Raw genomic sequence first — 69,249 nt, forward strand, 5'->3', positions numbered from 1 at the left:
TGTTTAGGGTTAGGGTTAGGTCTAGGGTTAGTGTTAGGGTAAGGGTTTGGATTTGTGTTAATATTAGAATTAGGGTAAGGGTTAGGGTTATCATTACGTTTAGGATTTTGGTAAAGGTTATGGATAGAGTTAGGTTTAGATTAGGGTTAAGATTAGATTTTGCGTTAGGATTAGTGTTAGTGTTATTGTTAGGGTTAGGGTTTGGTTTAAGGTTAGTTTTAGAGTTTGTATTAGAGTTAGTGTAAGGGTTAGCATTAGGTTAGTGTTAGGGTTAGGGTTAGATTAGCATTACAGTTATGGTTAGGGTTAGAGTTTGTGTTAGGTTAAGGGAAGTGTTATGGTTAGGATTATGTTTAGAGTTGGTGTTAGGGTTTGGTTTATGATTAAAGTTAGAGATAGGGTTAGAGTTAGTGTTGGGGTTTGGGTTTGTGTTAGGGTTAGGTTAGGGTTAGTGTTAAGTTTTGGGTTAGGGTTTGTGTTAGGGTTAGGTTAATGTTAGTGTTAAGTTTTGGGTTAAGGTTTGTGTTAGGGTTAGTGTTAAGATTAGTGTTATGTTTAGAGTTAGGATTTGTTTTAGTGTTAGCGTTAGGTTTCGGTTTAGGGTTAGGGATAGTTTTAGGGCTAGTTTAGGAGTAGGGTTAGGGTTAGTGTTAAGGTTAGGGTTAGTTTTATGGTAAGGGTTAGAGTTAGGGTTAAGGATAGGGAAAGTTTTAGGGTTAGGTTTAATGTTACGGTTAGATTTAGTGTTAGTGTTAGGGTTAGGGTTAGTGTAAGGTTTAGGGTTAGGGTTATGTTTAGAGTTAGTGTTAGTGTTAAGGATAGGATTGCTTTAGGGTTACAGTTAGGATTAGGGTAAGAATTATTTTTAGGGTTAGGGTTAGTGTAAGGTTTCGGGTTGTGGTTAGATTTAGGGTTAGCGTTAAGGTTAGGGTCAGGGTTTGTGTTACATTTAGCTTTAGATTTATGTTATGGTTATGGTTAGGATTAAAATTAGGGTTAGGGTTAGGTTTAGGTTAGGGACAGAATTATGGTTAGGGTTTGTGTTACGGTTAGATTTAGAATTAGTGTTAGAGTTAGAGTTAGGGTTATTGTGAGGTTGAGGGTTAAGGTTCATGTTATGGTTAGGGTTAGGGTGAGTGTTAGGGTTAGGGTGAGTGTTAGGTTTAGGGTAAGGATTAGTGTTAGATTTAGGGTTAGGGTTAGGGTTAGGGATAGTGTTAGGTTTCAAGATAGGTTTAGAGTTAGTGTTAGGGTTACAAATAGGATAAGTGTTGTATTTGGGTTATGGTTAGGGTTACTTTTAGTGTTAGGTTTAGTGTCAAGTTTAGTGTTAGATTTAGGATTAGGTTTGGGGTTAGGTTTAGTGTTATGGTTAAAGTAAAGTTTAGTGTCAGTGTAAGGTATAGTGTTAGAATTAGGGTTAGTATGAGTGTTAGGGTTAGGTTTAGGATTAGGGTTAGGGTTACGGTTACGGTTAGGATTATCCTTGGAGATAGGATTGGGGTTTGGGTTAGTGTTAGGTTTAGGCTTAAAGTTAGGGTTAGTGTTTGTATTAGGGTTAGCTTACGGTTAGTGTTAGGGTTAATGTTTGTGTTAGGGTTTTGGTTAGGTTTAGTGTTAGTGTTAGGGTTAGGGTTCATGTTAGGGTTAGGGTTTGAGTTAAGCTTAGGTTTAGGGTTAGTGTTAGGGCTAGGTTTAGTATTACTGTTAGGGTTAGGGTTATGGTTAGGGTTAGAGTAAGAGTTAATATTAGGGATAGGGTTAGGGTTGGAGTTAGTGTTAGGTTTAGGGTTAGGGTTAGGTTTTGTGGTAGGGTTAGGTTTAAGGTTTGGGTTTGTGTAAGCTTTAGGTTTAGGGTTTGTTTTAGGTTTGGGTTTAGTGTTAGGTTTAGGTTTATGGTATGAGTTATGGTTAGAATCAGGGTTAGCGTTAGGGTTATGTTTAGTTTTAGAGTTATTTTTAGGGTTAGGTTTACAGTTAGTGTTAGGGTTAGGGTTAGGTATAGGGTGTTAGACTTAGGGTTGGGGTTAGGGTAAGTGTTAGAGTTAGGGTTAAGGTTACTGATAGAGTCAGTGTTAGGGTTAGGGTTAGGATTAAGGTTAGTGTAATTGTTAGGTTTTGGGTTAGGTTTAGGGCTAGGTTTAGGGTTAGGTTTATTGTTAGTGTTAGTGTTAGGGTTAGGTTTAGGGTTAGTGTTAGGGTTAGGGTTTGTGTTTGTGTTTGGGTTTGGGTTTGGGTTAGTGTTAGGATTACACTTATGTTTAGGATTTGTTTAAGGGTTAGAGTTAGGGTTATATTAGGGTCAGGTTACTGTTAGGGCTTGTGTTAGAGTTACATTTAGGATTATTGTTTTTGATAATGTTATTGTTAGGGTTAGTGTTAGGGTTATGGTTTGTGTTAGGGAGAGGGTTAGGGTCTGTCTTATGCTTAGGTTTATTGTTAGTGTTAGGGTTAGGATTAGGGTTAGGGATAAGTATAAGGTATTAGACTTAGGGTTAGGTTTAGGGTAAGTGTTAGGGTTAGGGTTAAGGTTACTGATAGAGTCAGTGTTAGGGTTAGGGTTAGGGTTAAGGTTAGTGTAATGGTTAGGTTTAGGGTTAGGTTTAGGTCTAGGTTTATGGTTAGGTTTATTGTTAGTGTTAGTGTTAGGGTTAGGGTTAATGTTAGGATTAATGTAAGGGTTAGTGTTAGGGTTAGGTTTCGGGTTAGTGTTAGGGTTAGGGTTTGGGTTTGTGTTTGTGTTTGGGTTAGTGTTAGGATTACACTTATTTTTAGGATTCATTTAAGGGTTAGTGTTATGGTTAGATTAGGGTCAGGTTACTGTTAGGGCTTGTGTTAGGGTTACATTTAGGATTATTGTTGTTGATAATGTTATTGTTAGGGTTAGTGTTAGGGTTAGGGTTTATGTTAGGGTGAGGGTTAGGGTCCCGCTTATGCTTAGGTTTATTTTTAGTGTTAGGGTTAGGATTAGGGTTAGGGTTAATTTTAGTGTTAGGGTTAAATATAGGTTTAGGGTTAGTGTTAGTGTTATGAATATAATAAGGTTTAGAGTTAGGGTTATGTTTAGGTTTAGGGTAAGTGTTATTGTTTGGGTTAGGGTTAGGGTTAGGGATAGGTTCAGGGTTAGGGTTAGGTTAGGGTTAGGATTAGTATTATGGTAAGGGTTAGGGTTAGGATTAATGTTAGGTTTGGGGTTAGGGTTAGGATTAGTGATAGAGTGAGTTTTGGGGATATGTTCTGATTTAGGGTTAGGTTAGGTTTAGTGTTAGGGTTAGTGTTAGTGTTAGGGTTAAGTTTAGTGTTATGGTTAGGTAAGGGTTAGTGTTAGGAATAGGTTAGGTTAAGTGTTAAGGTTTGGGTTAGGGCTTGTGTTAGGATTATGTTTATTGTTAAGGTTAGGGATACAGTTTGGGTTAACATTAGGATTATAGTTAGGGTTAGTGTAAGGTTTAGTGTCAGGGTACGTGTTAGGGTTAGGGTTATGGTTAGGGTTTTTGTTAGAGTAAGGGTAGGTTTTGTGTTAGGGATAGGGTTTAGGTTAGGCTTAGGGTTAGAGTTAGGGTTAGGGTTAGGGTTAAGCTTATTGTTATGGTAAGTATTACTGTTAGGGTTATGGTTAAGGTTAGATTTAGTCTTAGGTTTAGGTTTAGGGTTTGTGAAAGGTGTAGGGTTAGGGTTATGTTCAGGGTTAGGGTTAGGGTTAGGGTTAGGGTTAGAGTTAGTGTTTGTGTTAGAGTTAGGGTTAGTTTTAGGGTTAGGTTTTGGGTTAGGTTTTAGAAAACCTTATGATTGGGGATTTGGTTTTTGTTAGGATTAGGGTTAGGATTCGTTTGGTTTAGGTTTGGAATTTGTATTATTTTTAAAATTAGGGTTAGGTTTCGGGTTAGGGTTAGCTTTAGAGTAAGTGTTATGGTTAGGGTTAAGGTTATGGTTAGAGTTAGTGTTAGAATTAGGTTTAGGGTTAGTGTAAGGGTTAGGATTAGGGTTCAGTTTAGGTTTAGTGCTAGGGTTAGGGTTAGGATTTGTTTTAGAGTTAGATTTAGGGTTAGGGTTAGGATTAGTGTCAGACTTCGTGTTAGTATAAGGATTAGGTTTATGGTTAGGTTTGGGGTTAGTGTTAGGGATAGGGTTTGGGTTTGTGTTAGGGTTAGGGTTCAGGTTAGAGTTACAGTTATGCTTAGGTTTAGGGTTATGTTAAGGGTAAGCATTAGTTTGCATTCAGGGTTGTGGTTAGGGTTTGTGTTAGGGTTAAATTTAGGGTAAGATTTAGAGTTAAGGTTAGTGTATGGGTTACGGTTAGGGTTAGTGTTAAGGTTAGGGTTAGGCTATGTGTTAGTGTTCTGGTTAAGGTTATGGTTAGGGTCAGTGTAAAGATCACATTTACAATTAGGTTTAGAATTAGTGTAATTTATAGGGTTAGCATTTGGTTAGTGTTAGGGTTAGTGTTAGGGTTAGGGTTAGGGTTAGGGTTTGTGTTAAGTTAATGTTAGAATATGGGTTAGGGTTTGTGTTAGGGTTAGGGTTATGGTTATGTTTAGGATTACAATTACAAATAGGATTAGTGTTAGAGTTATGGTTAGGGTTAGGTATAGGTTTAATTTTAGGGTTAGAGTTAGGGTTAGGTTTAGGTTAAAAGATAGCATTAAGTTAGGGTTAGGATTAGGGCTAGAGGTAGCGTTGTTATTAGGTTAAAGGTTAGGTTTAGTGTTATGGTTATGGTTAGGGTTAGGGTTTGTGATAGGTTTAGGTTTAGAATTAGGATTAAGGTTAGGGTTATGGTTAGGATTAGCATTAGGGTTATATTGTTGGTGTGCGGGTTAGTATTAGGGTTAGTGTTAGGTTTAGGGTTATTGTTTGTTGAGGGTTAGCATTTGTTTCAGGTTTAGAGTTAGGGTTAGATTTAGAGTTAGAGTGTTAGGGTTAGGCTTAGGGTTAGATAGGGTTAGATTTAGAGTTAGAGTTAGTGTTAGCGTTAGGCTTAGGGTTAGTGTTAATGTTAGTTTTGGGGTTAAGGTTAGGGTTAGGGTTAAGGATACAGTTAGAGTTAGTATTAGGGTTAGGTTTAGGTTTACAGTTAATATAAGGAATAGGGTTAGGGTTAGGTTTATATTTGTTTTAAGGTTGGTTTAGGGTTTGTTGTAGGATTAGGTTTAGATTAGGGTTTGAAATAGTGTTACAGTTAGGGTCAGTGTAAGGGTTAGGTTTAGGTTTAAGGTTAGGGTTATGGTTAGTGTTAGGTTTACGGTTAGGGTTAGGGTTAGGTATAGTTGTAGTGTTAGGGTTAAAGTTAGGTTTAGGTTTAGTGTTAGTGTTAGGGTTAGGGTTAGGTTTAGTGTTAGGTTTAGGGTTAGGGTTAGGGTGAGTGAAAGGTAAGGGTTAGGGCTAGTGTTAGGGTTATGTTTAAAATCAGTTTGAGATTTAGTGTTAGGGTTATGGTTAGTATGAATGTTAGGTTTATTGTTAGGATTAGTGTGTGTGTTAGGGTGTGGATTGGGGTTAGGTTTTGTATTAGTGTTAGGTTTAGTGTTAGGGTTAAGGAAAGGATTAGGGTTAGAGTTACAGTTAATGTTGTTTAGGATTAGTATTAGGGTTATGGTTAAGTTTAAGATTAGGGTTAGTTTTAGGGTTAGGGTTAGGGTTAGTGTTACGATTAGGGTTTGGTTTACTGCTCGGCTTCATGTTAGGGTTATGGATATGGTTATGATTAGGTTTAGGGTAAGTGTTAGGGTTTGGGTTCGGGTTAGTGTTAGGATTAGTGTTAAGATTAGTATTAGGTTAGTATTGGGGTTAGAGTTAGGGTTTGTGTTAGGGTTACGCTTATTTTTAAGGTTACAGTTTATACTAAGTTTAGGTTTAGGGTTAGGGTTTGAGTTAGGGTTTGTGTTAGGCTTACAGTTACAGTTACGGTTACGGTTAGGGTTAGGATTAGATTTAGTGTTAGGGTTAAGGTTAGGGTTGGGGTTACCATTAGGATTAGATTAAAGGTTAGGGTTGGGGTTTGGGTTAGTTTTTGTGTTAGGGTTAGGGTTACGGATAATGTGAGGGTTAGGGTTAAGGTTTGTGTAAGGGTTCGGTTTAGGGTTAGGGTTTCTGTTACAGTTAGGTTTAGGATTAGGATTAGGTTTAGGCTTAGGGTTAGTGTTAGGGCTAGGTATAGGGTTAGGTTTAGGGTTAGGGTTAGGGTTAATGTTCGTGTTAGGGTTGCGGATAGAGTTCATGTTAGGTTTAGCTTTAGTGTTAGTTTTAGAAGTAAAATTATGGTTAGGTTAGGTTTAGTGTTACGGTTTGTGTTAGGGTTAGATTTAGGAATAGGTATAGGATTAGGGTTAGGATTAGAGTTATATTTTCTGTTAGGATTAGGGTTAGAATTAGGTTTTGGTCTGTTTTAGTGTTAGGGTTAGGTTTAGGTTTAGGGTTAGGGTTAGGATTAGTGTTAGGGGTTGAGTTGGGGTTTGGTTTAATGTTAGAGGTAGGTTTATGGTTATGGTTAATGTTAGGGTTACCTTTAAGGTTTGTGTAAGTGTTAGGGTTACTTAGGCATAATATTAGGGTTAATGTCAGAGTTACAGTTAGGTTTAGGGTTAGGGTTATGGTTAGGGTTAGTGTTAGTTCTAAGTTTTATTTTAGGTTTATGGTTACTGTTAGAGTAAGGGTTAGCGTTAAGGTTAGCGTTAGGTTTAGGGTTAGTGATTTTGTTAGGGTTAGGTTTAGGGTTAGAGTTAGAATGAGGGTTAGAGTAAGGGTTAGGTTAGGTTTAGGGTTATGGTTCGGGTTACATTTTTTGTTAGGGTTAGGGATAGGGTTAGGGTTAAGGTTAGGGTTAGGGTTAGTTATAGGGTTAGTGTTTGGATTATTCTTAGGGTTAGGGTTAGGTTTAAGGTTAGTGTTAGGTTTAGGGTTAATGTTAGGTTTAGTGTTATTGTTAGGGTTAGGCTTACGATTTGTATAAGGGTTAGAGTTAGGGTTAAGGTTAGGTTAGGGTTAGAGTTAGGGTTAGGATTAGGTTTAGAGTTGTTTAGTTTTAGGTTTATGGTTAGTTATAGGTTTATGGTAAGATTTAGTGTTAAATTTAGAGTTAGGGTTAGCGTTATACTATGTGTTTGGGGTCTGGTTACAGTTAGTGTTAGTGTTAGGTTTAGGGTAAGGGTTAGATTGAGGGTTATAGTTACTTATGGTTAGGTTTAGGTTTAGTGTTATGTTTAGGGTTAGGGTTTGTTTTAGGATTAGGGTTAGTGTTAGGTTTAGAGTTAGGGTTAGGTTAAGTGTTAGGGAAAATGTTAGGGGTAATGTGAGGGCTACTTTTAGGGTTAGGTTTAGGGTTAAGCTTAGGTTCAAGGTTAGTATTAGGGTTAGGGATAGGGTTCATGTTAGGATTAGGGTTATGGTTAGTGTTAGATTTAGGGTTATCTTTAGGGTTCAGTTAGGTTTAGGGTTATGGTTTATGTTAGGATTTGTGTTAGGGTTAGGGTTACGGTTAGGGTTCAGGATACAGTTAGTGTTAGGTAAATGTTAAAGTTAGTGTTATGGTTACTGTTAGGGTAAAGGTTATGTTTAGTGTTATGTTTAGTATTAGTGTTACAATTAGGGTTAGGGTTAGGGTTAGTATTTTGGTTATGTTATGGTTAGGGTTAAGATTAGGGTTAGGGTTAGGTATAGGTTTATAATTCATCTTAGGTTTCGGGTTAAGGCTTGCATTAGAGTTAGGGTTAATGTTAGTTTTAGCGTTAGGGTTAGGCTATGTGTTAGGGTTCTGCTTAGTGTTAGGTTTAGGGTTAGGGTTAGGGTTAGTGTTAGGGTTAGGCTATGTGTTAAGGTTCTGTTTAGGGTTACGTTTAGAGTTCGTGTTAGGGTTAGTATTAGGGTTACAGTTAGTTTAAGATTTATTGTTAGGGTTAGGATTAGGATTAGTGTTAGGTTTAGCGTTAGAATTTGTGTGAAGGTTAAAGTTAGGTTTAGGATTAAGTTTAAGGTTATGGTTAGGATTACATTTAGGGTTAGAGTTGTGGATTGTGTTGGTGTTAGGGTTAGGGATAGGATTACAATTCGTGTTAGGTTAAGTTTAGGGTTTGTGTTAGGGTTAGAGTTAGATTTAGCGTTCAGGCTAGGTTTAGTTTTAGGGTTAGTTTTAGGGTTAGGGTTAGTTTTAGGTTTAGGGTTAGGTTTAGGGTGTTACATTTAGGGTTATTGTTAGGGTAAGTGTTAGGGTGAGGTTTAAGGTTATGGTTAGATTTAGTGTTAGGGTTATGGTTACAGTTATTGTTAGTGTAAGTTTTAGGGTTAGTGTTAGGTTGAGGGATAGTGTTAGGGTTAGGGTTAGGGTTTGAATTAGGGTCACGGTTAAGGTTAGTGTTAGAATTAATGTTAGGTTTAGGGTTAGTGTAAGGTTTAGGGTTAGGGTTAGGTTTAAGGTTAGTGTTAGGTTTAGGATTATGTTTGGTGTTAAGGTTAAGTTTAGGGTTAACTTTACGGTTTGGATTCATATTAGAATAAGATTTAGGGTTAAGTAAGGGTCAGAGTAATGGTTAGGGTTTGTGTTAAGGTTAGATTTATGGATAGGGTTAGATTTAAGGTTAGTATTAAGGTTAGGGTTAGAGTTAAGATTAGTCTTAGTTTGATGGTTAGGGTTCCTGTTATGGTTAGGGTTAGGGTTAGTGTTAAGTTCAGGGTTAGGGTTAGGTTTAGTTTTAGGTTTAGGTTTAGGTTTCGGTTTAGGGTGAGGGTCAGGGATAGTGTTAGGGTTAAAGATAGGTTTAGGGTTAGTATTAGGGTTATTAATAGGATAAGGGTTAGAGTTAGGTTTAGGGTTACAGTTAGGGTTAATGTTAATGTTAGGGTTAGGGTTAGGTTTAGGTTTAGGTTTCGGCTTAGTGTTATGTTTAGTGTTAGTGATAGGTTTAGGTTTAGGGTTAATTTTAGGTTTAGGGTTAAGATTAGGGTTAGGGTTAGTGATAAGTTTGGTGTTGGGTTTAGGGTTAGTGTTAGAGTTAAGTTCCGGTTAGTGTTAGGGTTTGTTTTAGTGTTAAGTTTAGGGTTAGTGTTAGGGTTAGGTAAGGGTTAGGGTTAGGGTTAGGTTAGGTTTAGGGTTAAGTTTTCGGTTAGGTTTTGTGTTAGGGTTATTTTTCCTGTCAGGGTTATGGTTAGCATTTGAATTAGGATTAGGGAGGGAGTTAAGGTTAGTGTTAGGTTTAGGGTCAGATTTAGTGTTAGAATTAGGGTTAGGGTTATGGTTAGGTTTAGTGTTAGGCTTAAATTTAGATTTAGGGTTAGTGTAAGGGTTAAGTTATAAATTAGCATTAGTATGAGGGTTATCGTTAGGATTAGGGTACGTGTTGGGTTTAGGGTTAGTGTTTGGTTTCATGTTAGGTTTATGGTTAGGTTTAGGTTTAATGTTAGTGTTAGAGTTAGGGTTAGTATTAGGGTAAGGGTAAATGTTAGGTTTAGGGTTAAGGCTAAGGTTAATTTTAGGGTAAGACTTAGGGTAAGGGTTAGGGTCAATGTTAGAGTTAGTGTTAGGATTAGGGTAGGATTAGTGTACGGTTAAAGGTTAGAGTTGGTTTTAGAGTTAGTGTTATAATTAGGGTTAGTGTTTATGTTACTGTTAGGGTCAGGGTTAGGATTAGGATTGTGGTTTACGCTTAGTATTCAGGTTAGTTTTAGGTTTAGGGTTAGGGTTAGGTTAGGATATGGTTATGGTTGGGGTTTTTGTTAGGGTTAGATTTTGTGTTAGGATTAGATATAGTTTTAGGGTTAGGTATCACAGTCTGGCTGTGCACAATTCAGGAGCCACATATTAAGCAGAAATGAATTTAATTTTAGAACACACACTCCACACCACATGAGCTTTCAGGAATTCCCTCAGAGCCCAACTGCCACCACGGGCTTCCCACAAGTCTCTCAACCTCCCCCACCCCTCCTGCTCTTGAGGCTGATTGCCTGAGTCACGTGGGCGGAGCCAAAAAAAGTCCCCCATGAGCAGCTCTGTGGTCTGAAAGGGCGGGGAAACAGCCCAATGAGCATCACCTCAGAGGAGCCAATCAGCTGGCAGCTAGAAATTTTCTGGGGCTGCTGTGAGCCAATCATCAGCTGGCAGCTGAAAGTTTGCTGGGGCTGCTGTGAGCCAATCATCAGCTGGAAGCTGGAAGTTTCCTGGGGCCCCTTCAGCCGTGGCTATCAACACCTCCCCCTCTCTGTTTAAACAACAAGCATGGACCATGCCTGCCTTAGGTTGTCCAATATTGCATATGGTTCTTGCCCATCATCAGATGAGCTGACCTCAATGTGTCAGCCTCCTGTCTTAGGTTGGTACCATTGCAATTGGATCTTACCCATCATTGAATACTGGTCCAGCATACAGCCACACCTGTGGATAGGTCTTTGTACCAGCGGGGGGGTGAGGTTCTTTGCCTCACCTCTGTTGGCCCCCAAATTTTACCTGAATGACCATCACAAGCAGAAGGGAGGAGGATACACCAAGCCAATTGACAGCTCCTTTTGAAAAAATTGTACCACCGATGACACCATCAGCAAAAATACACCAACACTACCACAAGTCGCTGCACCAACAGATAGTTCACAATGCATACAAGTGAGTTCACAATGCATACAAGTGATACATAGTCCAGGCAAGTTCTTTAAGCAGTTCAGTGACAGCTATTGTAGAAGCTGTAGATTGGTTTTATCTTTGTCTTCACTGGCACTGAGATTAAGATAGGAATTCTGGCAATAATGGCTAAAGAAAAAATTATGTAATTTTCCAGAAGGCACTAAAACAAAACAATTTTCTGAACAATTTATATTATCTTGAACAGAATTATTAAATATAATGAAACAGAAAGGTGAAAGTAAACAAACAGACCTGTTAACCTCCTTTTTTGTTCACCTATTAAAACAATCCTCAAAAGCTGTTTACCCAATTTAAATTAAACCATTTAAATCACGTGAATAAAAAAAATTAGATCCATTTTTTCATGAGCGATCATCATATATGATATATGGACATACGTACATACAAACCTATAACAGAAACACAAGTGTGCATACATAATATAATACATATAACACATAACATAATAGTAAAGGCCTTATAACTTTTTACAGGTGAAATCTCCATTGCAATGTTTAAAAACTCTATAGTCAAAAAATAGAACTGATCAGCAAAACATTAACCTAGGTCTGTATGAGCTCAAAAATCAAAATAATACTTCATGATGTGAGAAAGGGCAATAATAAAATAGATATTGAAAAAAGCATCCTGGTTTTGTCGCAGATGTAAGGATAGCCAATCTGGAGTTCTGGATATCAGCTGTTATGGATTTGAGCCAAATCATCTTATTTTTGATCTGTAGAAATCGCTTTAGTTAATCACTCAGGAATCCAAATCAGCTGCTGTTCTCCCTGTGAAAACACACAAACAGACCCCTGACTCCAGACAATCACTGGGTCAGGACCTTAGTTAATCTCTCTGGAATCCAAATCGGCTGCTGTTCTCCCTGTGGAAACACACAAACAGACCCCCGACTCCAGACAATCACTGGGTCAGGACCTTTCCATTGTCCTGTTAGTATATCCTTCCAAAGTACTTTGGGCTTAATGCAGTATTACAAGCTTTTTTGAACACATATGACTTTCCACAGCACTAAGTCCTGATGAATCCAAATTTTAAAAGTTTAGAGTAAAAAAGGGTTATTTTAAGTTTATCTTTGGGGAATATATATCCTTTCCCAATTCCCTTTTTTTTTGCTTTAATAAGTATATTTTAATAGTTTGATGAGCTCTTTCAACTATGCCTTGTCCCTGTGGATTGTATGGGATTCCTTTTATATAAGTAATGCCAAATGATGAGCAAAATTGTTTAAAAGAGGTAGAAGTATAACCAGGGGCATTATCTGTTTTTAACTGTTTTGGAACGCCCACAGTGGCAAAATTTTGTAAGCAATGAGTTATAATATCTTCAGTTTTTTCTCCGGCATGAAGGGAGCCCATCAAAAATCCAGAAGAAGTATCAACTGTAACATGCAAATATTTTAATTTTCCAAATTCTGGCAAGTGTATGACGTCCATCTGCCAAATATGGTTAGGTATCAGTCCTCTAGGATTGATTCCAAGATTAACTTGTGGTAAAAAGGTCACACAATTTTGACATTGTTTTATTATTTGTCTAGCTTGTTCCTTAGGTATTTTAAAATGCTTTTGTAAAGTATTAGCATTGACATGGAAATTTTTATGAAAATTTGTAGCTTCTTCTAGTGTAGATAAAATATGTATGTCATGTGTAGTTTTATCTGCTAAATCATTGCCCAAACTAAGGGCTCCAGGCAATCCTGTGTGTGCCCTGATATGTCCTATAAAGAATGGATCTTTTCTGTCCCAGATTAGACTTTGTATAGTGGAAAGCAAAGAGAAAACAGTAGAGGAAGGGGAAATCCTACCAGCATCTTCAAGGGATATTATAGCATTAACTATATACTGACTATTGGAAAATAAATTAAATACAAAATCTTTAAACATCACAAAAGCTTGTAATACTGCATTAAGCTCTACCTTTTGAGCTGATGGTTTTGGTACTAACAATGAAAAAGTTTGATAAGGTGTAATTATTGCTGCTGTACCATTATTGGACCCATCAGTGAATGTATTTGGAGCATTCATGATAGGTGTTTTTCTTGTCATTTTTGGAAAAAATACAGGATGTGATGACCAAAAAGACAATAATGGATTAGATGGTAAGTGGTTATCAAATGAAACATTAGATTTGCACATGATTATTGCCCAAGTATTTAACTCATTATCTTACTCATCAATTTGATCCATAGTATATGGAGTAATAATTTTATTGGGAGAAATTGCAAACACTCCCTTTGCTGCTTTTATTCCTTTGAGTATTAATTGTCCTACAGCCTCAGGATACCTAGTAAGAATAGTGTTAGGAGAAAAAGATAAATGTATCCAAAATAATGGACCTTCTTGCCAAAATACTCCTGTTGGAATATTTTTTGTTTGTAGTACAATAAATAATAAAGGCAAATTATCAATTCTATACAAATGCATATTTTCCATATATGTTTCAATGATTTTTAATGCCTTTCTTGCTTCAGGCATTAACATTCGGGATGAATTTTGGAACTAATGGACCTTTTATGATATCAAATAACGGTCCCTACTCTCCTGTTGGTATACCTAGATAAGGCCTTATCCAATTTATGTCTCCTAATAACTTTTGAAAGTCATTAAGTGATTTGAGTTGATCTACTCGTATTTGAATTTTTGGTGGACGGACCATGGTTGAGGATAATAGAACCCCTAAGTAATTAATTGGAAAATTTAATTGTACTTTATCTATTGCTATCTCTAGATTATAATTTTTTAATAAGTTTGTAAGTGTGGCATAACATTCTAGCAATGTGTTTTTATCTTTGTGTGCTAATAATACATCATCCATATAGTGAAATATTTGTAGTTCAGGATTTTGATTTCTAAGTGGCTGGATTACTTTGTTAACATAAATTTGACACAGTTGGGCTGGTAGATATCCCTTGAGGGAGTACTTTCCATTCATATCTTTGATCAGGACCTTCATGATTCAGTGCAGGGATAGTAAATGCAAAATGTTGACTATCCTCAGGATGAATTGGAATTGAAAAAAAAAAAAAACAATCTTTAAAATCTATAACTAAAACATACCAGGTTTTTGGCAAAGAAGACAACTGAGGAATCCCTGATTGAGCAGGTCCCATAATAACCATCACATTATTAATGGATCTTAAATCTTGCAATAATCTCCATTTACCAGATTTCTTTTTGATGACAAAAATGGGAGTATTATGGGGAGATACAGAAAGTTGTATATGTCCTTCTGTTAATTGTTGTTTGACCAGGTCATGGTCTGCTTGTATCTTTTCTTTAGTCAGGGGCCACTGAGAAACCCATACTGGTGTTTCTGATTTCCAAGTAAATTTTATTGTCTCAGTGACCCCTCCTGAAAATCCAATCCATGTCTGTCTATTCCTTCATTCATTTGTGTTGGTGCTGCTATACCTTGTTCTTGTTCTTCTAATCTTTTTCCTTTCCTAAAACCTTGTCTATCCATAATAGTGGGGGCATTTTGATTGATGTTATTTGTTAATGTTAGTCCTAATTGATCTAGGACATCTCATCCTCATAAATTTACAGGAAGATGATCCAATACATATGGCTGTATAGTTCCTTCACATCCTTCAGGATCCTTCCAATATAATACCATTGCACTTCTATGGGGTTTAGTTGCCACTCCTAGGCCTTGAAGCGTTTGAGTGGCTTGTTGTAATGGCCAATGGTTTGGCCATTCTTGACAAGAGATGATGCCAAGGTCTGCACCTCTATCCAGTAGCCCATTAAATTCATGTCCTTGAATAGTTTTAGCATGGGGTGAGAATCTAAATTTAAAGACAGCATAGCCCAATCTACACCTGTGGAGCCTAATCCCTTGGAACCTCTTTTACAGTACAACTGGACAATTTATCATGTAGGCCGGGTATTATTATTAACTGTGCTATTCTATCTCCTGGTGATATACCCTTTGGAGAACTGGCTATAATTTTTATTTCACCTTCATAATCAAGATCAATTACCCCAGGACTTATCATAAGTCCTTTTAGAGTAGAAGAACTGTGTCCCAATAATAAGCCTACTGTTTTTTGGGGGGAAAAGGTCCTTTTACCCCTGTGGGAATGATTTGAGCTCCCATCTCTGGAATTAGTATTGATCTGGCAGAGGCGCAGATGTCCAACCCTGCGCTCCCTCTGGTTTGTCTGATGAGAGATCTAATCGACAATGTGTCCTGGGCACTACCTTGATGTGGTTGCTGGGTTCCTCCAGTGCCCTGTATATTTGTGGTCTTGGGCCCCGGAGCATTGGGCCCCCCCATCCATTTTTTTGGCAATGAAGCACGATGCCTTTCTCCATGATATCATGGATAGACACCTGGTCCTTGTTCATTTTTTGATAATGGAGTACCCTCTATGGTTGTTTGAGAATGGCATTCATTAGCCCAATGTCTCCCTCTATGGCATCGTGGGCAAATACCCGGTATTCTACTCCTTTGATACCTAGTTTTGATAAACCTTCCTCCTATGGGGCAATTCCTTTTAAAATGTCCTGTTTGTTCACAATTATAGCATGTTTTTGACCTGGCATCTAAAACCTGTTGTACTGCAGCTGCCAAGACTTGCCCCTGTTCATTAATGTCTCTACATAATTTAATATATGTCTTTAAATCTTCATGTTTCCATGGTCTAATGACTTGTCTGCACCAACGATTCACTTGCTCATAAGCCACTTGTTTTATTAATGGCATTGCTTGTTCTGTATTCCCCAAAACTCTGGTAGCTGTTTGAATAAGCCTATCTACAAATTCAGCATAAGGTTCATTAGATCCTTTTATTACCATAGATAATTGACCTTCTAAACCTCCATGTCCTTTTAAAGTCTTCCATGCCCTAACTGCATCAATAGCAAATTGTAAGTATATGGCAGGATCATATGCAATTTGTTGCTGCTGATCCTCATAAGGTCCTTTTCCTGACAACATATCTAGATTTCTCTGAGGATAACCAGCTGCTGCATTTCGCCTAGGCATCTCTTTGCAAAATTCCTCATTGGCAACCTTCCATAACAGGTATTGTCCTCCATTTAGCACAGCTTTACACATACTAGCCCAATCTGCTGGTGTCATGTTCAAGTTGGTAATGGATTCGACCATGCTTACAGTGAAGGGTGCTTGAGGACCATAGGTTGTTACAGCCTCTTTTAGCTGCTTCAGTGTTTTGTAATCTAAAGCATGGTGAATTCACTGCCCTCCTGCCTGCTCAAATACAGGGCATGTTAATCTTTGAGGTCCTGTCTCAGGATCCCATCTATCAACTACGGGTGTTGGAGGCCTCCCAGCATATAAATGTGGCACTGTTGGTTGGACACTTATGCCTTCTGGTGATAGAAAGGTGTTAGTAGCAGTCTCCTGTTGTAACTTTTCCCCTGATGGCTTTTTCTGCTCTAAACTTTCTTCCTCTGTCTGACTAGCTCAAGAAACCTTCTCTTTTACTTGATTTTTTTCCTCTGTCTGACTAGCTCGATTGACCTTCTCTTTTATTTGATTTTTTTTCCCTCTGTCTGACTAACTTGAGAGACCTTCTCTTTTACTTGAATCTTTTCCTCTGTCTAGCTTGAGAGACCTTCTCTTTTACTTGAATCAATATGTCTTCTCCTTCCTCTGCCATTGTCTGAACTAAAGGCTTTGGACTAAGCAAACAAGATACCAACATCCACAATGGCAATGTGCCAACTGGCAGAGTCCCTGGGCTTTTCTTTTCTATTCTTCTTAAATCTTAACCATGATGGTTCCATTGTGATATATTTAACAACTCCTCCTTAAATAGCCATGGGCTACATTTTTGTATTGTATCAACGTATGCCCTGTCTGCTCTTGATTTTACTGGAATGCCTCCTTCTTCTAACAATTTACTTAACACTCTTTTGGTTTGTTTTTTACTAATTTCTGATCCCATATTTCTACTATAACTATAATACAACCCAACAAGATAATGCCAAACAAAACCGAAACAGAATGGAACAACAAAAAATCATTATAATAGCCTTTCTATCCTCCTGAAATGTACATCCATCCTTTCTCCCTATCTGTTCCTCAAATGCAAATAGTTTTTCCTAGATGTGAGTGGTTTTTCTTCCATCTTAAACATTTCCAGGGACAGGCAACTTAAAGCAGAAGAGAAACAAAACAAAAGAAGAATCTTAAAATGGCTACCCATCCCCTTGCCCTGCCCTCAGGGGTGAGCAGTTTATCTTATCACTTACCCTCAGTCATTCCCCATGTGGGCCACCAAATGCTGCAGTCTGGCTGGGCAAAATTCGGGAGCCACTTATCAAGCAGAAACGAACTTTATTTTAGAACACACACACCACACCACACGAGCTCTTCAGAAATTCCCTCAGAGCCCAACTGCCACCACCGGCTTCCAACAAGCCTCTCAACCTCCTGTTAGGCTTAGGTTTTGTTTTAAAGTTAGTTTAAGAATTAGGGTTTTGGTTAGTGTAAGGGTTAGTGTTAGGTTAGGGTTTGGGTTGGGGTTAGGTTAGGATTACAGTTATGGTTAGGGTTAGGGTTTGAGTTAGCTTTAAGGTTAGGGTTAGGATTAGGTTTACGGTTAGAGATAGTGTTAGAATTAGAGTTAGGGTTAGGATTAGAGTTATATTTTTTGTTAGGATTAGGGTAAGGCTTAGGTTAAGTGTTTGATTTAGGTTTAGGATTAGAATTAGTGTTAGGGTTAGGGTTGGGGTTTTGGTTAGTGTTAAGGTAAGGGTTAGGGTTATGGTTAATGTTAGGGTTAGGGTTAAGATTTGTGTAAGTGTTAGGTTTAGGGTTAGTATTATGGTTACGGTTACATTAGGATTAGTGTAGGTATAGGGTTGGTTTAGGGTCAGAGATACGGTTAGGGATAGGGTTAGGGTTATAAACAGGGTTAGGGCTAGGTTTTGGTTTGGGTTTAGGGTTAGTGTTAGAGTTAGGGTTAGTGTTAATGTTAGTATTAGGGTTAGGGTTAGTGTTCGTGTTAGGGTTAGGTTTAGGGTTAGTGTTAGAATTACAGTTAGGGTAAGTTAGTGTAAGAATTTGGTTAGGTTTAGGGTTATGGTTTGTGTTAACGTTTGTGTTAGGGTTACGGATAGGGTTAGTGTTAGGGTTAGTGTTAGTGTTGGCTTAGGTTTAGGGTTAGGGTTAATGTTAGGTTTAGGTTTAGTGTTAGAATTAGGGTTAGGTTTAGGTTTAGGGCTATGATTCTGGTTAGGTTTAGGGTTATGAATAGCTTTATGTTTAGGGTAAGATTTAGGGTTAGGGTTAGTTTTTGTGTTAGTGTTAGGGTGAGCGTTATCTTTAGGGTACGTGTTAGAGATCTGGTTAGAATTTGTGTTAGGGTTAGGGTTAGAGTGAGGGTTAGGGTTAGGTTTAGGTTTAAGGTTTGTATTAGTGTTTTGGTTATTGGTTAGTTTTAGGGTTAGGTTTAGTGTCAGGGAAAATGTTAGGATTAAAGTTAGGGCTACGTTTATGTTTAGGTTTAGGGTTACTGTTAGGGTTAGGAAAATGGTTAAGGTTAGTGTTAGGGTTAGGTATAGGGTTAATGGTAGGGTTAGGGTTAGGATTAGTGTTAGAATTAGGGTTAGTGTTAGGGTTAGGTTAGGTAGGTTTAGGGTTACTTTTTGGGTTATTATGTGTGTTACGGTTACAGTTAATGTTATGGTTCAGGATACGGTTATTGTTAGGTTTAGTTTTAAAGTTAGGGTTAGTGTTAGGGTTACTGTTGGGATTAGGGTTAGATTTAGGGCTAGGGTTAGGGTTAGGGTTAGGGTTAGAGTTAGGGTTCAGGTTATGGTTAGGATTAGTGTTAGGGTTGGTGTTATGGTTAGGGTCATGATTCGTGTTAGGGTTACCTTTAATATTAGTGTTAGGGTTAGAGTTAGTGTTAGTGTTTGGCATAGGGTTAGTGTTAGTGTTAGTGTTAGGCTATGTGTTAGGTTTTGGTTAGGGTTAGGTTTAGAGTTAGGGTTAGATTTATGGTTAGGGTTAGTATAAGGGTTAAGGTTAGGGTTAGGTTTAGGTTTAGTGTTAGGTTTAGAGTTAGCAAAAAAATTAGGGGTTAGGGTTATGGTAAAGTTAAAGTTAGGGTACAGTTAGGCTTTGGTTTAGGGTTAGAGTAGGGGTTTGGGTTAGTGTTAGGGTTAGGGATTAAAGTTAGGGTTAGAGTTAGGTTTAGAGTTAGGTTTTGTGATAGGGTTACAGATAGGGTATGAATGGGGCTATGTTTATATTTAGGGTTAGTTTTAGGGTTAGTGTTAATGTTAGGTTTTGGGTTAGGTTTAGAGTAAGTGTTAGGATTAGGGTTAAGCTTACGGTTAGATTTAGTGTCAGGGTTAGGGGTAGGGTCAAAGTTAGTATAAGTTTTAGTTTTAGGGTTAGGTTTAGGTTTAATTTTAGGGTGAGATTTATGGTTTGTTTGGGGGTCACGTTTAAGTTTAGGGTTAGAATTAGTGTTAGGTTTAAGATTAGTGTTAGGGTTAAAATGAGGTTTAGGGTTAGTGTTAGGGTTAGTATTAGATTTTGTGTTAGGGTTAGTGTTAGGGTTAGTGTTAGGGTTGGGGTTAGGGTTAGGCTTAGTGTTAGGGTGATGTTTAGGGTTCATGTTATGGTTAGGTTTAGGGTTAGTGTTAAAGTTAGTTTTAGGGTTACTGTTACTTTTAGTGTTAAGGTTAAAATTAGGTTTAGTGATAGTGTTAGTGCTACTGTTAGGTTTAGGGTTAGTGTTAAGGTTAGGATAAGGGTTAAGATTAGTGTTAGATTGATGGTTAGTGTTCGTGTTATGGTTAGGGTTAGGGTTAGTGTTAAGTTCATGGTTAGGTTTAGGGTTAGTGTTTGGTTTAGGTTCAGGTTTAGGGTTAGGGTCAGGGATAGTGTTTTGGTTAAAGATAGGTTTAGGGTTAGTATTAGGGTTATGAACAGGATAAGGGTTAGAGTTAGGTTTAGAGTTACAGTTAGGGTTAATGTTACTATTAGGGTTTGGATTAGGGTTAGGTTTAGGCTTAGTGTTAGATTTAATGTTAGGAATAGAGTTAGGGTTAGGGTTAATGTTAGGATTAGGGTTAAGATTAGGGTTAGGGTTAGTGATAAGTTTAGTGTTGGGTTTAGGGTTAGTGTTAGGGTTAGGTTCCGGTTAGTGTTAGGGTTTGTTTAAGTGTTAGGGTTAGTGTTAGGGTAAGATAAGGGTTAGGGTTAGGGTTAGGATAGGCTAGGGTTAACTTTTGGGTTAGGTTTTTTGTTAGGGTTAGGTTTAGTGTCAGGGTTAGCATTTGAATTAGGATTAGGGACGGAGTTAAGGTTAGTGTTAGGTTTAGGGTCAGGGTTAGTGTTAGGATTAGGGTTAGGGTTAGGGTAAGGGTTAAGTTTAGTGTTAGGTTGATGGTTAGTGTTCATGTTATGGTTAGGGTTAGGGTTAGTTTTAAGTTCAGGGTTAGGGTTAGGGTTAGTGTTTGGTTTAGGTTCAGGTTTAGGGTTAGGGTCAGGGATAGTGTTATGGTTAAATATAGGTTTAGGGTTAGTATTAGGGTTATGAACAGGATAAGGGTTAGAGTTATGTCTACGGTTACAGTTAGGGTTAATATTTCAGTTAGGGTTAGGGTTAGGATTAGGTTTAGGTTTAGGCTTAGGGTTATATTTAGTGTTAGGGATAGGGTTAGGGTTAGGGTTAATGTTAGTTTTAGGGTTAAGATTAGGGTTAGGGTTAGTGATAAGTTTAGTGTTGGGTTTAGGGTTAGTGTTAGTGTTAGGTTCCGGTTAGTGTTAGGGTTTGTTTTAGTGTTACGGTTAGGGTTAGTGTTAGGGTTAGGTAAGGGTTAGGGTTAGGGTTAGGTTAGGTTATGGTTAAGTTTTGGGTTAGGTATTTTGTTACGGTTAGGTTTAGTGTCAGGGTTAAGGTTAGCATTTGAATTAGGATTAGGGACGGAGTTAAGGTTAGTGTTAGATTTAGGGTCAGGGTTATTGTTAGGATTAGAGTTAGGGTTAGTGTTAGGTTTAGAATTAGGGTTAATTTTAGATTTAGGGTTAGTTTAAGGGTTAAGGTTAGAATTAGGGTTCGTGTTGGGTTTAGGGTTAGTGTTAAGTTTTGTGTTAGGTTTATGATTATGGTTATGGTTAGTGTTAGTGTTAGAGTTAAGGTTAGTATTAATGTAAGGGTAAAGTTTAGGTTTAGGGTTAGGGTTAAGGTTAAATTTAGGATAAGACTTAGAATTATGATTAGGGTTAAGTTTAGAGTTAGTGTTAGGATTAGGGTTAGAGTTAGTGTACTGTTAAAGTTTAGATTTAGGTTTAGGTTTAGTGTTATAATTAGGCTTAGTGTTTGTTTTAATGTTAGAATCAAGGTAAGGTTTTGGTTTATGGTTACGCTTAGTATTCGAGTTAAGTTTAGGGATAGGGTTAGGGTTAGGTTAGGTTTAGGGTTATAGATAGGGTTTGTGTTAGGGATAGATTTTGTGTTAGGATTAGGGATAGTGTTAGGTTTAGGCTTAGGTTTTGTTTTAAGGTTAGTTTTAGAGTTAGGGTTTTTGGTTAGTGTAAGGCTTAGCGTTAGGTTAGGGTTAGGGTTAGGTTATGATTACAGTTATGGTTAGGATTACGGTTTTTTGTTAGGTTTAGGGTTAGGGTTAACATTAGGTTTATGGTTAGAGTTAGTGTTAGAACTAGAGTTAGGGTTAAGATTAGAGTTATATTTCTTGTTAAGATTAGGGTAATGGTTAGGTTAAGTGTTTGTTTCAGGTTTAGGGTTAGGATTAGTGTTAGGGTTTGGGTTTTGGTTAGTGTTAGTGTTAGGGTTAGGGTAATGGTTAATTTTAGGGTTAGGGTTAAGATTTGTGTAAGTGTTAGGTTTAGGTTTAGTATTATGGTTACAGTTACATTTAGGATTAGTGGAAGTATAGGAATTGGTTTAGGGTCACAGTTACGATTAGGGTTGGGGTTAGGGTTAGGGTTAGGGTTAGGGTTATGGTTAGGGATAGTGTTAGGGCTAGGTTTAGGGTTAGGTATAGGGTTAGTGTTAGAGTTAGGGGTAGTGTTAATATTATTGTTAGGGTTAGGGTTAGTGTCCGTGTTAGGGTTAGGTTTAGGGTTAGTGTTAGAATTAGTGTTAGGGTAATAATTAGGTTAGGTTTAGGGTTATGGTTTGTGTTAGGATTTGTGTTAGGGTTAGGTATAATGTTAGGGTTAGTGTTAGTGTTAGGCTTAGGTTTAGGGTTAGTGTTAGGGGTAGGTTTATGTTTAGTGTTAGGGTTATGGTTAGGTTTAGGGTTAGTTTTAATGTTAGGGTTAGTTTTAGGGTTAGGGTTACGGTTAGGGTTAGGATTATAGTTAGGTTTATGGTTAGGTTAGGGTTAGGTTTAGGGTTAGGATTAGGGTTAGGGCTATGATTCTTGTTACATTTCGAGTTGCGTTTAGCGTTAGTTTTAGGGTTAGATTTAGTGTTAGGGTTAATTTTATTGTTACTCTTAGGGTTAGTGTTAGCTTTAGGGTATGTGTTAGAGATCTGGTCAGAGTTTGTGTTAGGTTTAGGGTTAGTGTGAGGGTTAGGGTTAGGGTTAGGTTTAAGGTGTTTATTAGTGTTTGGTTGGTTGGTTAGTTTTAGGGTTAGGTTTAGTGTTAGCGAAAATGTTAGGATTAAAATTAGGGCTACATTTAAGGTTAGGTTTAGTGTTATTGTTAGGGCTAGGATAAGGGTTAAGGTTAGTGTTAGGGTTAGGGATAGGGTTCATGGTAAGTTTAGGGTTAGGGTTAGGGTTAGAATTAGGGTTAGGGTTAGGGTTAGGTTAGGTCAGGTTTAGGGTTACTTTTTGGGTTATGATGTGTGTTAGGGTTACGGTTAAAGTTATGGTTCAGTTTATGTTTAGAGTTAGGGTTATTTTTAAAGTTAGTTTTAGGGTTACTGTTAGGAATAGGATTAGATTTAGGGTTAGCATTATGGTTAGGGTTAGGGTTAGGGTAAGTGTTAGGGTTAGGGTTAAGGTTATGGTTAGATTTAGTGTCAGGGTTAGGGGAAGGGTTAAGTTTAGTATAAGGGTTACGTTTAGGGTAAGGTTTAGTGTTAATTTTAGGGTTAGAGTTATGGTTTGCTTTAGGGTCACGTTTAAGTTTAGGGTTAGAATTTTGGTAGGTTTAATGTTAGTGTAAGTGTTTGGGTTACATTGGGTTTAGGTTTAGTGTTAGGGTTAGTATTAGTTTTTGTGTTACGGTTATTGTTAGTGTTAGGGATGGGGTTAGGGTTAGGGTTAATGTTAGGGTGATGGTTACTGTTAGTGTTATGGTTACGTTTAGGGTTAGTGTTATTTTTAGTGTTAAGTCTAGAGTTATGTTTAGTGATAGTGTTAGTGTTAGTGTAAGGGTTAGGTTTAGGAATAGGGTTAGGGTAGGCTTAGTGTTAGGGTTAGTGTTAGGCATTGGGTAAGGTTTGGGGTTCATGTTATGTTTAGGGTTAGGTTTAGGGTTAGGTTTAGTGTTAGTGTTAGGTTCGGGTTAGTGTTAGGGTTAGTTGTAGTGTTAGGTTTATGATTAGTGTTAGGGTTAGTTAAGGGTTAGGGTTAGGGTTACCTTATGTTTACGGGTAAGATTTGGGTTAGCGTTAGTGTTAGTGTTAGGTTTAGGGTTAGAGTTAATGTGAGGGTTCGAATTAGGGTGAGGGATTGTGTTAAGGTTAGTGTTAGGTTTAGGGTCAGGGTTAGTGTTAGGATTAGGGTTAAGTTTAGGTACACTATTAGGGTTAAATTTATATTTAGGGTTAGTGTAAGGGTTAGGGTTAGAATTAGAGTTAGTCAAAATGTTAGGGTTAGGTGTAGGGGTATTGTTAGGTTTAGGGTTATGTTTAGGTATCTTGTTAGGTTTAGGGGTATGGTTAGGGTTAGGGTTAGTTTTAGGATTACGGTTAGGGTTAGTGCTAGAGTTACGGTTAACATTAGGTTTATTTACAGCTAGTATTGTGGTTTGGGTTATTGTTAGGGTTAGTGTTAGGGTTAGGGTTAGGGTTAGGGTAAATTTTACTGTTAGGGTTAAGGTTTGTGTAAGGGTTAGGGTTAGGGTTAGTATTAGGGTTATGGTTACATTTAGAATTAGTTTAGGTATAGGGTTAATGCCGCAGTCTGGCTGGGCACAATCAGGAGCCACTTGTCAAAAGAAACTAACTTTATTTTTAGAACAATGCTCCTGCTCTTGAGGCCGATTGGCTGGGTCACGTGGGCGGAGCCAAAAAAGTCCCCCAATGAGCAGCTCCGTGGTCTGAAAGGGCAGGAAAACAGCCCAATGAGCATCACCACAGAGGAGCCAATCAGCTAGATGTTGCTGGGGCCGAGGAGCCAATCAGCTAGATGTTGCTGGGGCCGCTGTGAGCCAATCATCAGCCAGCAGCTGGAAGTTTGCTGGCAGCTGGAAGTTTGCTGGGGCCCCTTCGGCTGTGGCTCTCAACATCTCCCCCTCTCTGTTTAAACAACAAGCATGTGGCTTAGGGACCGTGCCTGCCTTAGGTTGTCCAATAGTACATATGGTCCTTAGGTTGGTACCATTGCAATTGGATCTTACCCGTCACTGACTACCGGTCCAGTATACAGCCACACCTGTGGAGAGGTCTTTGTACCAGCGGGGGGGTGAGGTTCTTTGCCTCACCTCTGTTGGCCCCCAAATTTTAGCTGGACGATCATGACAAGCAGAAGGGAGGAAGATACACCAAGCCAATTGATGGCTCCTTTTGGAAAAATTGTACCACCAATGACATCATCAGCAAAAACACCCCAACACTACCACAAGTCGCTGCACCAACAGATAGTCCACAATGCATACAGGTGAGCTCACAATGTGTCCAGGCAAGTTCAGCAAGCAGTTCAGTGATGGCTATTGTAGAAGCTGTAGATTGGTTTTATCTTTGACTTCACCAGCACTGGGATGAAGATAGGAATTCTGGCAATAATGGCTAAAGAAAAAATTATGTAACATTACAGAAGGCACTAAAAGAAAACAATTTTCTTAACAATTTACATTATCTTTAAGAGAATTATAAAATATAATGAAAAGGAAAGGTGAAAGTAAACAAACAGATCTGTTAACCTTCTTTTTTGTTTACATATTAAAACAATCCTCAACAGTTGTTTACCCAATTTAAATTAAACCATATAAATCAAGTGAAAAAAAATATTTGGATCCATTTTATTATGAGCGCTCATCATATATGATATATGGATATACATACATTCAAACATATAACACAAAACACAAGTGTGCACACATAATATAATACATACAACACATAACATTATAGTAAAGGCCTTATAACTTTTTACAGGTGAAATCTCCATTGCAATGTTTAAAAACTCTATAGTCAAAAAATAGGACTGATCAGCAAAACATTAACCTAGGTCTGTATGACCTCAAAAACCAAAATAGAACTTCATGATGTGGGAAATGGTAATAATAAAATAGATATTGAAAAAAGCATTCTGGTTGTGTTGAAGATGTAACGGTAGCCAAACTGGAGTTCTGGAAATCAGCTGTTATGGATTTGAACCAAATCATCTTCTTTTTGGTCTGTAGAAATCACTTTAGTTAATCTCTCTGGAATCCAAATCAGCTGCTGTTCTCCCTGTGGAAACACACAAACAGACCCACGACTCCAGACAATTACTGGGTCAGGACCTTTCCATTGTCCTGTTAGAATATCCTTCCAAAGTACCTTGGGCTTATGCACATTTTTTGGACACATATGCCTTTCTGCAACACTAAGTCCTGATGAATCCAAATTTAAAAAGTTTAGAGTAAAAAGGGTTATTTTAAGTTTATCTTTGGGGAATATATACCCCTTCCCAATTCCTTTTTTTTTGCTTTAATAAGTACATTTTAATAGTTTGATGAGCTCTTTCAACTATGCCTTGTCCCTCTGGATTGTATGGGATTCCTGTTATATGAGTAATGCCAAATGTTGAGCAAAATTGTTTAAAAGAGGTAGAAGTATAACCAGGGGCACTATCTGTTTTTAACTGTTTTGGAACACCCACAGTGGCAAAATTTTGTAAGCAATGAGCTATAACATCTTTAGTTTTTTCTCTAGCATGAAGGGAGCCCATGAAAAATCCAGAAGAAGTATCAACTGTAACATGCAAATATTTTAATTTTCCAAATTCTGGCAAGTGTGTGACGTCCATCTGCCAAATGTGGTTAGGTATCAATCCTCTAGGATTGATTCCAAGATTAACTTATGGTAAAAAGGTCACACAATTTTGACATTGTTTTATTATTTGTCTAGATTGTTCCTTAGTTATTTTAAAATGCTTTTGTAAAGTATTAGCATTGACATGGAACTTTTTATGAAAATTTATAGCTTCTTCTAGTGTAGATAAAATATGTATGTCATGTGTAGTTTTATCTGCTAAATCATTGCCCAAACTAAGGGCTCCAGGCAATCCTGTGTGTGCCCTGATATGTCCTATAAAGAATGGATCTTTTCTGTCCCAGATTAGACTTTGTATAGTGGAAAGCAAAGAGAAAACAATAGAAGAAGGGGAAATCCTACCAGCATCTTCAAGAGATACTATAGCATTAACTACATACTGACTATCAGAAAATAAATTAAATACAGAATCTTTAAACATCACAAAAGCTTGTAAAACTGCATTAAGCTCTACCTTTTGAGATGATTGTTTGGGTACTAAAAATGTAAAAGTTTGATCAAGGGTAACTACTGCTGCTGTACCATTATTTGAACCATCAGTGAATATATTTGGAGCATTCATGATAGGTGTTTTTCTTGTCATTTTTGGAAAAAATACAGGATGCAATGACCAAAAAGACAATAAAGGATAAGATGGTAAGTGGTTATCAAATGAAACATTAGATTTGCACATGATTATTGCCCAAGTATTTAACTCATTAGCTAACTCATCAATTTGATTCATAGTATATGGAGTAATAATTTTATTGGGAGAAATTCCAAACACTCCCTTTGCTGCTTTTATTCCTTTGAGTATTAATTGTCCTACAGCCTCAGGATACCTAGTAAGAATAGTGTTAGGAGAATAAGATAAATGTATCCATAATAATGGACCTTCTTGCCAAAATACTCCTGTAGGAATATTTTTTGTTGGTAGTACAATAAATAATAAAGGCAAACTTATATCAATTCTATCCAAATGCATATTTTCCATATATGTTTCAATGATTTTTAATGCCTTTCTTGATTCAGGCATTAACATTCGGGGTGAATTTGGATCTGATGGACCTTTTAGGATATCAAATAAAGGTCCCAACTCTCCTGTTGGTATACCTAAATAAGGCCTTATCCAATTTATGTCTCCTAATAACTTTTGAAAGTCCTTAAGTGATTTGAGTTGATCTACTCGTATTTGAATTTTTGGTGGACGGACCATGGTTGAGGATAATAGAACTCCTAAATAATTAATTGGAAAATTTAATTGTACTTTATCTATTGCTATCTCTAGATTATAATTTTTTAATAAGTTTGTAAGTGTGGCATAACATTCTAGCAATGTGTTTTTATCTTTGTGTGCTAATAATACATCATCCATATAGTGAAATATTTGTAGTTCAGGATTTTGATTTCTAAGTGGCTGGATTACTTTGTTAACATAAATTTGACACATAGTTGGGCTGTTAGCCATCCCTTGAGGGAGTACGTTACATTCATATCTCTGATCAAGACCTTCATGATTCAGTGCAGGGATAGTAAATGCAAAACGTGGACTATCCTCAGGATGAATTGGAATTGAAAAAAAAACAATCTTTAATAACTATAACTAAAACATACCAGGTTTTTGGCAAAGCAGACAACTGAGGAATCCCTGATTGAGCAGGTCCCATAATAACCGTCTCATTATTAATGGCTCTTAAATCTTGCAATAATCTCCATTTACCAGATTTTTTTTTTTGATGACAAAAATGGGAGTATTATGGGGAGATACAGAAGGTTGTATATGTCCTTCTGTTAATTGTTGTTGGACCAGGTCATGGTCTGCTTGTATCTTTTCTTTGTCAGGGGCCACTGAGGAACCCATACTGGTCTTTCTGATTTCCAAGTAATTTTTATTGTCTCAGTTGCCCTTTCTGAAAATCCAACCCATGTCTTTCTGTTCCTTGATCTATTTGTATTGGTGCTGCTATACCTTGTTCTTGTTTTTCTAATCTTTTTCCTTTCCTAAAACCTTGTCTAGTCATAATAGTGGGTGCATTTTGGTCGATGTTATTTGTTAATGTCAAACCTAATTGATCTAGGACATCTCGTCCCCATAAATTTACAGGAAGGTGATCCAATACATATGGCTGTATAGTTCCTTCACATCCTTCAGGATCCTTCCAATCTAATACCATTGCACTTCTATGGGGAATAGTCGCCACTCCTAGGCCTCAAAGCGTTTGAGTGGCTTGTTGTAATGGCCAATGTTTTGGCCATTCTTGACGAGAGATAATGCTAAGGTCTGCACCTGTATCCAGTAGCCCATTAAAGTCATGTCCTTGAATATTTAGTTTTAGCATGGGGCGAGAATCTAAATTTAAAGAAAGCATAGCCCAATCTACACCTGTGGAGCCTAATCCCTTGGAACCTCTTTCTACAGTACGACTGGAAAATTTATCATGTAGGCTGGGTATTATTAGTAACTCTGCTATTCTATCTCCTGGTGAAATTACTGATATACCCTTTGGAGAACTGGCTATAATTTTTATTTCACCTTCATAATCGGGATCAATTACCCCAGGACTTATCATAAGTCCTTTTAGAGTAGAAGAGCTGTGTCCCAATAATAAGCCTACTGTTCCTTTGGGAAGAGGTCCTTTCACCCCTGTGGGAATGATTTGAACTCCCATCTCTGGAGTTAGTACTGCTCTGGCGGAGGCGCAGATGTCCAACCCTGTGCTCCCTCTGGTTTGTCTGATGAGGGATCTGATGGACAATGTGTCCTGGGCACTACCCTGATGGGGTTGCTTGGTTCCTCCAGTGCTCCGTATATTTGTGGTTTTGGGCCCCGGAGCATTGGGCCCCCCTGTCCATTTTTTGGCAATGGAGCCCGATGCCTTTCTCCACGATATCGTGGATAAACACCTGGTCCTTGTTCGCTTTTTGATAATGGAGTACCCTCTATGGTGGTTTGAGAACGGCATTCATTAGCCCAATGTCTCCCTCTACGGCGTCGTGGGCAAATACCTGGTATTCTACTCCTTTGATACCTAGTTTTGTTAAACCCTCCTCCAATGGGGCAATTCCTTTTAAAATGTCCCGTTTGTTCACAATTGTAGCATGTTCTTGGCCTGGCATCTAAAGCCTGTTTTACTGCAGCTGCCACAATTTGCCCTTGTTCATTAATGTCTCTGGCATCTAAAGCCTGTTTTACTGCAGCTGCCACGACTTGCTCTTGTTCATTAATGTCTCTACATAATTTAATATATGTGTTTAAATCTTCATGTTTCCATGGTCTAATGATATCTCTGCACCAACGATTCGCTTGCTCATAAGCCAGGTGTTTTAGTAATGGCATTGCTTGTTCTGTATTCCCAAAAACTCTGGTAGCTGTTTGAATAAGCCTATCTACAAATTCAGCATAAGGTTCATTAGCTCCTTGTATTACCTTAGATAATTGACCTTGTAAACCTCCATGTCCTTGTAAAGTCTTCCATGCCTTAATTGCATCTACAGCAATTTGTGCATATACACCAGAATCATATGCAATTTGTTGCTGCTGATCCTCATAAGGTCCCTTTCCTAACAACATATCTAGATTTCTCTGAGGATAACCAGCTGCTGCATTTCGCCTAGCCGTCTCCTTGCAAAATTCCTCATTGGCAACCTTCCATAACAGGTATTGTCCTCCATTTAGCACAGCTTTACACATATTAGCCCAATCTGCTGGCGTCATGTTCAAGTTGTTAATGGATTCGACCATGCTTACAGTGAAGGGTGCTTGAGGACCATAGGTTGTTATAGCCTCTTTTAGCTGCTTCCCTGTTTTGAAATTTAAAACTTGGTAAAATTGCTGCCCTCCTGCCTCAAATACAGGGCATGTTAATCTTTGAGGTCCTGTCTCAGGATCCCATCTATCAACTACGGGTGTTGGAGGCCTCCCAGCATATAAAGGTGGCACTGTCGGTTGGACACTTATGCCTTCTGGTGATAGAAAGGTGTTAGTAGCAGTCTCCTGTTGTAACTTTCCCCCTGATGGCTTTTTCTGTTTTACACTTTCTTTCTCTGTCTGACTAGCTTGAGAGGCCTTCTCTTTTACTTGAATCATTATGTCTTCTTCTTCCTCTACCATTGTCTGAACTGAAGGCTTTGGACTAAGCAAACAAGATATGAACATCTACAATGGCAATGTGCCATCTGGCAGAGTCCCTGGGCTTTTCTTTTCTATTCTTTTTAAATCTTCACCATGATGATTCCATTGTGATATATTTAACAACTCCTCCTTAAAAAGCCATGGGCTACATTTTTGTATTGTATCAACGTATGCCCTGATTGTTCTTGATTTTACTGAGATGCCTCCTTCCTCTAACAATTTACTTAACACTCTTTCAGTTTGTTTTTTACTAATTTCTGATCCCGTATTTCTACTATAATACAACCCAACAAGATAACGCCTAACAAAACTGAAACTGAGTGAAACAAAATTGGAACAACACAAAATCATTATAATAGCCTCCTGAAATGTCCATCCGTCCTTTCTCCCTATCTGTTCCTCAGATGTGAGCAGTTTTTCTTCCATCTTACACATCTCCAGGGACAGGCAACTTAAAACAAAAGTGAAACAAAATAACAAAAGAAGAATCTTAAAATGGCTACCCATCCTCTCGCCCTGCCCTCAGGGGCGAGCAGTTCACTTACCCTGAGTCGCTCCCCGTGCGAGCCACCAAATGCCACAGTCTGGCTGGGCACAATCAGGAGCCACTTGTCAAAAGAAACTAACTTTATTTTTAGAACCACACACGCCAAACAAAACAGCCTCTCAGGAAAAACCCTCAGAGCCTCAACTGCCACCACCGGCTTTCCACACGCCTCTCTCTCCCACACAAGCTTCTCTCCACCTCCCACAATCCTCCTGCTCTTGAGGCCGATTGGCTGGGTCACGTGGGCGGAGCCAAAAAAGTCCCCCAATGAGCAGCTCCGTGGTCTGAAAGGGCAGGGAAACAGCCCAATGAGCATCACCGCAGAGGAGCCAATCAGCTAGATGTTGCTGGGGCCGAGGAGCCAATCAGCTAGATGTTGCTGGGGCCGCTGTGAGCCAATCATCAGCTGGCAGCTGGAAGTTTGCTGGCAGCTGGAAGTTTGCTGGGGCCCCTTCGGCTGCGGCTCTCAACAGGTTAAGTTTCGGGTCAGAGCTAAGGTTAGGATTATGGATAGGATTAGGGTTAGCATTAGTATTAGGGATAGGTTTAGCATTAGGTTTAGGATTAGTGTTAGAGTAAGGGTTAGAGTTAAGGTTAGTGTTAGGGTTAGGGTTAGTGTTCGTGTTAGGTTTACAGTTAGGGTTAGTGTAAGAATTAGGGTTAGGGTAATGGTTAGGTTTGTTTTAAGCTTACAGTTTGGGTTAGGATTTGTGTTAGGGTTAGGGATAGGGTTAGGGTTGTGGTTATTGTTAGTGTTTGGTTTAGGTTTAGTGTTAAGTTTAGGTTTATGTTTTGTGTTAGGTTTAGGGTTAGGTTTAGGGTTAGTGTTAGTGTTATTGTTAGTGTCAGGGTTAGTGTTAGGTTAGGGTTAATTTTAGGGTTAGGATTATATTTAGAGTTAGTTTAGGGTTAGGTTAGGGTTAGGGTGAGGGTGAGGGTTAGGGTTAGGGTTAGGGTGAGGGTTAGGATTAGAATTAGGGATATGATACCTCTTAGGGTTAGGGTTAAGTTAAGCATTAAGTTTAGGGTAAATTTAAGGGTTAGGGTTAGGTTTATGTATAGTGCTAGGGTTAGGGTAAGTGATAGACTGTGTGTTAGGGGTCTGGTTAGAGTTAGTGTTATGTTTGAGGTTAGTGTGAGGGTTAGGGTTAGGGTTAGGTTTTGGGTTAGTGTTAGATTTACGGTTAGGGTTTGTGTTAGGGTTAGGGTTAGGGTTAGATTTAGTGTTAGGGAAAAGGTAAGGATTAAAGTTAGTGCTTGTTTAAGGTTTAGGTTTTGGGTTTAGATTTAGGGTTAGGGTTAGTGTTAAGGTTAGTATTAGGGTTAGGGATAGGTTTCATGTTATGATTAGGTGTAGGGTTAGTGTTAGAATTAGGGTTAGGGCTAGCATTAGGTTAGGTTTAGGGTTATTGTTCGGGTTAGGAAGTGTGTTAAGGTTACAGTTAGGGTTAGGGTTTGGGTTAAGGTTAGTTTTAGGGGTAGTTTTATAGTTAGTGTTAGTATTAATGTTAGGGTTACTTTACAGTTAGGGTTAGGTTTAGTGTTAGGTTACGGTTAGTTTTAGGGTTCATGTTAGGGTTGGGGTAAGGTTAGGTTTAGTATTAGTGTCAGGATTACACTTAGGTTTAGTGTAAGGGTTAGTGTTAGGGTTAGGGTTACGATCTGTGTTAGGGTTAGGGTTAAGTATAACATTAGGTTTATGTTTAGTGTTAGGATATGGGTTAGGGTTAGTGCTACAGTTAGGATTAGTTTTAGGGTTAGAGTTGGGGTTTTGGTTTATGTTAGAGTTAGGGATATCTTTCGAGATAGGGTTACTTTTAGGGTTAGAGTTGGGATTAGTGTTAGGTTTCAGTTTAGGTTTAGGGTAAGTGTTAGAGTTAGGGTTATGGTTAGGGTAAGTGGTAGGATTAGGGTTAAGGTTACTGTTAGATTTAGTGTTAGGTTAGGGTTAGGGTTAGTGTTAGTGGAAGGGTTATTATTTGGAAATGTTTTAGGGTAATGGTTAAAGTTAGCACTTAAATTAGTGTTAGGTTTAGGGTTTGTGTAAGTGTTTGGGTTAGGGTTAGGTTTAGGGTTACGATTTGTGTTATGGTTAGCATAATTTAGCATAAGGTTTAGGGAAGTCTTAGGGTTTGTGTTTGGATTAGTGTTAGGGTTAGGGTTAAAGTTAGGGTTATGGTAAATGTTAGGTTTAGGTTTAGGGTTAATTTTAGAGTTAGTGTTAGGGTTAGGGTTAGTGTAAGGTTAAAGCTTAGGGTTAGGTTTAGAGTTAGTGTTATGGTTATGGTTTGGGTATGTGTTAATGTTAGGGTTAGTGTTTGGGTTAGATTTATGGTTATGCTTTGGATTCGGTTTAGTATTAGGAATAGGATTCAGGTTAGGTTAGGTTTTGCGTTAGGGTTAGGGTTTGTGTTAGGGTTAGAATTTGTGTTAGAATTAGGATTAGTGTTAAAGTTAGGCTTAGGTTTTGTTTTTATGTCAATTTTAGAGTTAGGGTTAGGGTTAGTGTAAGGTTTACCATTAGGTTAGTGTTAGGGTTATGGTTAGGTTAGGATAACTGCTATGGTTAGGGTTAGGGTTTGTGTTAGGTTTAGAGTTAGGGTTAGGGTTAGGGTAAGTGTTAGGTTTAGGGTTAGGGTTCGGGTTAAGATTAGAGTTATATTTTGTGTTAGGATTTGACTTAGGTTTAGGTTTAGGTTGAGGTTTACAATTAGGATTAGTGTTAGGGATAGGTTAGGGGTTTGTCTTAGTGTTAGGGTTATTGTTATGGTTAAGGTTAATCTTAGGGTTAGGGTTAAGTATTGTGTAAGGTTTAGAGTTAGGGTTAGTAATAGGGTTACAGTTACATTTGGGATTAGTTTAGGTATAGGGTTAGGTTTAGGGTTAGAGTTATGGTTAGTTTTAAGGTTAGGGTTAGTGTTTAGGCTAGGTTAAGGGTTAGGTTTAGGATTAGTGTTAGAGTAAGGTTTAGTGTTAAGGTTAGTGTTCATGTTAGGGTTAGTGTTCGTGTTAGGGTTACGGTTAGGGTTAGTGTAAGAATTAGGGTTATGGTAAGTCTTGGGTTAGATTTAGGCTTACAGTTTGGGTTAGGGTTTGTGTTATGTTAGGGATAGGGTTAGGGTTCGGGTTAGTGTTAGCGTTTGGTTTAGGTTTAGTGTTAAGTTTATGTTTATATTTAGTGTTAGATTTAGGGTTAGGTTTAGAGTTACTGTTAGTGTTATTGTTAGGGATAGGGTTAGTTTTAGCGTTAGGGTTAAAGTTAGGGTTAGGATTATATTTAGAGTTAGGGTTAGGGTTAGGTTAGGATTAGGGTTAGGGTGACGGTTAGGATTAGAATTAGGGATATGATACCTATTAGGTTTAGGATTAAGTTAAGCATTAGGTTTAGGGTTATTTTTAGGGTTAGGGCTAGGTTTAGTGATAGTGTTAGGGTTGGAGTTAGTGATAGGCTATGTGTTAGGCATCTGGTTAGAGTTAATGTTACGGTTAGGGTTAGTGTGAGGGTTAGGTTTAGGGTTAGTGTTAGATTTAGGGTTAGTGTTCATGTTAGGGTTTGGGTTAGGGTTAGTGTTAGAATTAAGGTTAGGGTAAATGTTAGATTAGGTTTAGGGTTACGGTTTGTGGTAGTGTTTTGTTTAGGTTTAGGGATATGGTTAGTTTAGGGTTAGGGTTGTTGTTATGGTTAGTGTTAGGGTTAGTGTTAGGGTTAGGTTTCGATTTAGTGTTAGGGTTAGTTTTAAGGTTAGTTTTAGTGTTAAAGTTACTGGTAGCCTTAGAGTAATGGTTAGAGTTAGGATTATAGTTAGAGTTAGGTTTAAGGTTAGGTTTAGGGTTAGCGTTAAAATTAGGGTTAGAATTACTATTCGTGTTAGGTTTAGGGTTAAGTTTAGCATTAGAATTCGGGATAGTTTTAGGGTAAGACTTAGGTTTTGTGTTAGTGTTAGGGTTAAGGTTAGCATTAGGCTATATGTTAGGTGTCTGGTTAGAGTTAGTTTTAGCATTTGGGTTGGGGTTAGGGTTAATGTGACGGTAAGTGGTGGGGTTAGGTTTAGGGTTAGTTTTAGGTTCAGGGTTAGTTTAAGAAATAGAGTTAGGTTTAAGGTTAGTGTTAGTGTTAGGGTTTGTGTTTGTGTTAATGTTAGGGTTAGGGTAAGTGTTAGATTTAGGGTTAGTGTAAAGGTTAGGTTAGGTTTAGAGTTATGGTTTGGGTTATGTTTTGTCTTAGGTTTAGGATTATGGTTGGGGTTTTGTTTAGGGTTAGTGTTAGTGTTAGGGTAACTGCTAGGTTTAATGTTAGAATTAGTGTTAGGGTTAGGTTTAGGTTTAGAATTAGCATTAGGTTTAGGGTTATGTTTAGTATTAGGGTTAGGGTTATGGTTAGGGTTAATGTTAGGGTTAGTGTTAAGGTTAGGGTTAGGGTTAGCTTTAGGATAATGGTTAGTGTTAGGGTTAGGGTTAGAGTTAAGCTATGTGTTCAGTTTATGGTTAGAGTTAAGGTTAGGGTTAGAGTTTGGGTTAGGGTTAGTGTAAGGTTTACATTTACAGTTAGGTTTAGTTTTAATGTTAGTTTTAGGGTTATTGTTTGTATTAGGGTTAGGGTTAAGGTTAGGTATAGTGTTAGGGTAAGGGGTTGTGTTCTGTTTAGGTTAGGGATAGGTTTATGGTTTGTGTTAGGGTTAGTATAAGCTTAGGTTAGGGTTTGTGTTAAAGTTAGGGTAGTGTTAGGATTAGGGTAACAATTATGGTTAGGATTAGTGTTACAGTTAGTGTTAGGGTTAGGTTTAGTGTTAGTGTTAGGGTTAGGGTAAGGGTTAGATATAGGGTTAGATTTAGGGTTAGGATTACAGTTAGAGTAAGTGTTAGGGTTATTGTTAGGTTTCAGGTTATGCTTAGGCATAGTTTTAGGGTTAGTGTTGGGGTTATGTTTAGGGTTAGTGTTAGGGTTAGTGTTAGGCTTAGGTTTAAAGTTAGGGTTTGTGTTAGGGTAAGGGTTAGGGTTAGGGCTACTGTTAGAATTAGCATTAGTTTTCGGATTGGGATTTGGGTTAGTGTTATGGTAGGGGTAGTGTTAGGTTAGTTTTAGAGTTAGGATTAGGATCACCGTTTGTGATAGGGTTAATGTTAGGGTTAGGGTTAGGTTTAGCATAATTTTTAGGGTTAGGGTTAGATTTAGTGTTAGGCTTAGGGTAAGTTTTAGGGTTAGGTTTAGTGTAAGAGTTAGGTTTAGAATTACGGTTATGGTTAGAGTTAGTGTTAGTGTTAGGATTACGGTTAGGGTTAGTGTAAGTGTTAGAGTTAGGTTTTGTAATAGGTTTAGGTTTAAACTTAGGGTTAGTTTTAGGGTAAGGGTTTGGGTTAGTGTTAGGGTTAGGTTTAAGTTTAATGTTAGGGTTAAGGTTATGGTGATGTTTAGGTTTAGGGTTAGTTTTAGATTTAGAGTTAGTGTTTGGGTTAGTGTTAGTGTTAGTTTTAGGTTTAGGGATAGTGTTTGTGTTAGGGTTAGTGTTAGGGTTTGTGTTAGGGATAGGGTTAAGGTTACTGTTAGGTTTACAAATAAGATATGGGTTAGAGTTAGGGTTAGGGTTATTGGTATAATTACTGTTAGGATAAGGGTTATGGTTAGGCTTACTGGTAGGTTTAGTGTTAGTGTTAGGGTTAGGGTTAATGTTAGGTTTAGGTTTTAGGTTAGGTTTAGTGTTAGTAATAAGATTAGTTTTGGAGTTAGTGTTAGATTTAGGGATAGGATAGGTTTAGTGTTAGAGTTAGTGTCAGTGTTAGGGTTAAGGTTAGTTTTAGGGTTAGGTAAGGGTTAATGTTAGGGTTAGGTTAGGTTTAAGGTTAGAGTTTTGGTTAGGCTTTGAGTTAGGGTTATATTTTGGGTTATGGTTAGGGTTATAGTTATAGTTAGTGTTAGGGTTAGTGTTAGGGTTAGTTTTAGGTTTAGGGTTAGGATTAGGGTTAGGTTTTGTATTAGGGTTAAATTTAGATTTAGTGTTAGTGTAGGAATAGGGTTTGTGTGGGTGTTAGGGTTACGGTTAGGGTTAGTGTTAATATTAGGTTTAGGTTTAGAGTTAGTGTTAGTGTTAGAGTTAGGGTTAGTGTTTGTTTTAGGTTTAGGGTTAGGGTTAGGTTAGTGTTAGCGTTACTTTAGGGTTAGGATTACGTTTCGTTTTAGGGTTAGTGTTAGGGATAATGTTAGGGTTAGTGTTAAGTTAGCCTTAGGGTTAGTGTTAGTGTTTGGTTTAAGGTTAGGGTTAGGGTAAGTGTTAGGGATAGAGTTAGGGATATGGTTAGAATTAGTGTTAGGGTTAGGGTTAGGGTTAGAGATAGTGAAAGGTTTAAGGATAGTGTTAGGTTTAGGGTTTGTGTTTGGGCTAGGGTTACATTTTCTTAATATTATGGTTAAGGTTAGGGTTAGGGTTAGTTTTATGGTTTCGGTTAGGATTCTTTTTAAGAGATAGCATTAGGATTAGCTTAGGGTGTGGTTAGTGTTAGGTTGTGTGTTAGGTTTAGATTTTGTGTTATGGTTATGGTTAATGTAATGGTTAGGGTTAGGTTTTGGGTTAATGTTAGTTTTAGAGTTAGGGTTAGAGTTCTTGTTTGTGTTAGGTTAGGGTTAGGGTTGGGTTAGGTTAGTGTTACAGTTATGGTTAGGGTTAGGTGTTGTGTTAGTGTTAGTGTTAGTGTTAGAGATATGTTTCCGGTTAGTGTTAGTGTTAGGTTTAGGATTACAGTTATGATTCGTGTTAGGAGTAGGGTTAAGTTTAGGGTTAGGTTTTATTTTATGGTTAGGGTTAGGTTTAGAGTTTGTGTTAGGGTTAGGGTTAGTGTTAGGGTTATGTAAGTGTGAGGGTTAGGGTTAGGTTAGGTTTAGGGTTAAGGTTTCAGTAAGAGTTTTTGTTAGGCTTAGGTTTAGTGTTAGGGTTTGTGTTATGGTTTGGTTTAGGGTTATGGATAGAGTTAGGGTTAGTTTTGAATTTAGTGTCAGGTTAGTGTTACGGTGAGGTTTAGGGTTAGATTTAGAATTAGTGTAAGGGTTAAATTTAGGTTTGGGATTAGTGTAAGGTTTGGGATTAGAATTAGGGTTAGTGTGAGGGTTATGGTTATGTTTATGGTTAGTGTTATCTTTAATCTTACGGTTTGGGTTTTGTTTTGTGTTAGGGTTAGGGTTAGAGATAAGGATATGTTTACTGTTATTGTTAGGGTTAGTGTTAAATTTAGTGTTAGGGTTCGTGTTAGCATTACTGTTTTTGTTGGGGTTACGTTTAATGTTAGGTTTAGGGTTAGGGTTAGGGTTAGTGTCAGGGTTAAGGTTATGTTTAGGGTTAGGGTTGGTGTAAGGGTTAGGCTTATGTTTAGGTTTAGAGTGAGTGATAGGTTTAGGTTTAGGGTTTCTGTGAGGGTTAGGGTTAGTGTTAGGGATAAGGTTAGGCTTACGGTTAGGATTAGGGTTAGGGTTAGGCTTGGGTTTGATTAATATTATGTTTAGGGATAGGGTTACGGTTAGTGTTAGTGTTAGGGTTAGATTTCGTGTTAGGGTTAGCGGTAGGGTTAGGGTTCATGCTAGTGTTAGGTTTGGGGTTAGTTTTAGGGTTAGGATTAGGGTTAGTGTTAGGCGTAGGTTTAGGTTTTGGGTGACTGTTAGATTTAGGGTCATGACTAAGGTAAATGTTAGGGTTAGACTTAAGGATTCGTTTAGATTTAGTGTTAAGGTTAGGATTAGGGTTAGTGTAAGGGTTAGGTTTTGGGTTAGTTTTAGGGTTAGGTTTAGGGTTTGTTTTAGGGTCACGGTTAAGTTTAGGGTTAGAATTTGTGTTAGGTTTAGGGTTAGTGTAAGGGGTAGGTTTAGGGTTAGTGTTAGGTTTAGGTTTAAGGTTTAAGTGAGGGTTAGGGTTAGGGTTAGTTTTGAGGTTAGGGTTAGGTTTAAGATTAGGGTTAGGTTTAGGGACGGGGTTTGGTTTAGTGTTATGGTTAGGGACAAGGTTAGGGTTAGTGTTAGGGTTAGGTTTAGGGTTTGTGTTATTGTTGGAGTTAGTGTTAGAGTGTTAGATTTAGGTTTCTCTTTAGGGTAAGTGTTAGGGTTAGGGTTGAGTTTACGGTTAGATTTTGTGTTAGGGTTAGGGTTAGGGTTGTTGTAGTGTAAAGGTTAGGGTTAGTATTATGTTTAGTGTTAGTGTTAGGGTTAGTGTTAGGGATAGTGTTAGGTTTAAAGATAGGTTTGTTTTAGTGTTAGCGTTATGAATAGGATAAGGGTTAGATGTAGGGTTAGTGTTAGCATTAAATTTAGTGTTTCTCTTAGATTTAGGGTTAGTGTTATGGTTAGGGTTAGTGTTACTGTTAGGTTTAGGGTTAAGTTTAGGTTTAGGGATAGTGTTAATTTTAAAGATAGGTTTAGGGTTATTCTTAGGTTTATTAATAGGATAAGGGTTAGAGTTAGGTTTAGGGTTTGCGTTAGAGTTAGTGTTACATTTAGGGATAGGGTTAGGATTAGGGTTAGATTTAGGCTTAGTGTTAGAGTTAGTGTTAGGGATAGGTATAGGGTTAGTGTTAATGTTAGGCTTAAGATTTGGGTTATGGTTAGATTTAGTTATAGGGTTAAGGTTGGGCTTAGGATTAGTGTTTGGGTTAGTGTTAGGGTTAGGATTAGAGTTAGGTTAGGTTTAGGGTTAAATTTGGGGTTAGGGTTTGTGTTAGGGTTAGGTTTAGTGTTAGGTTTAGTGTTACGGTTCTGGTTAGAGTTAGCTTTTGAGTACAGGTTAATATTAGGTTTAGGGTCAAGTTAGAGTTAGGGTTAGGGATAGGGTTAGGGTTAGGTTTATTTTTAGCGTAAAAGTTACATTTAGGGTTAGTGTAAGCGTTACATTTAGAATTAGGTTTAGTGTGAGGTTTAAGGTTAAAGTTAGTGTTAGGGTTAGGGTTAGGTTTAGGTTTAGGCTTCGTGTTAGATTTAGGGTTAGAGTTAGGTTTAGGGTTTTAGGGTTAGAGTTAGGTTTAGGGTTAGTGTTAGGGTTAGGCTTAAGGATAGTATTTTTCTTAGGGTTAGTGATAGGTTTAGGTTGGGTTTAGTGTTAGTGTTAGGATTAGTTTGGAGTTAGTGTTAGGGTTCGTTTTAGTGATAGGTTTAGTGTTAGTGTTAGGGTTAAGGTTAGGTTTAGGGTTAGGGCTAAGTTTAGGGTTAAGTTTAGGGCTAGTGTTAGTGTTAGGGTTAGGCTTAAGATTAGTTTTAGGGTTATAGATAGATTTGTGTCATAGTTAGGGTTAGCTTTTGGGTTAAGTTTAGTTTCAGAGTTAGGGTAAGTGTTAAGTTTAGCGTTAGGTTAGTTTTAGGGTTTGGGATAGTTTAGGGCCACTGATAGGGTTAGGGTTTGTTTTAGGGTTAGGGTAAGTGTTAGGTTTAGAGTTAGGTTTAGTGTTAGGATTAAGGTTAGTATTAGTGTTAGGGTTAGGGTCAGAGTTAGGATTTGTGTTAGGATTTATGTTAGGGTTAGGGTTAGGGTTTGTTTTAGTGTTAGGGTTAGTTTTAGGGTTAGGTTTAGGGTTTTGGTTAGGATTAGCTTTAGTGTTATTGTTGGGGTTTGTGTTAGTGTTAATGTTAGTGCTAGGGTTTCGGTTAATTTCAGGGTTAGGGTTAGGTTTTGTCTAATCATTATGTTTAGGGTTATTCTTATTGTTAGGGTTAGGCTAAGTGTTAGGGTTAGTTTAGGGTTAGGAATAAGGTTAGCATTAATGTTAGGTTTAGTATTAAGTTTAGAGTTAGGTTATGGTTACTGATAGAGTTAGGGTTGGGTTTAGGGTTAGTGTTAGGTTTTGCTTAGGGTTAGTGTTAGGGTTAATGTAAGGGTTAAGGTAGGGTTTGAGTTAGGGTTATTGTTAGGTTTATAGTTAATGTTTAGATTCTAGTTAGGGTTAGTATAGGGTTAGGAATAGTGTTAGTGTTAGGGTTAAGGTTCAGGTTAAGGTAAGTGTTAGAGTAAGCATTAGGGTTATAGTTAGATTTAGTGTTAGGGTTAGGGTTAGTGTAAGGTTTAGGATTAGGTTTAGTTTTAGGGTTACTGTTAGGTCTAGGGTTAGGATTTGTGTTAATGTTAGTGTTAGTGTTAGGGTTACGGTTAGGATTCAGGTTAGTGTTAGGTATAAGGTTAGGATAAGTGTTAGGTTTAGAGTATGTGTTAGGTTTCTGGTTAGAGTTATGCTTAGAGATAGTGTTAAGTTTAGGGTTAGGGTTAGGTTTAGTGTAAGGGTTAAGTTGAGGGTTAGCTTTAGGGTTAGTCTTAGGTTTAGCTTTAGGGTTTGTTTTAGGGTTAGGTTTAGGGTTATGTTCAGGTTTAGGATTAGGGTTAGGCTATGTGTTAGGGTTCAGGTTAGGGTTAGGTTAGAGTTAGTGTTAGGCTTAGAGTTAGTGTTAAGGTTAATGTTAGATTTAGGGATAGGGTTCGTGTTTGGGTTAGGTTTAGGGTTAGGTTTAGTGTTAGAATTAGGGTTTGGGTTATGGTTAGGATGGACTTAGGGTTACGGTTTGGTTTAGGGTTTGTGTTATTTAAGGATTAAGGTTAGTTTTAGGGTTATGATTAGAGTTAAGGTTAGTGTTATTGTTAATGTTAGTGTTAGGGCTAATGTTAGGGTTAAGGTTAGGTTCAGTTTTAGGGTTAGGGTTAGGTTTGGGGTTAGTGTTAAGTTTAGGGTTAGGGTTAGGTTTAGGGTTAGTGTTAGGTTTAGTATCAGGTTTGTTGTTTGGTTTATGTTTAGCGTTAGGGTTAGGTTTAGGGTTAGAGTTTGAATAAGGTTTATTATTAGGGTTAGGGATATGGTTAGGCATAGTTTTAGTGTTAGTGTTAGGGCTAAATTTAGGGTTAAGTGTAGGGTTCTGGTTAGGATTAGCATTAGGGTTAGGGATGGTTTTTGGATTAGTGTTAGGTTTAGGTTTAAGCTTATTGTTAGTTTTATGGTTAGGGTTAGGTTTTGGGTTTGTGATAGGGTTAGTGTTAGTGTTAGGGTTAGGGTTATATTTACAGTTAGGGTTATTGTTAGGGATAGGGTTTCAGTTAGTGTTAGGCTTGGTGTTAGGTTTAGGGGAAGTGTTAGGTTTAGGGTTAGGTTCAAGGTAAGTGTTAGGGTTAGGATTAACGTTATGGTTAGAGTTAGTGTTAAGTTTAGGTTTAGGGTTAGGGTTAGTGAAATAATTAGGGTTAGGATTAGTGTTAGTATAGGGTTAGGGATTGTTTAGGGTTAGAATTAGTGTTAGGATTAGGGTAAGGGTTAGATTTAGCGTTTGTGTTAGGCTTTGTTTTATGTTTAGTGTTAGGTTAGCAGTTGTGTTACTAACACAACTGTTAGTAGATTAGGATTATGGTTAGGGTTAGGGTTGGGGTTTGAATTAGTGTTAGTGTTAGTGTTAGGGTTAGGGTTAGGGTTAATGCTAGGGTTAGGTTTAAGGTTTGTGTAAGCATTAGGGTGAGGGTTAGGTTTAGGGTTAGAGTTACAGTTAGGATTAGCTTTAGTTTTAGGTTTAGGGTTAGGGTTAGAGTTAGGGTTAAGGTTAGGGATAGGGTTAGAGCTAGTTTTAGGGTTAAGTTCAGGTTTAATATTAGGGTTAGGTTTACTGTTAAGGTAAGTGTTAGGGTTAAAGAAAGGGATCTTGTTAGGGTTTGGGTTAGGTTTTGAGTGAAGGTTAGTTTTAGAGTTAGGGTTAGGGTTAGGTTTAGCATTAGGTTAGGGTTAGGTTTTGAATTAGGTTAGGGTTACTGATATGGTTAGGGTTAGGTTTGTGTTACGTTAGTGTTAGTGTTAGGTTTAGAGTTAGGTTTAGGATTAGGGTTAGGTTTAGTGTTAGGGTTAGGTTTAGGATTAGAGTTAGGGTTTGTGTTAGCATTAGAGTTAGGCTTAGGGTTCGAGATTGTTTTAGGGTTAGTGTAAGGTTTAGGTTTAGATTTAGTGTTACAATTATGATTAGCATTAGGGTTATTGTTGGGGTTCGTGTTATTGTTAGTGTTAGTGTTAGGTTTAGGGTTAATGTTAAGATTAGGTTTCGGGTTTGTGTAAGGGTTAGGGTTAGGGTTAGGGATAGGTTTAGGGTTACAGTTAGCATTAAGTTTAATTTTTGGTTTAGTGTTAGGTTTAGTGTTAGGCTTAAGATTAGGGTTAGTGTTAAGGCTGGATTTAGTGTTAGGTTTAAGGTAAGTGATATTGTTAGGTTTAGGTTTAATATTAGTGTTATTGTTACGTTTATGTTTAGGGTTAATGTTAGGTTTAGGGTTATGTTTAGGTTTAGGGTTAGTGACACTGTTAGGGTTCGGGTTAGGGTGAGTGTTAGGGTAAGGTAAGGGTTAGTGTAAGGGTTAGCTTAGGTTTATGGTTAAGTTTGGGTTAGGGTTTTTGTTAGGTTAAGTTTAGTTTTAAGGTCATTGTTACGGTTCAGGTTATGGTTAGGGTTAGATTTAGGTTTAATGTTAGGTTTAGCTTAAGGGTTAGTGTTATGGTTAGGTTTACGGTTAGGGTTAGATTTAGTGTTAGGGTTAAAGTTAGGTATAGGATTAGTGTAAGGGTTAGGTTTAGAATTAGGTTTAGAGTGAGGGTTAGGGTAAGGGTTAGGTTCAGTGTTAGGGTTAGGGTTAGCATTAGGGTTCATATTAGGGTTAGTGTTAGAGTTAGGCTTAGGGTTAGGTTTACTTTAAATGTTAGGGTTAGAGTTGGTTTTAGGGTTAAGATTAAGTTTAGGTTTAAGGTAAGAGTTAGAGTTAGAGTTAGGTTTAAATTTAGAGTTAGGGTTAGGTTTAGGGTTAGTGTAAGGTTTAGGTTTAGGGTTAGGTTTAGGCTTAGTGTCAGCATTATAGTTTGTGTTAATGTTTGTGTTAGAGTTAGGGTTAGGTTTATGGTTACAGTTAGGATTTGGGTTAGGGTTAGGTATAGTGTTAGGGTTACGTTAGGTTTAAAGTTAGATTTAGGCTTTGTGTTCGGGTTAGATTTTTGTGTTGGGATTATGGTTAGGTTTAGGGTTAGTGTTAGGGTATGTGTTAGAATTCTGGTTAGAGTTACACTTAGAGATAGTGTTAGGTTAAGTTTAGGGTAAGGGTGAGTTTAAGGGTTAGGATTAGGGTTAGGTTTAGGTATAGTCTTAGGTTTAGTGTTAGGGTTTGTTTTAGGGTTAGGGTTAGGGTTAGGGTCAGGTATAGGGTTAGGTTTAGGGTATGTGTTAGGGTTCTGGTTAGGGTTTCATTTAGAGTTAGTGTTAGGATTTGGGTTAGGAATAAGGTTAGTTTTAGGGTTAGGGATAGGGGATGTATTAGGGTTAGGATTAGAGATAGTGTTCGAATTAGGGTTAGGGTTGGGTTAGGTTTAGGTTTACAATTTGGGTAAGGGTTTAGGTTAGGGTTAGGGTTACAGTTACGGTTAGTGTTAGTGTTAGGTTTAGTGTTAGGGTTAAGTTCAGGTTTATGGTTAGTTTTAGGGTTAGGGTTAGGTTTAGGTGTAGTGTTTGGTTTAGGGTTATGGTTATGGTTAGAATTTGGGTTAGAGTTAGGTTTATCGTAAGGTTTAGGGTTAGTGTTATGGTTAGTGTTAGGTTTGTGGTTAGGTTTAGGGTTAGAATTAATGTTAGGGTTAAGGTTAGAGTTAGGGTTAAGGTTAGGGTTATTATTCGGGTTAGGGATATGCTTAGGCATCGTTTTAGGTTTAGTGTTAGGGTAAGGGTTAGGTTTAGGTTTAGTGTTAGGGTTAAGCTTAGGGTTATGGTTAAATTTAGATTTACGGTTAGGATCAGTGTTAGGGTTAGGGTTAGGTTTATGTTTAGTTTTAGGTTTAGTGTTAGTGTACGGCTTTGTGATAGGTTTAGGGTTAGTGTTGGGGTAAGGGTTATAGTTCCAGTTAGGGTTAGTGTTGGGGCAAGGTTTAGGGTTAGTGTTAGGCTTAGGGTTAGGTTTAGGGTCAGTGTTAGGCTTAGGGTAAAAGTTAGTGTAAGTGTTAGAGTTAGGATTCGTGTTATGGTGAGAGTGAGTGTTAGGGTTAGTAGAAGGGTTAGGGTTAGGGTTTGTATTAGGGTTAGCGTTACGTTTATGGTTAGTTTTATGATAAGAGTTAGGTTTAGGGCTAGGGTTATGTAGAATTAATGTTATGATTAGTGTTATGGTTATGGTTATGGTTATGGTTAGGTTTAGCATTAGATTTAGTTTTAGGTTTAGTGTTAGGTTTAGTGATAGGAATAGGGTTAGTGTCTGTGTTTGGGTTACGATTAGTGTTACGGTTTCTGTTAGCAATAGGTTTGGTCTAGTGTTAGAGTTACAAATAGGATTAGGGTTAGAGATAAAATTAGGGTTAAGGTTAGTATTACGGTTAAGGTGAGGGTGAGGGTTAGTGTAATGTTTAGTGTTAGGATTAGGGTTACAGTTAGGGTTAATGTTAGGTTTAAGGTTAGGGTCAGGATTAGGGTTAGTGATAGGGTTAGTGTTGGGGTTAGGGTTAGTGTTAGGGTTAGGTTTGGGTTAGTGTTAGGTTTAGTGTTAGTGTTAGTGTTAGGGTTAATTTTAGGTTTTGTAAGGGTTAGGGTTAGGGTTATGATAGGTATAGAGTTAGAGTTTGGTTTAGGTATTTTAGGGTTAGGGTTATGGTTCAGGTTCGGAATAGGGTTAGAGTTAGGGTTATTGTTAGGTTTAGTGTCAGCGTTAAAGTTATGGTTAGGTTTAGGGTTAGGGTTAGATTTAGTGTTATGGTAAAACTTAGGTTTAGGGTTAGTGTAAGGGTTAGGTTTAGAATTAGGGTTAGTGTGAAGGTTAGGGTTACTTTTAGGTTCAGTGTTAGTGTTAGGGTTAGGATTAGCGTTAGGGTTCATGTTAATGTTTGTGTTAGGGTTGTGGTTAGGTTTATGTTTACTGCTAGGATTCGGGTTAGGTTTAGTTATATTGTTAGCATTAGGTTAGGTTTAGTGTTAGGTTTAGGGTTTGTGTTACAGTTAGATTTAGAGTTGGGATTAGGGTTAGGGTTAGGGTTAGTGTTAAGGTTAGGGATAGGTATGTGTTAGGGTTATGGTTTGAGTTACACTTAGAGTTAGTGTTAGCTTTAAGGTTACGGTTAAGATTAGTGTATGGGTAGGGTTTAGGGTTAGGTTTAGGGTTAGTCTTAAGTTTAGCATTAGGGTTGGTTTTAGGGTTAGGGTTAGGGTTAGGGTTATAATTAGTTAGTGTTAGGGTTAGGGTTAATGTTAGGTTTAGGGTTCAGGATAGGGTTAGGGTTTGGGATAATTTTAGGGTTAAAGATAGGTTTAGGTTTAGTGTTAGGGTTAGGATTAGGGTTAGGCTTAGTGTTAGGGATAGTTTTAGGTTCAGGGTTAGGGTTAGGGTTAGTGTTAGGTAAGGGATAAGGCTATGATTAATGTTAGGGTTATCGTTAGGTTTAGTTTTGTAGTTAGGTTTAGCGTTAGGGTTAGGATACGGTTAGTGTTAGGTTTAGTGTTAGGCTTAGAAATACAGTTTGTATTAGGGTGAGGGTTAGGGTTAGAGATTGTGTTAGAGTCAGTGTTACTGTTAGGGTTATGTATAGGATTAGGGTTATGGTTACAGTTAGGGTTATGTTTAGGCTTAGTATTAGGGTTATGGTTAAGTTTAGGATTAGTGTTACTGTTAGGGTTAGGGTTAAGGTTAGGTTTAGTGTTAGGATTATGGTTAGGGTTAGTGTTAGAGTTCGTGTTAGGGTTAGGGTTATGGTTAGGGTTAGAGTTAGGGTAAGTGTAAGGGTTAGGGTTATGGTTAGTGTTAGTGTTAGGTTTCGGGTTAGGATTAGGGTTAATGTTAGGGATAGAGTTAGGGTTTCATTTAGGGTAAGTTAAAGGTTTGGGTTAAGGTTAGTGTTAGGTTTAGGGTTACCAGTATGGTTAGGTTTATATTTATAGTTAGGATAAGGGTTAGGATTACGCTTAGAGTTAGGGTTAGGTTAGATTTAGTGTTAGGGTTAGGGTTTGTGTTAGGGTTAGATTTAGAGTAAGGGTTAGGGTTAGGGATTGGGTTAGTGTTAGGGTTAGGTTTTGGTTTAAGGTTAGTTTTAGAGTTAGGGTTTGGGTTAGGGTAAGGGTTAGCATTAGGTTAGGTTTAGGCTTAGTGTTGATTAGTGTTACAGTTATGGTTAGGGTTAGGGTTTCTTAGGGTTAGGGTTAGGGTCAGGGTAAGTGTTAGTGTGAGGGTTAGAATTAAGTTTAGTGCTAGATTTAAAGTTAGGGTTAGGTTTAATTTTACGGTTTGTTTTAGGGTTAGGATTAGGTTTAGTGTTAGGGTTAGTGATAGGGTTAGGGTTAGTGTTAGGATTAGTGTTAGGGTTAGGGTTGGGATTTGGATTAGTGTTAGGGTTAGGTTTAGGCTTAATATTAAGGTAACAGTTAGGGTTTGGGTAAGGGTTACTGTTAGGTTTAGGTTTATAGTTACCATTTTGATTAATTTAGGTTTAGGAATAGGATTCAGGTTACAGTTAGGATTAGGTGTAGGGTTAGGGTTAGGGTTAAGGTTAGTGTTAGTACTATGTTTAGATTTAAGTTTAGGGTTAGTGTTAGGTTTAGGTTTAGGGTTAATGTTAGTGTTGGGGTTATAGAAATGGTTCTTGTTAGGTTTAGGGTTAGGGTTAGTGTTAGTGTTAGGGTTACAGATATGGTTCGTGATAGGTTTAGGGTTAGGGTTAGTGTTAGAATTAAAGATAGATCTAGGGTTAGGTTACATTTAGTTTTACCATTTGGGTTAGAATTTGTGTAAGAGTTAGGGATAGGATTAGTGTTTGGATTATGGTGAGTGTAAGGGTTATTGTTAGGGTTAGTGATAGGGTTAGTGGTAGGGTTAGGGTTAGGTTGAGTGTTAGGGTTAGGGTTAGGTTTAGGGTTAGTGTTAGAATTAGGGTTTGTGATAGGAGTAGTGTTAGTGTTAGGGTTATGGTTAGCATTTGTGTTAGGTTTAGGATTAGTGTTAGGGTTACAATTCGTGTTAGGGTTAGGGTTAAGGTTAGTGTTAAGTTTAGGGTTAGTGTTTGGTTTAGGGTTAGTGTTAGTGTTAGGATTAGGGTTAGGATTAGGCTATGTGTTGCGCTCTGGTTAAGGTAATGTTTAGCATTATTGTTAGGGTTATGGTTAGGGTTAGGGTTAGTGTAAAGTTTAGGGTTTGTGTTAGATTTAGGGTTAGTGTTAGGTTTAGGGTTAAAGTTTGTTTTAGGGTTAGAGTTAGGGTTAGGGTTAGGTTAGGGTTAGGTTTAGTGTTAGGGATAAGTTTAGGGTTAGGTTTAGGGCTAGGTTTAGGATTAGGTTTCTGGTTAGTGTTAGGGTAAGGTTTAAGCTTAAGGTTATTGTTAGTGTTAGGGACAGAGTTCTGTTAGGTTTAGGGTGAGGGTTAGGTTAGATTTAGGGTCACGGTTTAAGTTAGGGTTTCTGTTATGGTTAGGGTTAAGGTTAGGGTTACGGTAAGGTTTAGGGTTAGTTTTAGGGTTAGTGTTATGGTTAGTGTTATGTTTAGAGTTAGGTTTAATGTCAAAGTTTTGGTGAGGTTTAGGGTTAGGGTTAGGTTTAGTGTTAGGTTTAAGGTGACAATTAGGGTTAGGGTTAGTGTTAGGGTTAGGTTTAGGTTTAGTGTTAGTGTTAGGTTTAGGTTAGTCTATGTGTTAGGGTTCTGGTTTTGGTTCTGGTTATGTTTAAGTTTAGAGTTATTGTTAGTTTTAGGGTTATTTTAAGGATTATTGTTCATCTTAGGTTTAGGGTTAGTGTTAGGTGTACGGTTAGGGTTAGTGTTAGGTTTAGGCTTAGGATTAGTTTTAGAGTTAGAGTTTATGTTAGGTTTTAATTTAGGGTTAGGGTTAGGGTTTGTGTTAGGGTTTCAGTTAATTTAAGGTTAAAGTTTTTGTTAGGGATAGGATTAGGTTTAAAGTGTTGGTTAGGTTTATCTTTAGGGTCAGTGTTAGGGTTAGTGATAGAGTTAGGGTTAGGATTAGTGATAGGGATAGGGTTAGGGTTAGGGTTAGGGTTTGTGTTATGATTAGGGTTAGGGTAAGGGTTAAAGTTAGGGTTATGTTTAGGATTAGGGTTAAGTTTAGGGTTAGGATTAGGTTTAAGTTAAGTGTTAGAGTTAAGGTTAGTTTTAGGTTAAGTGTTAGGGTTAGGGTTAAGGTTACGGTTAGAGTTAGTGTTAGGTTAAGGGGTTAGGGTTAGGGTTTGTGCAAGGTTTAGGATTAGGGTTAGGTTTAGGGTTAGTGTAATGGTTAGGGTTAGGTTTTGTGTTAGGGTTAAGTTTAGGGTGATGGTTGCGGTTACGGTTAGGATTCAGGTTTTGTTAATGGATAATGTTAGGTTAGGGTCATGGTTATGGGTAAGGTTTGTGATAGGTTTAGATTTAGGCTTAGGCTTATGATCAGTGTTGTGGTTATGTTAGTTTTAGGTTAGGGATAGTGTTAGGGTTAAAGATACGTTTAAGGTTAGTGTTAGAATTATGAAGAGGATAAAAGTCACTGTTAGGGAAAGGATTAGGGTTAGGGTTAGTGTTACTGTTAGGGTTAGTGTTAGGGTTAGGGTTAGGGTTAGGGTTAATATTAGGTTTAGGTTTAGGGTTAGGATTAGGGTTAGTTATAGGGTAAGGTTTCGGGTTAGGTTTTGTGTTAGGGTTAGGTTAGGGTTAGTGTTAGGTTTAGAGTAAGTGTTAGGGTTAGGTAAGTGTTAGGTTAGGCTTAGGTTAGGTTTTGGGTTAATGATTGTGTTAGAATTTGTGTTATGGATAGGTTTAGTATTAGGGTTAGGATTACATTTCTTGTTAGGCATAGGGTTGGTGTGAGGGTTAGTGGTACTTTTAGTGTCAGTGTAATTTTCAAGGTTAGTTTTAGGGTTAGAGTTAGGTTTCATGTTTGGGTTAAATTCAGGTTTAGGGATAGTGTAAGTGTTAGCGTTAGAATTAGATTTATTGTGAGGAGTAGGGTTACGGTTAGGGTTAGTGTTAGTGTTAGGGTTGGAATTAGGGTTAGGGTTCATTTTAGGGTTAGGGTCAGTGTTAGGATTATTGTTAGTGTTAGGGTTAGGATTAGGGTTAGGTTTCTTTTCAGGGTTAGGTGTAGGGTTAAATATAGTGTTAGGGTTAGTATTAAGTTTAGGGTTAGGGTTAGGGTTAGTGTTAGGGTTAGGTTTAAGATTAGGGTTAGGGTAAGTGGTTGGGGTAGGGTTTGGGATACAGTTAGAGTTGGGATTAGGGATAATGTCAGGTTTAGGGTTAGGGTTAGGTTTAGGGATAGTGTTACAGTTAGGCTTAGGTTTAGGGATAGTGTTAGGGTTAGGGTTAGGGTTACGGTTAATGTTAGGGTTAGGGTTAGGTCTAGGGTCAGGGTTTGGGTTTTGGCTAGTTTTAGGATTAGGGTTAGAGTTAGTGTTAGGTTTAGGTTTAGGGTTAGTGTTAGTGTTAGAGTTAGGATTAGGTCTAGGTTTAAGGTTAGTTTAAGGGTGAGTGTTAGTGTTAGGCTTAGGGTTAGTGTTAGGTTTAGTGTTAAGTTTAGGTTAAGTGTTAGATTTAGGTTTAGTGTTTGAAGTTTTAGGGTTAGGGTTAAGGTTACGGTTAGAATTAATGTTATGGTTGTGGTTAGGGTTACATTTAGTGTAAGGGTTAGGTTTACGGTTATTTTTAGTGTTAGTATTATATTCAGGATTAGGGTTTGTGTTAATGTTAGGGTTAGGGTTAGTGTTAGGGTTAGGTTTAGTGTTAGGGTTTGGGTTAGGGTTAAGATTATGTTTAGGGTTAATATTAGGGTTACAGTTATGATTAGGGTTAGGGATAGGGTTGCTGGTTTGTGTTAGTGTAAGGGTTAGCGTTAGGGTATGTATTAGGGTTAGAATTAGGGTTAAGGATAGGTTTACGTTAGAGTTAGGTTTAATGTTAGGATTATTTTTAGGGTTAGTTTTAATATTAGGTTAGGTTTAGAGTAAGTGTTAGAGTTAGGGTTAGGTTTAGGCTGAGTGTTAGGGTTAGGGTTAAGGTTTCGGTTAGAGTCAGTGTTAGGGTTAAGCTTAGGTTTATGGTAACTATAAGGTTAAGGGTTAGGGTTAGGTTCAGGGTTAGTGTTAGGGGTAGGGTTATGTTTTGTTTTAGGTTTAGGGTTACAGTTAAGGTTAGAATTAGTGTTAGGGTTTGGGTTAGTTTAAGGGTTAGGTTTAGGCATAGGTATAGGGTAGTGTTAGGGTTAAGATTTGTGTTAGGGTTAGAGTTAGGGTTAAGGTTAATGTTAGGGTTAGGGTTAGGTTTAAGCTATGTGTTCGGGTTCAGGTTAGGGCTAGAGTTGGAGTTAGTGTTAGTGTTAAGGTTAGGCTTAGTGTAAGGGTTACATTTACAGTAAGGTTTAGGTTAGTGTTAGGTTTAGGTTTAGGGTTTGTGTTAAGGATTGTGTCAGGTATATGGTTTTGGTTAGGGTTAGAGTTTGTGTTAGGGTTAGTTTAGGGTTAGTATTAGGGATTTTGTAAGGGTTAGGTTTAGGTTAGGTTTAGGGTTTGTGTTAGGGTTAGGGTTAGGTTTAGGGTTAAGGTTATGGTTACATTTCGGATTAGGGAAAGAGTTACAGTTAAGGTGATTTTTAGAGTTAACATTTCGGTAAGGAGTAGGGTTAGTGTTTGGTATAGGGTTAGTGTTATTGTTAGGGTTAGGGTTAGGGTTATTGTTAGGGTTAGGATTAGGCTGAGGTTTACTGTTAAAGTTAGTGTTAAGGTTAGGGTTAGCATTAGTATTAGGCTTAGGATTTATGTTAATTTTAGGTACAGGGTTAGGGTTAAGGTTAGGGTTACCTTTCGGATTAGTGTTAGGGTTAGTGTTAGGGTTAGGGTTAGGGTTAGGGTTAGGGTTAGGGTTAGGGTTTGGGTTAGTGTTAGAGTTAGGGTTAGGGTTAGGGTTAGGTTTAGGTTTAAATTTAGAGTTAGTGTTAGGGTTAGGCTTAAGTTTAGTGTTAGGTTTAGGGTTAGATTTAGGGTAAGTGTTAGGGTTAGGGTTAGAGTAATGATTAGTTAGGTTTTGGGTTATGCTTTGGGTTAGGTTTTGTGTTAGGGTTAATTTTAGTTTTAGGTGTAGGGTTACGAATGAAAATAGGGTTAGTGTTAGGGTTAGTGTTAGGTTAAGTTTTAGGGTTAGGGTTAGGTTTAGTGTTATTTTTAGGGTTAGGTTTAGAATTATTGTTACGGTAAGGGTTATGGTTAGTTTTAGGGTTAGATTTAGGTTAGGGTTAGGGTTAGGGTTTGTGTTAGGCTTAGGGTTAATTTTGGGTTATGGTTTGTGTTTGGGTTATCGTTAAGTTTAGGGTTAGGGTTACAGTTAGTTTAAGGTTAGGGTTAGAATTACAGTTAGTGTTACGTTTAGGGTTAGTGTTATGTTTAGGGTTAGGGTTAGTGTTACATTTAGGTTTAGGGTTAGGTTTATGGTTATGGTTAAGGTTACGGTTATTATTATGTTAAGGGTTATTCTTAGGTTTAGTGTTAGGGTTAGTGTTATTGTTAGGGTTAGTGTTATGGTTAGTGTTAGTGTTAGGGTTAGGATTAAAAATTTTGTTAGGTTTAGAGTTAGTGTCACCATTAAGGTTAGTGTTATGGTTAGTTATAGGGTTAGGTATATGTTTGGTGTTTGGTTTAGTTTTAGAATTAGGTTCAGGTTTAGGTTTAGGGTTATGGTTATGCTTAGGATTCAGGTTAGGCTTAGGTTAGGTTTAGGGTTAGGGTTAGGGTTCGTATTAGGGTTAGATTTTGTGTTAGGATAAGGGTTAGTGTTAGTTTTAGTGTTAGGTTTTTCTTTAAGGTTAGTTTGAGAGTTAGGGTTAGGATTAGGGTAAGTGTTAACATTAGGTTAGAGTTAGGGATAGTGTTAGGGTTAGGGTTATATTAGGTTTACTGTTATGATTTTTGTTAGTGTTTTTTTTAGGGTTAGAGTTAGGGTTAGTGTTAGAGTTAGTGATAGGGTTAGTGTTAGGGTTAGACTTACAGTTTATGTTAAAATTAGGGTTAGGTTTTGGTTTAGGGTTTGTTTTAGGGTTAGGGTTAAGTTTAGGTTTAGTGTTAGGGTTAGGATTAGGATTACCCTTAGGGTTAGGGTTGCAGTTTGGGTTACTGTTAAGTTTATAATTAGGGTTAGGGTTAGGATTAATGTTAGGGTTAGGGTTAAGTTTTGTGTAAGGGTTAGGGTTAGGGTTAGGCTTACAGTTAGATTTTGGATTTGTTTATTTTTGGGTTAGGATTAGGATTACAGTTAGGGTGAGGATTAGGGTAGGGTTAAGGCTAGGGTTAGTGTTAAGGCTAGGTTTACGGTTAGGTTTAATGTTAGTGTTAGGGTTAGGTTTAGTGTTAATGTTAGTATTAGGGTTATGGATAGGGTTTTGTTAGGGTTAGGTTTAGGGTTAGTTTTAGAAATAAGGTTAGGGTTTTTGTTAGGTTAGGTTTAGTGTACGGTTTGAGTCAGGGTTTTGTTAGGGTTAGGGATAGGGTTGGGGTTAGGGTTATGATTAGGGTTAGGGTTAGTGATAAAGTTAGTGCTAGGGTAAGTGTTAGGGTTACTGTTAGGGTTAGGGTTAGGTTTACTGTTAGGTTTAGGGTTAAGTTTAGGGTTAGTGATAGGTTTACGTTTAGTGTTAGGTTTAGGGTTACAGTTAGGGTTAGTGTCAGGGTGAGGATTAGTGTTAGAGTTATGATTAGTGTTCGGGTTCGGGTTAAAGTTAGGCTTAGCGTTAGGGTTTGTGTTAGGGATAGGGTTAGGGTTAGTGTTAGTGTTATTCTTAGGGTTAGGGTTAGAGTTAGGTTTAGGCTATGTGTTAGTGTTCTGGTTAGGGTTATGGTTAGAGTCAGTGTTAGGGATAGGGTTAGGTTTAGAGTAAGAAATAGGGTTGATGTTACTCTTAGGGTTAGGGTTTGTGTTAGGGTTATTGTTAGGGTTAGGTTTAGGATTAGGTTTAGTTGTAGTGTTAGGAATAAAGTTATGGTTAGGGTTAGGCCTAGGTTTAGGGTTAGGATTAGGGGTAGTGTTAGGGTTAGGTTATGATTAAGGTTAGTGTTAGGTTTAGGGATGGGGTTCGTGTTAAAATTAATGTTAGGTTTATGGTTAGGTTAGGTTTTGGGTTATGGTTTGGGTTAGGGTTTATATTAGGCTTAAGGTTAGGGGTAGGGTTACCCTTATGGTTATGGTTAGATTCAGTGTTAGAGTTAGTGTTAGGTTTGGTGTTAGGGTTAGTATTAGGGTTAGGGTAAGTGTTAAGTTTAGGGATAGGTTTAGTGTTAGTGTTAGGGATAGGATTAAGGATAGGGATAGGGTTAGTGTTAGGTTTAGGGTTAGGGTTAGAAAAAGGGATAGGGTTAGTGTTAGGTTTTGGGTTAGGTTTAGGGTTAGTGTTACCATTAGGGTTAGGGTTTATATTAGGGTTAAGATTAGGGTTAGGGTTAGCCTTATGTTTAGGGTTAGGTTCAGTGTTAGAGTTAGTTTCATGGTTAGTGTTAGGGTTAGTATTATGGTTAGGATTAGTGTTAGGGTTCGAGATACGGTTAGTGTTAGTGATATGGTTAGGGTTAGAAATAGGGATACTGTTAATGTTAGGTTTAGTGATAGGTTTAGTTTAGTGTTAGGGTTAGTAATAGGGTTAGTGTTAGGGTTATGGTTTAATGTTAGGTTTAGGGTAAGATTTGTGTTATGGTTAGGTTTAAAGTTATGCTTAGAGTAATTTTTCGGGTTTTGGTTAGGCTTATGTGTAGGGTTAGGGTTAGAGTTAGTTCCAGTGTTAGATTTAAAGTTAGGTTTAGGGTTTGTGTAAGGGTAAGGGTTAGAATTAGGGTTAGTGTAAGGTTTATAATTAGGGATAGGTTTAGTTTTAGTGATAGGGTTAGGGTTCGTTTTAGGGTTATTGTTAGGGTTATGCTTAGGTTTAGGGTTAGTGTTAGGTTTAGTGTTAGTTTTAGGGTATGGTTAAGGTTAGTGTTAGTGTTAGCGATAGGGTTCGTGTTAGAATTAGGGTTATGTTTAGTTTTAGGTTAGGTTTAAGATTATGGTTTGCATTACAATTTAAGTTAGGGTTAGGGTTAGGGTTAAGGTTATGGTTAGGGTTAGGTTTAAGGTTATGGTTAGGGCTAGGATTAGTGTTAGGGTTAGGTTTAGGTTTATTGTTAGTGTTAGGTTTAGGTTTAAGGTTATGTTTAGGATTAGTATTAGGGTTAGCATTAGGGTTAGGGTTAGGGTTATGTTTAGGGTTAGTGTTAGAGTTAGGTTTAGGATTAGCATTATGACTTGTGTTACAGTTAGGGTTAAAGTTAGCATTATGTTTAGGGTTAGTGTTAGTGTTCAGATTAGGGTTAGTGTTAGTGTTAGGGTCAGGTTTAAGCTATGTGTTAGGGTTCCAGTTAGGGTTATGTCTAGATTTAGTGTTTGGTTTCGGGTTAGGGTTAGGGTTATTGTAAGAGTTAGGTTAGGTTTGGATTCAGTGTTACTGTTAGGTTTAGAGTTACAGTTTGTGTTACGGTTATGTTTTGTGTTTCGGTTAGGTTTACGGTTTGTTTTGGGGTTAGGTTAGGGTTACATTTAGGGTTTGTGATTGGGTTTGGGTTAGGTTAGTTTTAGGTTTTGTGTTAGGTGAAGGGTTAGGTTTAGATTTCCGGTTATGGTAAGGGTTAGGGTTAGGTTTATAGTTAGTTTTAGGATTATTGTTAGGGTTTAGTTAGGGTTATGTTTAGTGTTAGTTGTTAGGTTTAGGTTTTGTCTTAGGGTTATTGTTAGGGTTGGGGTTTGGATTAGTTTTAGGGTTAGGTTTAGTGTTAGGGTTAAAGTTAGCTTTAGGCTTAGTGTAAGGGTTATGGTTAGAATTAGGTTTATGTGAGGGTTAGGTTTGGGTTTAGATTAGGTTTAGGATAAGGGTTAGGGTTAAAGTTAGGATTATTGTTAGGGTTACGGTTGGGTTTGGGGTTAGTGTTACTGTTAGAGTTAGGTTTAGGGTTAGGTTCACAGTAGGTGTTAGTGTTAAGGTTTTGGTTATGGTTAGGGTTAGTGTAAGGGATAAGTTTAGGGATAGTTTAGGTTAGTGTTAGTGTTAGGGTTAGAGTATGTTTTAGTGTTAGGGTTAGGCTTAGGGTTACAATTAGTGTTAGGGTTACGGTTACTGATAGGGTTAGACTTAGGATTAGTGTTAGGGTTACGGTTAGGGTTTGTGTTAGGGTTACGGTTAGGGTTTGTGTTAGGGTTAGGGTTAGGGTTAGGTTTACAGTTACAGTTAGGATTCGGGCTAGGTTTAGGGTTAGATTAGGGTCAGGGTTATGGTTAGGGTTTGTGTTAGCTTTAGATTTAAGGTTAGGGTTATTGTTAGTTTTAGGTTTTGGGTTAGGGTTAGTGTTAGGGTGAGGGTTAGGGTTCCTCTTATGGTTAGAGTTAGGGTTTCTATTATGGTTAGTGTTAGGTTTAGTGTTCAGTATCGACTTAGATATAGTGTTAGGTTTAGGGTTAGATTTAGGTTTATGGGTAGGTTTAGGGATAGTGTTAGGGTTAAATATAGGTTTAGGGTTTGCGTTACGGTTACTAATAGGATAAGGGTTAGTGTTAGATTTAGGGTTAGGGTAAGGGTTAGTGTTAGGTTTTGTGTCAGGTTTAGTGTTAGGGTTAGGTTTAGTATTAGGGTTAACATTAGCTTTAGGCTTAGTGTAAGGGTTTTGGTTAGAATTAGGCTTAGTGTGAGGGTTAGGTTTGGGTTTGGATTAGGTATAGGGTTAGGGTTAGGGTAAGGGTTAGTGTTAGGTTTTGTTTCAGGTTTAGTGTTAGGGTTAGGGTTAGGTTTAGTGTTAGGTTTAACATTAGCTTTAGGCTTAGTGTAAGGGTTATGGTTAGAATTAGGCTTAGTGTGAGAGTTAGGTTTGGGTTTGGATTAGGTATAGGGTTAGGGTAAGGGTTAGGTTAAATTTAGGATTATTGTTAGGTTTAGGGTTGACTTTTGGATTAGTGTTAGTGTTAGTGCTAGGGTCAGGGTTAGGTTTTGTGTTAGGTTTATGCTTAGGCTTAGTGTTAGGTTTAGTGTTAGGGTTAGGGTTATGTTTAGGGTTAGTGTTAGAGTTAGAGTTAGGATTTGTATTAGGAATAGGGTTAGTGTTAATCTTAGGGTTATGGTTAGTGTTAAGGTTTGGTTTAGTGTAACCTTTAGGGTAAAATTTAAGGTTAGGGTAATGTTACTGTTATGGTTAAGGTTAGGGTTAGAGATAGTGTTAAAGTTAGGGTTAGGGTTAGTGTAAGATTTAGGCTTAGAGATAGGTTTAGTTTTGGGTTAGGATTAGGGTTAGGGTTTGTGTTAGAGTTAGGGTTAGGGTTAAGGCTAGGTGGCGGGTTAAGTTTAGGGTTGGTTTTGGGTTAGTGTTAGGTTTAAGTTTAGAGTTAGGTTTAGTGTTAGGTTTAGGTTTAGGGTTTGTGTTATGGTTAAAATTAGGGTTAGGGTTAGGGTTACTTTCAGAGTTATTGTTATGGTTAGGTTTAGGGATATTGTTAGGGTTATGGTTCGGTTTTTTTTTATAAGTGTTAGAGTTAAGGTTAGGTTTAGCTTATGTGTTAGGGTTAGGGTTATGTTTATGCTTCAGTTATGGTTTGGATTCAGTTAAGGGTTAGGTTTAGGGTTAGGTTATGGCAGGGTTATATTTAGGATTTGAGTTAGGGTTAGAATTAGGGTTAGGGTTAAGTTTAGAGTTAGTTTAGTGTTACTGTTGGTATTAGTGTTAGTATTAGGGTTAGTTTTAGGGTAAGTGTTAGAGTTAGGTAAGGGTTACAGTTAGGGATAGGTTATGTTTATTTTTAAGGTTTGGTTAGGGGAGTCTTAGGGTTAGTTTTCTTGTTTGGGTTAGGTTTACGGTTTGTGTTAGAGTTAGTGTTAAAGTAAGCGTTAGTGTTGTGTTTTGTGTCAGGGTTAGTGTTAGGTTTATGGTTAGGGTTAGGGTTAGGTTTAGTCTTATGTTTAAAATTATTCTTAGGGTTAGTGTAAGTGTATGGGTCAGAATTAAGGTTAGTGTGACAGTCAGGTTTAGGGTTAGGATTAGGTTTAGGTTTAGGTTCAGTGTTAGTGTTAAGTTTTCGGTTAAGATTATCATTAGGGTTAGGGTGGGGGTTTTGTTTGTGTTAGGTTTAGGATTTGGGTTAGGGTTAGTGTTTGGGTTAGGGTTATGCCTGGTTTTAGTGTTACGGTTAGTGTTAGGGTTACAGTTAGTGTTAGGTTTAGGGTTAGGGTTCATGTTAGGGTTAGAGTAAGGGTTAGGGTTTCATTTAGGTTTAGTCCTAGGGTTATGATTAGGTTTAGTTTTAGGATTAGTGTTAAGATCAGGGTTAGTATAAGTGTTAGGTTTACGGTTAGGTTTCCAGTTCGAGTTAGTGATAGGGTTAGAGTTAGGGTGAGTGGAAGGTTTAGGTTTAGTTTTAGAGTTAGGACTAGGTTTAGTGTTTGTGTTAGGGTTAGCATTAGGGTTAGGTTTAAAGTTTGGGTTAGGGTTAGGATTGGGTTTTGGGTAAGTGTTATGATGAGGATTAGGGTTAGTGTTAGGTTTAGTTTTAGGCTTTGTGTTATGGTTAGAATTAATATTAGGGTTAGGTTTAGGGTAAGTTTTAGGGTTAGTGTGAGGGTTAGGGTTAGGATTAGTGTATGTGCTATAGGCAGGTTTAGGGTTAGAGTCAGTGTTAGTGTAGGGGTTAAGGTTAGTGTCACAGTAAGTGTTGAAATTAAGTTTAGGGTTAGTATAAGGTTTGGGGTTATGGTTAGGTTTAGGGTTAGTGTTAGGGTTAGTGTTAGTGTTTTAGGGTTTGGGTTAGGGTTAGGGATTGGGTTAGGATTAGTGTTAGGGTTAGTGTAAGGTTTAGGGTTTCGGTTATGTTTAGGGTTAATGTTACGGTCCAGGTTAGGTTTGGATTTAGGATTAGGGTTAGGGTTAGGGTTAGTGTTATTTTTAGTGTCAGGTTTAATTTTAGAGGTAGTTTTAGGGTTAGGTTTAGGTTTAGTGTTAGGGTTAAAGGTAGGTTTAGGGTTAGTTTAAGGGTTATGGTTAGAATTAGGGTTAGTGTGAGGGTTAGGGTAAGGGTTAGGGATAGTGTTAGAGTTAGGGTTAGGTTTAGGTTTAGGGTTAGTGTTAGGGTTAGTGTAATTGTTAGGGTTAGGGTTACGGTCAGGTTTACGGTTAGAGTTATTGTTAGGGTTAGTGTCACGTTAGGTTTTGTGTAAGATTTAGCATTAGGGTTATGTTTAGGGTTAGTTGTAGGGTTAGGGGTAGAGTTTGTGTTAATGTTAGGCTTAGCATTTGTTTAGGATTATGGTTACTGTTAGGATTTTGGTTACGGTTAAATATAGGGTTTGGGTTAGCTTAGGTTTAGAGTTAGTTTTGTGATTATGATTAGGATGTGGGTTAGTTTTAGAAATAAGTTTGGGTTTATGTTAGGGTTAGGGTTAGGGTTAGGGTTCGTGTTAGGGTTAGATTTTGTGTTAGGATTAGGTTTAGTGTTACAGTTAAGGTTAGGTTTGGGTTTAAAATTAGTTTTCGATTTAGGGTTTGGGTTAGGGTTAGTGTTACGTTAGGGTTGGTTAGGGTTACTGTTGTGCTTAGGGTTAGGGTTTGTGTTAGGGTTAATGTTAGTGTTAAAGTTTGGGTTAGAGTTAGTGTTAGTGTTAGGGTTAGGGTTAGGCTAATTGTTAGGGTTACGGTTAGGTTTAGGGTTATGTTTAGGTTTAGTATTAGGGTTAGCATTAGGGTTAGTGTTATGGTCATGTTTATGGTTAGTGTTAGATTTAGGTTTAGGATTAGCGTTATGATTCGTGTTAGAGTTAGGTTTAAAGTTAACATTATGTTTAGGGTTAGTGTTAGTGTTCAGATTAATGTTAGTGTTAGTGTTAGGGTCAGGTTTAAGCTATGTGTTAGGGTTCGGTTAGGCTTATGCTTAGAATTAGTGTTCCGGTTTAGCTTAGGGTTATTGTAAGAGTTAGGTTAAGGTTAGGTTTAGTGTTAGTGTTAGGTTTAGAGTTATGGTTTGTGTTAGGGTTAGGGTTTGTGTTAGGGTTAAGTTTAGTGTTTGTTTTAGGGTTAGGTTAGGGTTATGTTTAGGGTTTGTGATAGGGTTGGGGTTAGGTTAGATTTAGGTTTTGTGTTAAGTAAAGGGTTAGGTTTAGAGTTCCGGTTATGGTAAGGGTAAGGGTTAGGTTTATAGTTTGTGTTAGGGTTATTGTTAGGGTTATAGTTAGGGTTATGTTTAGTGTTAGGAGTTATGTTTAGGGTTTGTGTTATGGTTATTGTTAGGATTGGGGTTTGGGTTAGTTTTAGGGTTAGGTTTAGTGTTAGGGTTGAAGTTAGCTTTAGACTTAGTGTAAGGCTTATGGTTAGAATTAGGTTTAGTGTGAGGGTTAGCTTTGGGTTTGGATTAGAGTTAAGGTTAAGGTTAGGGTAAGGTTAGGGTTAAGGTTAGGATTATTTTTAGGGTTAGGTTTGCGTTTTGGGTTAGTGTTAGAGTTAGTGTTAGAGTTAGGGTTAGGTTTAGGGTTAGGGTTAACTTTTGGGTTAGGTTTATGCTTAGGGATAGTGTTAGGGTTAGGGTTAGGTTTAAGGTTTGTGTTAGGGTTAAGGTTAGTTTTAGGTTTTAGATTAGGGTTATGGTTAGGATTAGGGTTATGGTTAGGGTTGGGGTTTGGGTTATTTTTAGGGTTATTTTTAGGTTAGGGTTAGGATTATGGTTAGGTTTAGGGTAAGTGTTAGTGTTAGGTTTAGGGTTAGGCTAGCGTTAGGTTTAGGGTTAAGTTTACGGTTAGATTTAATGTTAGTGTTGGGGTTAGATTTAGTGTTACACTTAGGGTTAGGGTTAGGTTTAGGGTTAGTGTTAGGGTTAGGGTTTCATTTTGTTTAAGGGTTATGGTTAGGGTAATGGTTTGTGTTAGAGTTAGAATTAGGTTAGGTTTGGGGTTTGTGTTAGGGTTATTGTTAGGGTTACTCTTACAGTTAGGATTAGGGTTAGAGTTTAGGTTAGAGTTGCTTTTAGGGTTAGTGTTAGTGTTAGGGTTAGTGTTAGTGTTAGTGTTAGATTTAGGGTTAGGTTTAGGTTTAGGGTTAGGGTTATTAATAGGGTTAGTGTTATGCTTAGGGTTAGTGTTAGGGTTAGTGTTAGGGTTAGGTTTAATGCTAAGGTTTGTGTTAGGGTTAAGGTAAGGGTTTGTGTTAGGTTTAGGGTTAGGGTTTCCATTAAGGTTAGGGTTACAGTTAAGGTTATGGTTAGATTTAGTGTTTGGGATAGGCTTAGGTTTATGGTAAGTTTTAGCGTTAGAGTTAGGGTTAGGGTAAGTGTTAGGGTGAGTGTTAGGTTTACAGTAGGAGTTAGTGTTAGGTTTATGGTTAGGGATGGGGTTAGTGTAAGAGATAGGTTTAAGGTTAGTTTAGGGTTAGTGTTAGTGTTAGGGTTAGGGTTAATATTAGTTTTAGGGTTAGGTTTAGGGTTATTAATAGGGTTAGGGTTATGCTTAGGGTAAGTGTTAGAGTTAGTGTTAGGATTAGGTTTAAGGGTCAGGTTAGTGTTAGGGTTAAGGTAAGGGTTTGTGTTAGGTTTAGGGCTTGGGGTTCCATTAAGTTTAGGGTTACATTTAAGGTTAATGTTAGGGTTAGTGTTTGGCATAGCTTTAGGTTTATGGTAAGTGTTAGCGTTAGGGTTAGGTTTAGGGTTATGGTAAGTGTTGGGGTTAGTGTTAGGTTTACAGTAGTTGTTAGTGTTAGAGTTATGGTTATGGTTAGGGTTAGTGTAACGGATAGGTTTAGGGGTAGTTTAGGGTTAGTGTTATTGTTAGGGTTAGAGTATGTTTAAGTGTTAGGTTTAAACTTAGGGTTAGAATTAGTTTTAGGGTTACTGTTACTGATAGGGTTAGAGTTAGGTTTAGGCTTAGGATTAGTGTTAGGGTTAGGGTTAGGGTTTGTGTTAGTGTTAGGTTTACGGTTACAGTTAGGATTCTGGTTAGGTTTAGGATTAGATTAGGGTCAAGGTTATGGTTAGGGTTTGTGTTAGGTTCAGATTTAGGGTTAGGGTTAGTGTTAGGTTTAGGGTTAGGGTTAGGGTTAGTGTTAGGGTGAGGGTTAGGGTTCCTGTTACGGTTAGAATTAGGATTAGTGTTAGGTATAGGCTTAGATTTAGTGTTAGGTTGAGGGTTAGGTTTAGGGTTAGGGTTTTGGTTTAGGGATAGTGTTAGTGTTAAAGATAGGTTTAGGGTTTGTGATAGGGTTACTAATAGGATAAGGGTTACTGTTAGATTTAGGTTTAGAGTTAGGTTTAGTATTAGGTTTTATGTCAGGTTTAGTGTTAGGTTTAGGTTTAGTTTTAGGGTTAAAGTTAGCTTTAGGCTTAGTGTAAGGGTTATGGTTAGAATTAGGCTTAGTGTGAGGGTTAGGTTTGGGTTTGGATTAGGTATAGGGTTAGGGTTTGGGTAACGGTTAGGGTTAAGTTTAGGATTATTGTTAGGTTTAGAGTTAAGTATTAGGTAAGTGTTAGTGTTAGTGTTAGCTTTAGGGTTAGGTTTTTGGTTAGGTTTATGCTTAGGGTTAGTGTTACATTTAGGGTTATTGTTAGGTTTAGAGTTAAAATTCCTATTAGGGATAGGGTTAGTGTTAAGATTAGGTTACAGGTCGTGTTAGGTTTTGGGTTAGTGTAAGGGTTAGGTTAAATTTAGGGTTAGGGTAAGTGTTATTATTATGGTTAGGGCTAGGGTTAGAGATAGTGTTAGGGTTAGGGTTAGGGTTAGTGTAAGGTTTAGAATTAAAGGTAGGTTTAGGTTTAGGTTTAGGGTTAGGGTTTGTTTTAGGGTTAGGGATAGGGATAAGGCTACCTGTAGGGTTAGGGTTAGGGTTGGGTTTTGGGTTAGTGTTAGCTTTAGGTTTAGAGTTAGGCTTAATGTTAGGTTTAGGTTTAGGGTTAAGGTTAGCGTTTAGCTTAGATTTAGAGTTGGGGTTAGGTTTAGGGTTAGGGTTAGTGTTAGGTTTAGTGTTAGGGTTAGTGTTAAGATTTGTGTTAGAGATAAGTTTAGAGTTAGGGTTAGGCTTACAAACAAGATTAGGGATAGGTTTGGATTTGTATTAGGGTTAGTGTTACTGTTAGGGTTAGGGTGAGGAGAAGGGTTAGGCTTAGTGTTAAGGATTGTGTTAGGGTAAAAGTTAATGTTAGGTTTAGTTTTAAAGTTAGGTTTAGGTTTAGTGTAAGGTTTAGGGTTGGATTTAGGGTTAATGTTAGGGTTAGGTTAGGTTTAGTGTTAGTGTTAGGGTTAGGGTTAGAATTATGGTTAGGTAAGTATTATGGTTAGGTTTAGGTTAGTTTTAGAGTTAAAGGTTGATTTAGGGTTTGTTTTAGGTTAAGGTTTAGTGTTACTGTTAGGGTTGCAGTTCTGGTTAGGTTTAGGTTTAGTGTTAGAGTTAGTGTTAGTGTTAGGGTTAGGGTTCGAGTTAGGTTTAGTGTTAGGGTTAACATTAGGATTAGGGTTAGTGTAAGGGTTAGGGTTAGAATTAGGATTATTGTGAGGGTTAGGGTTATGGTTAGGTTTAGTGTTAGGTTTAGGATTATGGTTAGTTTTAGGGTTAAAATTAAGTTTAGGGTTAGTGTAAGTGTTAGGGTTAGGGGTAGGGTTAAGGTTATAATCGGTATTGGGGTTAGGGTTAGGTTTAGGGTTAGTGTAACGTTAGGGTTAGGGTTAGGGTTAGGGATAGGGTTAGTGTTAGGGATAAGGTTTTAGGTTAGATTTAGGGTAAGATTTGTGTTAGGGTTAGGTTTAGTGTTAGTGATAGGGTTCGTTTTAGAATTAGGGTTAGGGTTATGGTAAAGTTTAGTGTTAAGGTTAGGGATGGGGTTTGTTTTAGAATTAGAGTTAGGGTTATGTTTAGGTTAGGTTTAAGGTTACAGTTTCGGTTAGGGTTTATATTAGGATTAAGGTTAGGGTTAGGATTTATATTAGGGTTAAGTTTAGGGTTAGGGTAGCCTCATGGTTATGGTTAGGATCAGTGTTAGATTTAGTGTTAGGGTTAGTGTTATGGTTAGTATTAGGGTTAGGGTTATTGTTAAGGTTAGGGATAGGGTTAGTGTTAGTGTTAGTGTTAGGGTTAGGGTTAGGGTTAGGTATAGGGTTAGTGTTAGGTTTAGGGTTAGTTTTAGGATTAGTGTTACCATTAGGGTTAGTGTTAGGGTTAGGTTTAGGGTTACATTTAGTGTTAGGGTTAGGGATATTGTTAGTTTTACAGTTAAGGTTTAAGGTTAGAGTTAGGGTAAGATTTGTGTTAGGGTTAGGTTTTGTTTTAGGGGTAGAGTTACATTTCGGGTTTGGGTTAGGCTTAGTAGTAGGGTTAGGGTTAGGGTTAGTTTCAGTTTTAGGGTTAAAGTTAGGATTAGAGTTAGTGTAAGAGTTAGGGTTAGAATTAAGGTGAGTGTGAGGGTTAGGGTTAGGGTTAGGAGTAGGGGTAGTGTTAGGTTTAGGGTTAGGGTTAGTGTTAGGGTTAAAGATAAGATTATGGTTAGTGTAAGTGTTAGAGTTAGGTGTAGGGTTACGGTTAGAATTAGTGTTGGGGTTAGGGTTAGGGTTATGTTAAGGGCTAGTGTTAGTGTTAGGGTTAGGGTTAGTGTAATTTTAGGGTTAGTGTTAGTGCTTGGGTTAGGGTTAGTGTTAGGTTTAGATTTAGAGTTGTAGTTTGGTTTATGTTTAGGTTTAGGGTTAAGGTTACGGTTAAAATTAGGAGTACCATTAAAGTTAGGGTTGGAGTTTGTGTTAGGGTTAGGTTCATTGTTTGGTTTAGGGTTAGGGTTAGCATTAGTGTTATGTTCAGAGTTAGGTTTAAGGTTAGGGTTAAGGTTAAGATTAGGATTAGGTTTAGTGTTAGTTTTAGGCTTATGATTCCTGTTAGGTTTAGGGTTAGGTTTATGGTTAGGGTTAGTGTAAGTGTTAGGGTTTGGGTTAAGTTTAGGGTTAGTTTAGGATTACAGATATTGTTTGTTTTAGGGTTATAGTTAGGGATAGGGTTAGAATTAGTGTTATGGTTAGGGTTAGTGAAAGGGTTAGGGTTAGGTTTGTATTTGGTTTAGGGTTAGGTTTAGGGTTAGTTTGAAGGTAAGGGTTAGGTTTAGGGTGAGGGTGAGGATTAATGTCATTGTTAGGGTTAGGGTTAGGGTTATTTTTAGGTTTATTAATATGGTTAGGGTTATGGTTAGGTATAGTTTAAGATTAGTCTTAGGGTTAGGGTTAGGTATACTTTTAGTTTTAGGGATAGGGTTAGGTTTAGGTAAGTGTTAGTTTTAGTGTTTGAGTTAGGGTAAGTGTTAGGTTAGGGTTAATGTTAGGATTAGAGTAAGTGTTAGGGTTAGGAACATTGTTAGGGTTAGGGTTAGGGTTAGTGTTAGTGTTAGGGTTAGGGTTATGGTTAGTGTTAGGGTTAGGGTTAGTGTTATATTTAGGGTTAAGTTTATGGTTAGGTTTAGGGTTATGTTTAGGGTTAGGTTTATTATCAGAGTTAGTGTTATGGTTAGGGTTAGGAATAGGTTTAGTTTTAGGTTTAGGGTTTGTGTTAGGTTTAGGGTTAGGGTTATGGTTAAGTTTCGGTTTAAGGTTAGGATTAGCGTTAGGGTTATTGTTGGGGTTTGGGTTAGGGTAGGGGTTAGGGTTAGCGTTAGGTTTAGTGTTAGTGTTAGGGTAAGGATTTGTGTTTGGGTTAGTGTTATGGTTTGGGTTAGAGTTAGTTTTAGGGTTAGGATTAGGGTTAGTGTTATGTTTAGTATTAGGTTTAGGGTAGTGTTAGTTTTAGGGTTTTGGTTAGAGTAAGTTTTAAGGTTAGGCTTAAGGTTATGGTTAGAGTTAGGGTTAGGGTTAAGGTTAGTGAAAGAGTTATTGTTTGGGTTAGATTTAGGGTTAGTGTTAGGATTGGGTTAGGGGTTGTTTTAGGGTTAAGTTTAGGCTAGGGAGAGAATTACTGTTAGGGTTAGGGTTAGTGTAAAAGTTAAGGTTAGAGTTAGGTTTAGGTTTTGTGTTAAGTTTAGGGTTAGGGTTGTGTTTTGGTTTAGGATTAGGGTTAGTGTTATGGTTATGGTTAGAATTCGGGTTAGGGTTCGGTTTGGATTAGGGATACAGTTAGCGTTTGTTAAGGTTAGATTTAGGATTAGGATTAGGACTAGGGTTAATGTTCCGGTTAAGCTTAGGGTTAGTGTTAGGGTGAGGGTTTGGTTTTGTGTTACGGTTAAGGATGTGGTTTGTGTTAGGGTTAGGTTTAAGGTTAGGGATAGTGTTAGGATTAAAGATAGTTTTAGGTTTAGGTTTATTGTTAGAGTTAAGGTTAAGGTTAGGTTTAGTGTTATATTTAGGGTTAATGTTAGTTAAGGGTTAACATTAGGGTTAGTCTTAGTGTTAGGTTTAGTGTTAGGGTTAAGCTTAGGGTTTGTGTTAAGGTGAGTGATAGGTTTAGGGTTATGGTTAGTGTTGGGTCTTAAAATATGTTTAGGTTTAGCTTTAGGGTTAGCATTAAGGTTAGTGTTACATTTAGGGTTAGGTTTAGGTTTAGTGTTAGGTAAGGTTTAGGTTTTGTGTCAGGGTTAGGTTTAGGTTTAGAATTTTTTTAGGGTTAGATTCAGGATTAGGCTTAGGGTAAGGATTAGTGTTAAGGTCAGAGTTGTGATTAGGGTTAGGGTGAGGGTTATGGTTAGGATTAGGATTAGGGTTAATGATAGTGTTAGGGTAAAGAATGCTTTAGGTTTAGTGTTATGGTTAGGGTTAGGATTAGTATTTGAATTAGGTTCATGGTTAGGTTTACGTTTAGTGTTAGATAATGATTAGTGTTAGTTTTAGGTATAGTATTAGGGTTAGGTTTAGAGTTTGTTTTAGGGTGAGGGATACGTTAGGGTAAGGGATAGTTTTATAGTTAAAGATACGTTTAGGTTTAGTGTTAGGGTTATGTTTACGATTAGGGTTAGTGTTGAGTTTGGGGTTAGGTTGATGGTTAGTGTTAAGTAAGTGTTGGGGTTAGGGATATGGTTAGGGGTTAGGGTTAGATTTAGAGTTAGGTTTATGGTAAGGGTTAGTGTTAGGTTTAGTGTTAGGTATAGAGTTATGGTTTGTGCTATGATGAGGGTTATCATTAGGGTTTCTGTTAATGTTAGGGTTAGTGTTATGTTTATAGATAGGATTAGGGTTAGAGTTACTGTTAGGCTTATGGTTAGGGTTAGTGTTTGGGTTACATTTAGGTTTGGGTTAGGAGTAGTGTTAGGGTTATGGTATGTGTTAGGGTTAGTGTTACGGTTACAGTTAGAGTTAGTGTTAGGTTTCGGATTAGGGTTAGGGTTAGTGTTAGTGATAGGTTTTGGGTTAGCTTTAGGGTGTTAGGGTTAGTGTAAGCGTTAGGCTTAGCGTTAGGGTTACAGTTAGAGTTAGTGTTCGGTTTCAGGTTAGGTTTTGGGTTAGTGTTAGTGATAGGGTTTGGGTTAGCTTTAAGGTTATTGTTAGGGTTAGAGTTAGCGTTTGTGTTAGTTTTAGGGTTAGGTTTAGGGTAAAGGTCATGGTTAGTGTTAGGATTCGGTATAGGTATACAGTTAGGGTTAGGGTTAGGTTAAGTTTAGGATTAGGGTTAAGGTTCTTTGGAGGTTAGTTTTAGGGTTAGTGTGAGGGTTTGGATTAATGTTAGGGTTAGCGTTATGGTGAGAGTATAGGTTATTTTTATGGTTAGGGTTAGGATTATGGTTAGGGTTACAGATACGATTAGGATTAGGATTAGGGTTAGTGTTAGTGTTAGGGTTAGCTTGAGTTTTAGTGATAAGGTTAGGGTTATGGTTGGTGTTAGTTTTAAGGTTAGCATTAGGTTTATGGTTAGGTTTAGAGTTAGCGTTAGGGTATATTATTAGGATTAGAGTTATGGTTAGGCATCTTTTTAGGGTTAATGTTAGTGTTAGGGTTACGGTTAGGGTTTATTTTAGGGTTATGTTTAGGTTTAGGGTTAAGGATAGGGTAACAGTTAGGATTAGCATTAAGGTTAGGGTTGGGGTTTGGTTTAGTGTTGTGTTTAGGGTTACGTTTAGGGTTTCTGATAGGGTTACAATTACAGTTAGGGTTAGAGTTAGGTTTAGGTTAAGTGTTAGAGTTAGGATTAAGGTAAGTGTTAGGTTTAAAATTAGGGTTAAGGTTAGAGTTAATGTTAGGTTTAGTGTTAGGGTTAGTGTTTTTATTAGGTTTAGAGTTAGGTTTAGGGTTAGTTCAGGGTTAAGGGTAAGGATTAGGTTTAGGTTTAGGATTAAGGTTAGTGTTAGAGTTAGGGATAGAATACATGTTAGCATTAGGTTCAGGGTTAGTGTTATAATTAGGATTAGAGATAGGGTTAGGGTTAGGGTTAGGGTTAGGGTTAGGGTTAGGGTTAGAGATAGAGATAGGTTAGGTTTAAATTTACGGTTTCATTTAGGTTTTCTGGTAGGGTCACGGTTAAGTTCAGGGTTAGGGTTACAGTTAGGTTTAGGGTAGTTTTAGGATTAGTGTTAGGGTTAGAGTTATTGTTAGGTAAGGATTATGGTTAAGTTTAAGGTTAAGGTTAGGGTTTAGCTTAGATTTAGGGTCAGGGTTAGGGTTATGGTTAGGGTTAGTATTAGGTTTATGGTTAGGGTTAGTGTTAAGATTTGTGTTAGAGATAAGTTTAGGGTTATTGTTAGAGTTACAAACAGGAATAGGGATAGAATTACGTTTTGGATTTGTATTAGGTTAGTGTTAATGTTAGGATTAGGGTGAGGATAAGGATCAGGCTTAGCGTTAGGGTTTGTGTTAGGATAAGGTTAATGCTAGGGTTAGGTTTAGTGTAAGGTTAGTGTTAGGGTTAGGGATAGTGTTAGTGTTAGGGTTATATTTAGGGTTAGGCTATGTGTTAGGGTTCCAGTTAGGGTTACAGTGTGAGGTCATGTAAGGGTTAGGGTTAGGGTTAGGGTTAGATTTAAGGTTATTTTTAGGTTTTGGTTTAGGCTTGTGTTAGAGTTAGGGTTAGGTTTAGGTTTAGGGTTTGGGTTAGGTTTAGTATTAGGGATAAGGTTAGGGTTAGGCCTAGGTTTAGGGTTAGGTTTAGGGTTAGTGATAGAGTTTGGTTTAGGGTTTGAGTTAATGTTAGTGTTAGTGTTAGTGTTCACATTATGGTTTCAGTTATGATTTGGGTTAAGTTTACGTTAGAGTTAGGGTTATGATAGGGTTAGGGTTAGGGTTTGTGTTAGGTTTAGATTTCTTGTGAGGGGTAGGGTTAGGGTTTGGGTGTGTTAATTTTTCCTTAGTTTTAGGGTTAGGTTTTGGGTTTAGGTTAGATTTAGTGTGAGGTTTAGTGTTAGGTTTAACATTATTTTCTGGTTATGATTTGGGTTAGGTTAGGATTACTGTTATGTTTAGGAATAGTCATTGTGTTAGGGTTAGTGTTAGGGTTAGAGTTAGGTTTAGGGTTAGGTTCAGGTTTAGTGTTGGGATTAGGGTTAGGGTTAGAGTTCGAGTTTGTGTTAGGTTAGGTTTAGGTTTAGGGTTAGGGTTTTTTATAGAATTTGTGTTAGGTTTAGGGTTAGGATTAGGGTTATGGTTAGGGTTAGGGTTGGGTTTTGGATTAGTGTTAGTGTTATTGTTAGGGTTAAGTTTAATGTTTTGGTTAGGGTAAGGGTTTGTGTAAGGTTTAGGGTTAGGGTGAGGGTTAGGTTTAGTGTTAGGATACAAGAGTGGTTTACGTTAGTGTAAGGGTTAGGGTTATTGTGTGGGTTTGGGTTATGGTTAATAATAGTGTTAGGTGTAGGTTCAGGGTTCGTGTTAGATTTAGGGTTATGGTTAGTTTTACATTAAGTGTTAGGGTTAGGGTTAGGGTTGTGTTGTGG

Source organism: Marmota monax, unplaced genomic scaffold (genome assembly GCF_021218885.2).
Source record: "Marmota monax isolate L192 unplaced genomic scaffold, Marmota_monax_Labrador192_F-V1.1 WCK01_AAM20220418_F8-fsc00374, whole genome shotgun sequence".
In the NCBI taxonomy this organism is placed as follows: domain Eukaryota; kingdom Metazoa; phylum Chordata; class Mammalia; order Rodentia; family Sciuridae; genus Marmota; species Marmota monax.